General features: G+C 49.2%; 3 protein-coding genes across 11 annotated transcripts in view; 2 read left to right on the forward strand and 1 right to left on the reverse strand.

Moving 5' to 3' along the window:
* The window catches only part of UPB1 (beta-ureidopropionase 1), a 34,206-nt gene extending 23,253 nt beyond the window's left edge, over positions 1–10,953 (forward strand). The window contains exons 7-10 of the mRNA XM_032139434.2: positions 4,864–4,945; positions 6,421–6,463; positions 8,015–8,169; positions 10,083–10,953. Of these exons, the coding sequence (XP_031995325.1) occupies positions 4,864–4,945; positions 6,421–6,463; positions 8,015–8,169; positions 10,083–10,166 (364 nt within the window). The 3' untranslated portion in view covers positions 10,167–10,953. The remainder of the gene's footprint in view (positions 1–4,863; positions 4,946–6,420; positions 6,464–8,014; positions 8,170–10,082) is intronic.
* Positions 10,954–24,688: 13,735 nt separating this feature from the next.
* Positions 24,689–40,875, reverse strand: GUCD1 (guanylyl cyclase domain containing 1). Of its 8 annotated transcripts, XR_009211056.1 has the most exons (7): positions 40,570–40,871; positions 33,255–33,339; positions 32,246–32,411; positions 31,252–31,343; positions 28,519–28,760; positions 27,283–27,778; positions 24,689–24,940 (listed from the first exon to the last, which is right to left on the reverse strand). XR_009211056.1 is itself a non-coding variant. In XM_058431333.1 (6 exons), exons 1-6 carry the CDS (start codon positions 40,757–40,759, stop codon positions 27,684–27,686), a joined length of 870 nt encoding a protein of 289 aa, XP_058287316.1. In that variant the 5' UTR covers positions 40,760–40,871; the 3' UTR covers positions 25,095–27,683. The 8 variants fall into 8 exon arrangements, 7 of the variants coding, with proteins under 7 accessions (XP_058287316.1, XP_031995331.1, XP_031995328.1 ...); XM_058431333.1 differs by lacking the exon at positions 24,689–24,940 and having other exon boundaries at positions 25,095–27,778; XM_032139440.2 differs by lacking the exon at positions 24,689–24,940 and having other exon boundaries at positions 25,095–27,775; positions 28,519–28,631; positions 40,570–40,869.
* SNRPD3 (small nuclear ribonucleoprotein D3 polypeptide) lies at positions 40,807–57,731 on the forward strand. Of its 2 annotated transcripts, none has more exons than XM_032139443.2 (4): positions 40,807–41,006; positions 42,558–42,701; positions 53,966–54,158; positions 57,511–57,731. In XM_032139443.2, the coding sequence occupies exons 2-4, from the start codon at positions 42,576–42,578 to the stop codon at positions 57,570–57,572; spliced, it is 381 nt and encodes a 126-aa protein (XP_031995334.1). In that variant the 5' UTR covers positions 40,807–41,006; positions 42,558–42,575; the 3' UTR covers positions 57,573–57,731. The 2 variants fall into 2 exon arrangements, with proteins under 2 accessions (XP_031995334.1, XP_031995335.1); XM_032139444.2 differs by lacking the exon at positions 40,807–41,006 and adding an exon at positions 41,027–41,163.
* The last annotated feature ends 11,794 nt before the right edge of the window (positions 57,732–69,525 follow it).

The raw sequence follows: 69,525 nt of genomic DNA on the forward strand, positions 1-69,525 counted from the left end.
AGAGCTGAGCCCCCAGGATTGTATGTTGTACATGTGACCAGCTTTTCAGTGAAAAGAATCCTCAAGATGGCAATGAGCAATCCCCAACCCGCAGCAAGAGCTGCTCTACAGTAAAATACCAACCTCTGCTGTGATTCTGAACCCTGAGATGAAAACAATTCCCCCCTTTCTCTGTAGTCACCAGGGGGCTTCAAAAAGCCCCACATTGGGTTGGGCTCGGTGGCTCACACCTGTAATCCCAGCACTTTGGGAGGCTGAGGCAGGTGGATCACTTGAGGTCAGAAGTTTGAGACCAGCCTAGCCAACGTGGTGAAACCCTGTCTTTACTAAAAATACAAAAATTAGCCAGGCGTGGTGGCGGGCACCTGTAGTCCCAGCTACTCGGGAGGCTGAGGCAGGAGAATCGCTTGAACTTGGGAGGCGGAGGTCACAGTAAGCCAAGATGGCACCACTGCACTCCAGCCTGGTGATAGAGCGAGACTCCATCTCAAAAACAAACAAACAAAAAAAACAAAAAAGAACCCCCACATCTAAGTCCTTGGAGCATAGTAGGTGCCTAGCCAGCATTGGCTCCTGGATGGGGGACTGTGGATTCCTAGTCCTCACATCTGCAGCATCCTGCACAGGTAGGGCAGACATCTGGACAAGAGAAGCCGCAAATGAGGGAGTTGGAGATCAGTCGAGGAAACTTGTCTTTAACCAGAGAAGGGTTTTATTTTTATAGCACATAACAAGTGTTTTGGTGTTAGCCTCACCCCTAAACAGATAGAACTGCCCTTGTCAAGGCAGGGCTGGGGGATGAGGGAAGGGTGGCCCTGGAAGCCCGAGAGCTGGGCAGTACCCCACCCCTGGGGCCCCTCATTTAGGAGGGGCATCCAGCGAGCTAATCTAACTGCATGACTGTGCTGCTGCTGCCTCTCTCTTCCACAAAAGCTGAGCATTTGGGTGGTTTCCAGTTTTGCATCACTACAAGTAACAGAACTCTAGGAATTTATGTGCAAATACTTTTCTCCCCAACTCACTTCCTTCCAAGCAGGATTCCTGCAGCAGGAGGTTCTGGCTTTCACTTTCTGTGGTCTTGGCTGCCAGTGTCCCCAGCAGGACAGGGGTGTGCCCTGTCCTGCCATGGGTGGGGAGCAGGGGGAGTTCTGGTGGGTGCGCAGCTTTGAGTCTCTGTTGGCCTGCACTTGTCTTTCTTGTCCTCATTCTTGACTAAATTTCAGTTGAATTTCTTCTTTTTTTTTTCTTTGAGACGGAGTCTCGCTCTGTCACCCAGGTTGGAGTGCAGTGGCGCGATCTCGGCTCACTGCAAGCTCTGCCTCCCGGGTTCACGCCATTCTCCTGCCTCAGCCTCCCGAGTAGCTGGGACTACAGGTGCCCGCCACCACACCTGGCTAATTTTTTGTATTTTTAGTAGAGATAGGGTTTCACTGTGTTAGCCAGGCTGGTCTCGATCTCCTGACCTCGTGATGCACCCACCTTGGCCTCTCAAAGTGCTGGGATTACAGGCATGAGCCACTGCCTCCGGTCAAATTTCAGCTGAATTTCTTCTAAACGTCAGGGTGTGACATTTACCTTTTCTTTTCATACAGTACCCCTTTCTCAAGAGTAATATCCCCTCTGCATTCAACATTTATTTACACAGCAGGTTCCTTCTGGAGCCAGAATGCAACCCCTCATCTGTTACCTCAGGTCTACCACCCTGCCCATGTACCTGGAGGTCTGGTCCATGTCCAGGAGGGGAGGGGTACTGTTGGGTAGAAGGGGAAAATCAGGCCTCCATCTCCCCTCAGAGAACATACTGGAGTCTCATGGTGGCCAGATCACCAGTGACAGCATTCATTGGCGGTTGTCAGTAGGGTTATTACTGGTCATCCAGCTACCAGGCCTGGGCAGAACTTTGGGGCTACCCCCTAGAGCAGCCCCCTCTGCTGGCTCTGGGTAAGACACTTGGCAAGCTCCATCTCCCCGCTGGGGTCCCTAGAGGAACCCGAAGCACTAGGGCACCTGGCTTCTGGGCCAGGGCAGGCAAAGTTGTGGCCGTGGACTCAGATGGCTCCTCGCCTTGTGTGTGCAGAGGCCCTCCCTGACACTGCTATCTCAGGCTTTTATTAGCTCCAGTTAGGCAAACAGAAGCACCCCAGTGTAATATGCATATAATTGCTATGTCCTCAGCAGCCTATTAGGCTTATTAAAAATGATTGATTTTTCTTTCCTCAGCCAAGAATCATCCAACGCTTGCCTTTCCAGGGTATGGTGAGGCTGGCAGTAAAAACTAACAGGTCTTTTGGAAAGCAGTATGTTTCATGAGCTCCTAAAATGCTCATGCTCTTTGGCCTGACAATGATACTCCTAGAACTGTAGCCTGAAGAAACAATCTAAAAGAGGAGGGAAGGCCAGGCACAGTGGCTCACATTTGTAATCCCAGCCCTTTGGGAGGCCAAGGCTGGCGGATCACTTGAGGTCAGGAGTTTGAGACCATCCTGGCCAACATGGTGAAACCTCATCGATACTAAAAATACAAAAATTAAACGGGCATGGTGGCGGGCGCCTGTAGTCCCAGCTACTTGGGAGGCTGAGGCAGGAGAATCGCTTGAACCTAGCAGGCAGAGGTTGCAGTGAGCTGATATTGCACCACTGCTCTCCAGCCTGGACGACAAAGCAAGACGGAAAAAAAAAAACAGGGAAAGGCAATGCATGTGAAGTGCTCACAACAGCTTACTTACAATAAGGGCAAAGCTGACAGTGGGGGAAGTGTCTGAGCTAAGTACAGTGCAGCCCACCTCTTCCACAGGTTATTGTACAGCCACTAAAAAGAGTCCTGATGAAGGTAATGCAAAGTGACGAAAGCCTGTGAGCAAGAAAAAGATGTGTTCAGGCTGTGGTCAGAACTCTTGGAAAAAAAAGAAAAAAGGAAAAAAAAGTTTGCCTGTCGACAAGAGTAGTCATAGAATGTAGATAAAAGGCAACAGGTGGTTTACTAGGATGGTAGGATCCTGGGTGGTTTTCTTAAAATGATGAATGATGGAATTGATAGTGTTTTTCAGCACAATGCTGGGCAAATCCCCACCAGCATTGGATCACAGCATCAAGAACCATCTATCCCCTTTTCTGACACCTTCTGCCGCCTGTATCAGAGACAGATATACACATGTGCATGCACACACGTGGGTCAGCAGGGTGTCCTCATTCCTTTTTGAGTCCCACAGTTCTAAGTACACAGTAGTGTCTGAGTGCTTTTGATTAGGTTATCCTCATAATCCAAGGATGTGTCCCTTACAGCTTGGGTGACCAAAGATTTCTACCATCTGTGTACATTCATTGGCAAGTCACCATCCTATCCTCTTGCTGCATCTTGCCTTTCCACTGCGATTATTTTTAGGGGTGTGTGTGCACACTGCGCTGGGAATATGGCATACGTCCCCACTCCCCATCAGACTTCATGATTCCTGCACACACTGGGCCCTCACCAACCCCAGCTTCCTTTCCCCTTGTGGTTTTGAGAGCATAAATTTTATTGCCAGCTGTGGGTTTGGGTCCTACGCAGAATACCTCCCTGGAGAATTGCAACTAAGATGTTTATGGCAATCGCCCTGCAAGTGTCTATTTAATTCCTGAAAATGTCATTTACTGGTGTGTTTCTGTAAAAATCATTTCTGAAAAGTTTTGTCAGCTTGGCTTAGCAGCTGGGGGAAAAAAGCAGCAAAATGAGTCCCCTCAATCAAGCCTATGGTTTTTTATTTTTTCAGACTTGTGAATCCTCCTGAGAATTAGGCTTGTGACAAGCACCCACCCCCTCCACCTACTCCCTGGTTTAAACCAGGTGCATGCTGACACGAAGAAAGATTCCGGGGCATTTTGCTCCCAGTCACACAGTGTTTCTAAGTGGGCATTACTCCTGTCAATCCACAGTCTTAAAGATGTTCCTCAGACAAAAGATAATTAGTGACAAGAAAGCCCACTAGATTCCATATCACATCTTAGTTGGCGGGCCAGAGAAGGACAGGGTCTCTGGTTGGGGCCGTGTCTCCCATCGCATTCCCCCTTTGCACGTGCTGGAGTGAGGAAGGCCCACAGCTCAGCCAAGCCCGTGGGGTGCCTCCCTCCTGGGCCACTCCCACACTGGCCAGTAAGAGAACCAGGGAGCCTTTACTTAAGAGACTCAAGGTTCGGAAGAGGGAAATGGGAAGTCACTGGGAAATGGTCCAGCTTGGAGGAGGTGATCCTGCTGCAGAATCTGACCCCTTATCCTATTACCTAAGTTCCTTTCTTGTTTACTGGCCCTGAAATCGCCCGCTTTGGAGATTGCCTTGCAAGGCAGCATAGCAGAGTAGGAGAGTTAGGGTAGGGTAGGTAGGGCCCGCGCTCAGCCCTCACAGGCCCTGCACAAGCCCGCCAGGCCCCCAGATCCCTTCTGGCATTCACCAGGAGAGGTTCTGCCCAGCCCAGCAGGTGGGTTCCAGGAGAAGGGATGGAGGTGGGAAGTGGTGGTTATGGAACTCCTACAACTTGGATCTTCACCTGCATGGTCATTCAGTCTTCATAGTCTTCCTTTGAGGACATTTCAGAAAAGGAAACTGAGGTTCAGGATGAGGATTTGATCCAGGGCTGCCAATTCTTCTGACAGAGCACAGCCACGCGGCTAATGCCTGCAGCAGGCCCTTCCCAGAGGCTGTTCAGGCCAGGGCAAGGTGCTGAGGACAGGCTGGCCTGCTTGCAGGTTTGGGGTATGACCGGTGAGTCTCCTGGCTGTCCCTACCACTGGCCCAGGAAAGCCTGCAGCCAGGCCAGGCTCAGGGCTGAGCATCCACTGAGTCTGGCTGGAAAGTTGGCAACCTGGTTCCTCTTGGTCCTCTCTTACAGCGAGTCCCTGTGGCCCATCGAGGCCAGAAACGCAGCCATTGCCAATCACTGCTTCACCTGCGCCATCAATCGTGTGGGCACCGTAAGTCCCGAGGTCTGCCTGGGGAGAGGAGCCACCACCCGTTGACCCTGGTGGGGATATCCCCTTCCCTCTGCACACGTGCCACAAATCCTAGGGTCCAGAAAGGGGTAAAACTGGCTTGGTCTGTTACTTTTCAAGATATCTCTGTCCTCCTGTTTTTTCTGTTTTTGTATTTGGCTGAAGCCATTTTGAAAAGATCTTTGACATGGCAGTTCTCACCCTATCACATCCAAGTATCCAGTTTATTTTCCCCATTGACCCCATACACTTAACAGTACTTCCTCATCCTTATTAATCAGATAGCAAACTCTAATCAGAGGATCTTTTCAATCTGAGATAACCAAGGTTTCCACACTAAGTCTATCTGACTTCTAGCAGCATAAAGAAACCTGATGTTTTGGCTGGGTTTGGTGGCTCATGCCTGTAATCCCAACACTTTGGGAAGCCGAGGCTGGCAGATCACCTGAGGTCAGAAGTTTGAGACCAGCCTGGCCAGTGTAGCAAAACGCTATCTCTACTAAAAATATAAAAATTAGCAGGGCAGGCTGGCACGTGCCTGTAATTCCAGCTACTCAGGAGGCTGGGGCACGAGAATAGTTTGAACAAGGAGGCAGAGGTTGCAGTGAGCCAAGATTGCACCACTGCACTCCAGCCTGGGTGACAGAGTGAGACTCTGTCAAAAAAAATAAATAAAGGCCAGGGTGGCTCACGCCTGTAATCCCAGCACTTTGGGAGACCGGGGCGGGTGGATCACGTGAGGTCAGGAGTTCGAGACCAGCCTGGCCAACATGGAGAAACCCCGTCTCTACTGAAAATACAAAAAATTAGCCGGGCATGGTGGTAGGCACCTGTAATCCCAGCTACTAGGGAGGCTGAGGCAGGAGAATTGCTTGAACCTGGGAGGTGGAGGTTTCAGTGAGCCAAGGTCGCGTCATTGCACTCCAGCCTGGGCAACAAAAATGAAACTCCATTTCCAAAATAAATAATAAATAAAAAGAAAAGAAACCTAATGTTTTAGTTAGCCTGTGTAACCCCATCACAGGTTGATGTACAGTTTCCATTAGGCTCTGGGGGAAATACTGAAAGCAGTGTGTATACCCACCCACTGCCTTCACAGACCCTGGCCGGGCATTTTAATTACTTCAGGCAGGCCAGCCTCAGGTGCCCACAGCCCTGAGAACCAGTCTGTGCCCAGTGTCTTTCTCTTCTCCCAGATTATGAACTCCCCAAAGGCACCATCCAGGTTTTTACCCCACTTGTCAAATTCCCCTCTGGCCCAGGGCTGGCTGCTCAGCAGGGGTGTTTAATAAGCACTTAATTGCCCGGTGAACACAGACCATTCCAGCTCACTTTAACTGTTTCCTGGCTGACTCGCCTCTCGGCCTGATTGCCCTGCTCATTTGGCTGAGTGAGCTGGAATGAGTGTAGTGGTAGTGCCACCTATAGGTTCCTCTTACCTTGGTCTTATTTCACAGGAGCACTTCCCGAACGAGTTTACCTCTGGAGATGGAAAGAAAGGTATGTCCCATGAACCATGGTGGCTGCAGTTGAGGAGTGGGCCTTCCTCTCTTCTTCTCTGTCTGCTTCCTCTGGTCAGGATCTGCCACACAGATCATGTCTGCATGCCTGGCACCTAGGAGGAGGCACCAACTCCTCTCTGCTTGATTGCTTGCAGTGTGGGAATCGGGCTGTGGCTGGGGTGTGGATAGGCAGTCCTGAGCTTGAGGAGTGGGTTGGACTCCATCCATTCCCCGGGACTGGTGTGAAGATGAACCAAGAGGATGCAGGGGATCCTCTGTGAGCTCTCTGAAAGGGAGAGGTGCTCTCATCCAGCCCGCAGATCTCCCTCTCCACTTTCCTTTGTCCTTGTCCCCCCTCCCCTTGCCCAAACCAGCTGTACAGATGCCACAGGGCATTGGCATGGATGGCCCTGGGTTTCTAGAGTCCATGGCTTTTTTTGATCCAAGGGCACATACCACTTCACCTCTGCTAAGAACCCTAAAGACTCCTTTCCCATGTCTCTGGCCAAGAATAAGGGAGGTAGGGACTGCCCCCCTCACCAAGGAGGTATCTGAACTAGCTCAGAGTATCCTCTAGAAAGCCGGGAGGGGGCCAGGCATGGTGTCTCATGCCTGTAATCCCAGTACTTTGGGAGGCTGAGGCGGGCGGATCACCTGAGGTTGGGAGTTTGAGGCCAGCCTGACCAACATGGAGAAACCCAGTCTCTACTAAAAAAAAAAAAAAAAATACAAAAAATTAGCCGGGTATGGCGGCCCATACCTATAATCCCAGCTACTCAGGAGGCTGAGGCAGGAGAATCGCTTGAACCCAGGAGGTGGAAGTTGTGGTGAGCCGACATCGCGCCATTGCACTCCAGCCTGGGCAACAGGAGGGAAACTCCATCTAAAAAAAAAAAAAAAAGCCGGAAGGGGTTGAGTGAGTCCGTTTTCTAGGAAAACACTTCCTGAAAGGGTCCCAGATGCTGCCACTTCAGGCCCCCAACTTCTAGAGTCCCTGATCCTAGTTAACTTACTGCAAATAGAGATGCAGAAAGGGCAAGGGAATGAGCGTCCACTGGGTGCCTGCTGCATCTGGGCCATGCTAGGCCCTGCCCAGCCCCACCTGCTCCTTACACATGTGTGGGGTGGCTGCTAGTCCTCCCTGACTGGTGAAGGGACCAAGGCCTGGAGGGAGGGTAAGGGTGATGCAGCTGGCAAGGCAGATGAAGGCAGAGCCTCCAGCTCACTGTGAGGGCCCCCATAGGAAGCCCCCAGAGTGTGACTTTCTGGTTTCCTTAGCCTATGGGTGGAAGTGACACCTCTCAGAAGGGTGACATTTAGACATTTCCCCAGGGGCACAGGGAGCAGCATAAGGGGGCCATTTGCAGCAATTTGCTGGGCCTTCAGGCCTGAGATGAGAGACAGGCCTTTTGGGCCTCAGCATTTTGCAGACACTGGGGAGGATGGCATGGACTCTGTGTCCTGGGCCTGCCTCAAGGTGCCTGACCCTCTGTGGAGCCCACAGTGCATTTACACAAGCTCACAGATGTGTTTCTTTGTTCCTTTAAAGCTCACCAGGACTTTGGCTACTTTTATGGCTCAAGCTATGTGGCAGCCCCTGACAGCAGCCGGACTCCTGGGCTGTCCCGTAGCCGGGATGGACTGCTAGTTGCTAAGCTCGACCTAAACCTCTGCCAGCAGGTGAATGATGTCTGGAACTTCAAGGTAGGTCCCCAGCACCCCTGTTGTTGCCTGCTCCTCTGCTTTGGCCCTCATCCTGCTCTTAGGAACTGCTGTTGTGGGGTTGCCCATGGCAGCATGAGGTACCAGCTCCCACCCAAGGGCTCTGTGTGAGCTGAGGGCTGAATCTCTGCCTCCTTGCTGGCTCCCGGGAGGAACAGTTGGGTCAAACAATGTACAGGCAGCAGGCTGCAATAAATTCTCCTTTCATCTGATTTAGATTCTGGGTGCCTTCAGACAAATTAATCTCAATTTCATTTGTCCAGAGAATAGAATGGATTGGCTCCTCTAATCCTTTTTCCTTTCCAGGCATTTGCACTTATCACAAGATAAATGTGCATGTCTGGTTCTGCTTGTGGCCAGTCCCTGCAGTCTAGGCCTTGACGATAGCAGGAAATGGGTCATGCAGAGAAATGGAGTCTAGGCCTGGCTCTGTCACAGCCTTCCTTCCTTGGTCACCTTAATTAAGCTCCTTCTGCTCCCAAGCCTTAGTATTCCCAGTTGTAAAATAAGGGGCTTAACTCGAAGGTCCCATGCTGGCTTTGGCACCTAATGCCCTGTGATGTCTGCCCTCCTGGGATGGGACTCCACCCTAGAAGGGCTCACAGCTTCAGAGTTTGCTGTATTAGTGTCCGAAAGTATTTCCACCAACTCAGCACCCCTTTTTCTTTTTTTGGTGGAGTAGGGGGCATGGAGACAAGGTCTTGGCTTTGTCATCTAGGCTGGACCAATGACACAACCATAGATAATGGCAGCCTTGACCTCCTAGGCTCAAGCCATTCTCCCGCCTCAGTCTCCCGAGTAACTGGGACTATAGGCATGCACCACCACAACACCCAGCTAATTTTTAAATTTTTTATAGAGACCGAGTCTCACTATGTTGCCCAGGCTGGTCTTGAACTCCTGGCTTCAAACAATCCTCCCACCTCGGGCTCCCAAAATACCAGGATTATAGACATAAGCCACTGTGTCCTGCCTCAGCCACCTTTTATAAGCAAATTGTGTATGCAAATGTCCATTGTTATAACTGACTTTGCCCGGTGTGACTGAGAGACCACCAGGGCCTCTAATCCACCCAGACATGGGCTTTTGGCCTTGATCCTGTTTTCTGTGAATGGGTTCCTCAGTCTCGGATCCTTGTCAGACAAACAAGGTATTGGGCATGAGAGAGTCTCCTGATCTCTCTCTCCTCTTCCTGGGCAACTAGGATGAATGTAGGATTCCACCCAAATCAGAAGGGAGCCAAGAATGCTGGCCAACTCTTTTTAATAAGTATCCCAGGAGCAGTAAACCAAATGTTTTCTCATTAGACACTTCTTAGAAGCAGAAGCTTTCCCAACTTTGGTAATGGGCATGAGCTGCTGTCAAGGCTTTTGGGAGTAATCCACCTTGGGAAAGGAGGGAGGGAGGGAGGGCGTGCTGGGTGTGAGCACCGTAGGTGGGCTTTCCAACTCCACCAGCCTATGTATCCACGATGAGATGCCACATGGAGTTGACAGAATTCCAGGCCCAGCCAGGAGCCCCTGGTTCAAATCCCAGCCTTTTCTACAACTGGCTGGTGACCTGGAGCAGGTCACTCTTCTCTGGGCTGTAGGCTGCTCTTTTGGGGAGCAACAGGACCACGGGACTCCCCTTCTCCGTCTTGCCTCAGCAGACCACACTTTCTGGATAGACAGGTCGAAGAGGTCACAGCAGCCAAGGCTGGGCTGTATGAGTCATTGTGGCATCTGTGAACTTTGCCACAGTACTAGAATCAGTGCCAAGAGGTCACTGTCAATGAGCCTTCCTGATGTGTTCCTGTCCCATGACTGCCCTCCAGTGGCAAGAGGTGGTGGCGTGTAAGTGATGGGGATTTATAAAACCAGAACCTCTAAAGTACATCTGTGTTTTGCTTTCAGATGACGGGCAGGTATGAGATGTACGCACGGGAGCTCGCCGAAGCTGTCAAGTCCAACTACAGCCCCACCATCGTGAAAGAGTAGCTGGCTTCAGTGCCTGCCTTGGGGTGAGGAAGACACCTCTGCCCCAGTGGATTAGCAAGTGTGGTAGGCTTAACGTGTCCAAGTTCTCCCCAATAACATTGTCCAGGTTGGCTTTAAAATCCCCAGGCAGGGGGAGAGTGGTATGGGGAGTGACTTCTTAATGGGTAAGGGGCTGCTTACTTCTGTGGTATTGGAAATGTTTGGGGACTAGGTAGAGGTGAATGTACTAAATGCCACTGAATTTGTATACTTCAGAATGTTTCAGTTATGTGAATTTTACCTCAACTAAAAAAAAAAAAAATGCCCAGGTACTGCTTGTGCAGGTGGATTTGAGGTTAGGCAGATGCTGCTGTCCATCCTGTACACCAGTGGGAAGAGGGTGAGGGCTGATCCAGAGACCCTGAGCCTACAGCAAGGCTGTGGCGGGTGGGATGGTCTTTGGATGTGTCGGCTTAGCTAGGCCACGGTCACCAGTAATTCAATCAGACACTAATCTAGGTATTTTTGTGAAGGTATTTTGTAGATGTGACAGAAGTCCATTCCCAGTTGACTAAGTAAGTGAGATTATCTCAGATAATCTGGGTCAGCCTGACCTGATCAGTCAAAAGGCCTAAAGAACAGAGTAAGGGCTTCCCTGAGGAAGAAATTCTGCCTGTGGACAGCAGCCCAGTGCTTGGTGAGAGTTCCTGACAGCCTGCCCTTCCTGATAGCCTGCCTTACAGAGTTTAGACATGACTAGCCAGCTCCTACAATTACTGAAGTCAATTCCTTGCAATAAATCTCAATATATACCCTACTGGTTCTGCTTCTCTAGTTGAATCTGACACAGATTTTGGTGCCAAAAGTGGTTCTAGAAAAATAGAATCTTAAAGGTGAGTTTTCTGCATTGGTTCTGGATTTTTTAGAATTCTTCCCTAGTTTTATTGAACTTAAAGGCATCAATGACTCTATTTCCATAGAGTCAGGGTAAAGAGGGTAGTTGGTAGTCCACGGCATGGTGCAGCAATAGTAATTTATGTGCGAGGCCAGCCATTAGTCTGTGCCCAGAGTTCCAGCCTGCCCTTTCTGATGGCTTGTCCTGTGGATATCAGACTTGCCTGACCAGATTCCATCATCATGGAAGGTAATTTGTTGCACTAAATCCTTTTACATCTCTATCCATCACCTACTAATTCTGCTAGTACTGCTAATGTGGTTGAGCTCCATTTTACACATCAGATTACTCACCTCTCTACACCTTGGTTTTTACATCTGTAAAATGGGACTGGGCCAGGTGTGGTGGGGTGGCTTATGCCTGTGATCCCAGCACTTTGGGAAGCCAAAGCAGGTGGATCACTTGAGGTCAGGAGTTCAACACCAGCCTGGCCAACATGGTGAAACCCCGTCTCTACTAAAAATACAAAAATTAGCTGGGCATGGTGGCTCATGCCTATAATCCCAGCTACTCAGCAAGCTGAGGTATGAGAATTGCTTGAATCTGGGAGGCAAAGGCTGCAGTGAGCCGAGATCATGCCACTGTGCCTGGGCAACAGAGTGAGAGCCTATCTCCAAAAAAAAAAAAAAAAAAAGGGTTGCGGGGGACCATATTCCTGCTTTATGTCAAGACAGTGGTAAGAGACAGACTAGATGGGCCAGGAAGCCCCTTGGCAGTTATCAGTGCAGCGCCTAGTTAGCCCTGTCCCTGCACAACATGGCAAGAGCCCAATCTGCCAAGTCTCAAACAGCAGTTAACCAGAGTATCGGGCTGGAGGTGGGGTCGAGATTCTGTAATTCCCCGCTTATTGTTCCCAATCAGAGAAGGCAGCCAGAGAAGGCAGCTTCATCCCTTCACTGGCCCAGCAGCTGAATTATATGGAAACCTCCATGTCAGGGCTAGGGTACTCCTGGACAGCCACCAGGGATGAGAAACCCTGATGGAGCTGCCTGGCCACAGCTCTGCGGTAACTTCCTTGAACTCTCTGTGCTGCAGGTTTTCACTTTACCTAATGGCCCTCCTTGTACCTTAAAAAAAAAAAAAAATTCCAGTCCTACAGACACGGTGAGCTTTTTTGCCTGGTCCTTTAGCTTTCAAAATTTAGTGTCAGCCAAGGCGGACAGATCACAAGGTCAAGAGATGGAAACCATCCTGGCCAACATGGTGAAACCCCATCTCTACTAAAAATACAAAAATTAGCTGGGCATGGTGGCACACGCCTGTAGTCCCAGGTACTTGGGAGGCTGAGGGAGAAGAATCGCTTGAACCCGGGAGGCGGAGGTTGCAGTGAGCCAAGATCATATCACTGCACTCCAGCTTGGCAACAGAGTGAGACTCCGTCTCAAAAAAAAAAAAACAACAAAGGCCGGGCGCGGTGGCTCACGCTTGTAATCCCAGCACTTTGGGAGGCCGAGGCGGGCGGATCACGAGGTCAGGAGATCGAGACCATGGTGAAACCCCATCTCTACTAAAAATACAAAAAAAAAAAAAAATTAGCCGGGCGTGGTGGCGGGCACCTGTAGTCCCAGCTACTTGGAGAGGCTGAGGCGGGAGAATGGCGTGAACCCGGGAGGCGGAGCTTGCAGTGAGCTGAGATTGCACCACTGCACTCCAGCCTGGGCAACAGAGCAAGACTCTGTCTCAAAAAAAAAAAAAAAAAAAAAAAAAAACACCTTAGTGTCTTTGGTTTCTAAAGGGTGTAATCAACCTAATACAGAAGCCAGCTTAGGTGACAAATTGGTGCATTTGTGAAACAGGCATGAATAAATAGACCACAACTCTTTGATTATCTGCAATTCTCATTGCCTGGAAACAGAACAGTCAGGCCCATCTTAGAGCATGCAGGCCCTGCACAGCCAAGGTCATTTCAAGGTTTAAGTCATCCCTGGAACATGCAGATGCTCAGTAAACATTTGAATGAATCTATGGCGGAGGTTTTTGCTTCCTTGTGATCATTGCTGATGCTACAGGGCAGTCTCTCAGACAAGAAATTGCAGTGGTTCAGTGTACATGGCCTGCAGGCCCATGGGCCCCTGTGCAATCCTGGATGAAGCCTTCTGACCCCTCAGTTTTCTCACCAGTAAGATAACAGGTGGCTGGGCTCAAGAATTTCTCCCTAGAAATTCTCAGTTCTAGCAGGCCACCTTCCTGCCAGGCTATAGCTTTACTGCCGGAATCTGGGGTGGAGTAGCTGAACTTCAGTATGCCCAAGAGAAAAAAAGGAGGCTGTGCACAGTGGCTCACATCTGTAATCCCAGCACTTTGGGAGACTGAGGCAGGGGGATCACTTGAGCTCAGGAGTTGAAGACCAGCCTGGACAACATAGACCTTGTCTCTATAAAATTTAAAAAAAAATTAATAGAAAAAAAGGGCTAAGGCATTATTAAATATAAACCAGACCACATATTAGACCACAAAAAAGTCTCAGTAAACTTAAAGATTAAAATCATAAAAGTGTATTTTCCCATCACAATGGAACAAAACTAGAAATCAGTAGTTGAAAGTTTTAAAAATTAAACAACGGCCGGGCGTGGTGGCTCACACCTGTAATCCCAGCACTTTGGGAGGCCGAGGCGGGTGGATCCCAAGGTCAGGAGATCGAGACCATCCTGGCTCACACGGTGAAACCCTGTCTCTACTAAAAATACAAAAAATTAGCCAGGCGTGGTGGCGGGTGCCCGTAGTCCCAGCTACTCGGGAGGCTGAGGCAGGAGAATGTGAACCTGGGAGATGGAGCTTTCAGTGAGCCAAGATTGCCCCACTGCACTCCAGCCTGGGCGACAGAGCAAGACTCCGTCTCAAAAAAAAAAAAAAAAATTAACACACTTTTTGTTTTCTGAGACAGAGTCTTGCTCTGGCACAACTGTGGCTCACTGCAATCTCCGCCTCCCAGGTTCAAGTGATTCTCGTACCTCAGCCTCCCAAATAGCTGGGACTACAGGCACACGCCACCATGCCTGGCTAATTTTTGTATTTTTAGTAGAGACAGGGTTTTGCCGTGTTGGCCAGGCTGGTTTTGAACTCCTGGTCTCAAGTGATCCACCCGCCTCAACCTCCCAAGGTGCTGAGATTACAGGCGTCAGCCACCCTTCCTGACCAACAACACACTTTTAAACAACCAATGGATCAAAAAAGAAATCATAAAGGAAGTTAGGTATCTTGAGACACATGAAACAAAAACACACCAAAACCTATGGAATGCAGCAAAAGCAGTACTGAAAGAAATTTATAGCTATAAATGCTTACATTTAAAAAGAAGAGTCTGGGCATGGTGGCTCCCACCCATAATTCCAGCACTTTAGGAGGCTGAGGTGGGAGAATTGCCTGGCCGCTCTACAAAAAGTTTAAAAATTAGCCAGAGATGGTGGTGCACACCTGTAGTCCCAGCTATTCCAGAGGCTGAGGTGAGAGGATTGCTTGAGCCCAGGAGTTTGAGGCTGCAGTGAGCTAAGTGAGCTATGATGGCACCACTGCTCTCTAGCTTGAGCAACAGAGCAAGATCCTGTCTCTTAAAAAAACAAAAAAAAAAACAAAAAACAAAAAAAACAACAACAACAACAACTGAACTGTACACATTATTTACACATTAAGGCACAAAAAAAGAGCAAATGAAAGAGCTAACAGAAGGAAGCCAATAAGAACAGAGCTAGAAGGAAGATAACAGAGCTAGAGAATAGAAAAAGAAAAAAAAAGTCAACAAAATCAAAAGTTGCTTCTTCAAAAAGATCAACAAAATTGACAACCTTTAGCTAGATTGAGTAAGAAAAAGAGTCAAATTACTAAAAGGAGAAATGAAAATCAGGACACTACTACCAATTCTACAGAAGTAAAAAGGGTTATAAAGTACTACAGACAGTTGTATGGAAACAAACTGGATAGCCTAGATTAAATGAGCAAATTCCAGCTGGGCATGGTGGCTCAAATCTGTAATCCCAGCACTTTGGGAGGCCGAGGCCGGTGGATCACTTGAGGTCAGGAGTTCGAGACCAACCTGGCCAACATGGTGAAACCCTGTCTTACTAAAAATACAAAAATTAGCTGGGTGTGGTGGCGTGCGCCTGTACTCCCAGCTACTTGGGAGGCTGAGGCACGAGAATCACTTGAACCCAAGAAACAGAGGTTGCAGTGAGCCAAGATTGTGCCACTGCACTCCAGCTTGGGCGACACAGAGTGAGATTCTGTCTCGAAAATGAATGAATGAGTGAATGAATGAATAGGCAAAGTCCTAAAAACAAAACCTACCAAGATTGAGTCATAAAGAAATATTAAAAAGCACAAACATCAGATCAAAAACTGAATAGTCGGAGATTTTACTCTATTTGCAAGCTAGGTTAGCCTACTGCAGTAGTTTCACAGATGCTCATAGAAGACGTACTTTTTTTTTTCTTGAGATGGAGCCTCGCTCTGTTGCCCAGGCTGAAGTGCAGTGGTGCAATCTCAACTCTCTGCCTCCTGGGTTCAAACGATTCTCCTGCTTCAGCCTCCTGAGTAGCTGGAATTACAGGCTCCTGCCACCACACCCGGCTAATTTTTGTATTTTTAGTAGAGACGGGATTTCACCATGTTGGCCAAGCTGGTCTCAAACTCCTGTCCTCAGGTGATCCACCCACCTTGGCCTCCCAAAGTGCTGGGATTACAGGCATGAGTCACTGCACCCAACCAGACAAGACACTCTTGGATCAGACACAAAGGACAGTTTATTACAGCAATAGCAGTAGCCAGAGTACCAGCATTTTCTTACAGCCATTTCCCAAGCCTAGTTCCCTTAGGGCAACACAAAGAGGACCAAGTGAATCCTGCACATGCAGTGGGTTTTACTGAGGAAAGGAGGAGGGAAGAGCTAACAGAATTTGCGTCTTTTATATTGGATGGTTGGTATGCCTTCCCTTTACACTAACGGGAGGTATTATCTCCACCAAGGTCACAAGAACACCTGTCCTTTGCTCTATAGATGCAAAGCACCTCTATCTTCTAAGGCTATACCAGCTTCCTTGAAAAGATAGTCTAGAACAAAGGCCTTCATAGTTTTAGCTGACAAGACACATACAGAAATGTGAGAGACCTGTGGACAATTATCTCCCAATAATACCCACCCCTCATTTCTACACAGTTTTGGCTTCTGGCAATTTTCTTATGGGTATGCCATTTTATCAGTCACCGATTAATCTGACCAATAGGCATAGAGCAAATCAGTTCAGCGTGTCTCACAGAATTTAATTTAATGAACAGCATTTCAACAGAATGAGTCCAACCTGCAATTAATATTGCAACCTGCAATTAATACCCCAGTCCTGACCCCAGGGTTTTCTTTTTTTTCTTTCTTTCTTTTTTTGAGATGGAGTCTCACTCTGTCGCCCAGGCTGGAGTGCAGTGGTGCGATTTCGGCTCACTGCAAGCTCTGCCTCCCAGGTTCACGCCATTCTCCTGCCTCAGCCTCCTGAGTAGCTGGGACTACAGACACCCACCACCACGCCTAGCTAATTTTGTTTTTGTATTTTTAGTAGAGATGGGGTTTCACCATGTTAGCCAGGATGGTCTTGATCTCCTGACCTTGTGATCCACCCACCTCGGCCTCCCAAAGTGCTAGGATTACAGGCGTGAGCCACCGCACCTGGCTGACCCCAGGGTTTTCAACTCAACAGGCTGAACAAATCCTATAAACCATCAAGGTCTACCTAAGAAAGCCAGGTGACTTTCTCAAATATTGACCTTTCCACTCAGACCAAGTCATTAATCCAGGTACAGCAGGATATATTAGATATTGCATAATCTCCACTGTTGTTCACAGGGAGGAAGCCTAGGGCAAGTCTGTCATCCGTACGACCTCCACCCTGGCCAGTGAGTTGCCGCTGACCTGAATGCCTTCCAGGGGCAAGGTGGTACCACTGATCACCCAACTAAAGTTAGACATGTTGCATCACCTTTCCTAATCAGAGGACTCCTATCATAGGGATAATAAATGCACATAAGGAATGAGTCAATTATCAGTCCAAGAAATTCCCCTGAGTAACCAAGGGCAGCCTCACTTCAGAAAGATCTTCACAGTTGTCAGCCAGGTGCGACGGCTCACACTTGTAATCCTAGCACTTTGGGAGGCCAAGGCAAGCGGATCACCTGAGGTCAGGAGTTCAAGACCAGCCTGGCCAACATGGTGAAACCCTGTCTCTACCAAAAGTACAAAAAAATTAGCTGGGCATAGTGGCGGGCGCCTGTAATCCCAGCTCCTTGGGAGGCCGAGGCAGGAGAATCGCTTGAACCTGGGAAGCAGAGGTTGCAGTAAGCTGAGATCACGCCACTGCACTCCAGCCTGCATGACAGCAAGACTCCATCTAAAAAAAAAAAAAAAAAAAATCTCCACAGTTGCCTGTGGGCTACATAATCTATTGGTGGTATTTGCTTAAACACTTGTAGGTCTCTTGACCACCCTGAAGGGGCAAGACACTATTTTGGGGAGGATGATAAGTTAATGTTTAGCCTCCACACAAGTACAGTCACAAAGGCACATATCGTTACCCCTAGAAAATGTTTATAATTGTTGGAGGTCCCGCAAGTGGGACCTACATTTGTTGGGGCACAGGTCCTGGCCACCTGGTAGGGCTTCAGGTTCCCAGTTCACTTTTTTTTTTTTTTTTTTTGAGATGAAGTTTCGCTCGTCACCCAGGCTGGAATGCGGTGGTGCGATCTCGGCTCACTGCAAACTCTCCCTACTGGGTTCAAGTGATTCTCCTGCCTCAGTCTCCCAAGTAGCTTCCCAGTTTACTTTGAATAATTGAGTCTAGTCCTTGTATTTGGAAGGACAACCTGAGGGCAGTTAGTCCAATCTATCCCATTTGTCCATGCCACCAGCAAGGTGACACTTGTTCTCTCCACAGAATGGCTGAGTGGGGTCTATAGGAATAGGGATGGGAACGACAACTGGTGGTATCACAGGTGATTTTCATGGAAGGTGCAGGAGCCAGGTACATCCCCTGCTCTTTCCAGTGGACTTCTGGTAAGGTTAATGGGAATGGCGAGCAAACCAAATGGTGGCCAAAGCCATCTGTTGTTGGGGCAAGGCAGAACCTACAGTCATTAAATTTCTTTTATTTGAGACAGGTTCTCAAGTCTTGCTCAGGCTGGAGTGCAGTGGTGCCATCGCAGCTCACTGCAGCCTTGAATTCCTCGCCTCAAGCGATCCTCCCCTGCAACTTCCCAAGTAGCTGGGATTACAGGCAGGAGCCGCTATGCCGTTTTGCAGTCAGTTAAATTTAAGGTGCTTGCAAAAGCTTGGGAGAGCTGCACCAGGTCTTTTTTATGTTCATAAGGAAGTCTTCAGGGGCAATTATGGACAAAGATCATAAGTTTTATCTCCTGGAATCCAAAGTATTTTCTATCTAGGTACCAGGATTGCTGCTCCCCCTCCCAAATCGGTGTCTCATTTCAGTACCTATAGTTACCTCTTTAAGGAAACAGAGGTGACTAGACTGACCAGTACCAGCCACCTCTTTTTCCAGTTATCCCTTTTGTGCACCTAGACTTTTTGATTGGAAGAGTCAGGTCCAAGAGGAACAAGGGCATGTTTACAAAATGCACGGGGACCCATTATGTTCCCCACTTTGTCCTGTATGTGCCACTCTAAGGGGTCTCGGCGAGCAGTGTACTTGCCCAAGTGGTCATTATTCTTATGCTCTAAGACCATGTCAGTCCAACAAGAGAATCCAGGTGGCTGAAACACAATCAGGTTTGAGCCCCTAGGCCCCCTTATAGTTGGACTGCCATCTAGAAGGTGTGCCCACCAGGCTGGCCTGGGGTTGCTGCTAGGGGAAAGCAAGCAAGCAACGTGCCCAGGAACAGTCTGATCAGAATCCCAAATTTTAAAAATAGGTCTTTATAACCTTCCTACACCTCTTCATTCAGATACACCTTTCTAGGAAGTAGCCTTTTTAAAGACAGCTGCATTTGGTGACCAAAATGTTATAATAGGGCCAGGCGCATTGGCTCATACCTGAAATCCCAGCACTTTGGGAGGCTGAGATGGGAGGACTGCTCGAGGCCAGGAGTTCAAGACCAACTTGGTCAACATAGCAAGACCCCATCTCTACTTAAAAAAAGAAAAAGAAAAAGCGGGGTGCAGTAGCTCACATCTTTAATCCCAGCACTTTGGGAGGCTGAGGTGGGTGGATCTCTTGAGGTCTGGAGTTCAAGACTAGCATGGCCAACATGGGGAAACACTGTCTCTACTAAAAACACAAAAATTAGCTGGACGTGGTGGCGTGTGCCTGTAATCCAAGCTACTTGGGAGGCTGAGGCAGGAAAATGGCTTGAACTCGAGAGGCAGAGCCAAGATCGCACCACTGCACTCCAGCCTGGGTGACAGAGCGAGACTCCGTCTTGAAAAACAAAAACAAAACAAAATGCTTTTTGAAAGTGTGTGGACCAGGAGGGAGGGAGAAAAGTAGAGTCAGAGACCTTGAGTTGATTTTTTTTTTTTTTTTTTTTTTGAGACGGACTCTTGCTCTGTCGCCCAGGCTGGAGTGCAGTGGCGTGATCTCAGGTCACTGCAACCTCTGCCTCCCATGTTCAAGCGATTCTCCTGCCTCAGCCTCCAGAGTAGCTGGGATTACAGGCACCTGCCACCATGCCCGGCTAATGTTTGTATTTTTAGTAGAGATGGGGTTTCTCCACGTTGTCAGGCTGGTCTTGAACTCCCAACCTCAGGTGATCTGCCTGCCTTGGCCTCCCAAAGTGCTGAGATTACAGGCATGAGCCACCGCACCCGGCCTAGTTTTTGAGGAAGCCATTCTAATACTCAACAATGCCAGAATCTCATGATGGCAGGAGTGTGGAAGATCTTTTGAGTACCACTATTGTTGAGTGGCTTTTGTGATAAAAGGTGCACCATTGTCACACTGCAGATGGTCCAGAGAGCCAAAACATGACACAGACTGGTTTCAAGGGTTGCAGTGGTATGCCCAGAGCTGGCTGATAGGACTGGTACAATCCAATAACCTGAAAAAGTGTCAACAGTGGTAAGGCACCACCAATAGCCCCAAGAAGTCGAAGGTCTAATGAAGTTGATCTGCCATGAGCAGGCTGGGGCCATGCCCTGTGCAAGATGACCTCCTCCTATGCAAGAGAAATGGGCCAACCTTTGGTAGGAATCACAGCCTGGTATGTGGTGGTAGCCTCTGCATCAGAAATAGTCCTTTCCAGCTCGGTGCGGTGGCTCACGCCTGTAATCCCAGCACTTTGGGAAGCCAAGGCGGGTGGATCACTTGAGGTCAGGAGTTCGAGACCAGCCTGGCCAATATGGTGAAACCCTGTCTCTACTAAAAATACAAAAATTAACTGGGATGGTTGTGCGTGCCTGTAATTCCAGCTACTTGGGAGGCTGAGGCAGGAGAATCATTTGAACCTGGGAGGCGGAGGTTGTAGTGAGCCGAGATGGTGCCACTGCACTCCAGCCTGGGTGACAGAGTGAAACTCCGTCTCAAAAAAACAAGCAAACCGCCCCCTCCCCCGCCCCCCCCACACACAAATTGTCTTTTCCATCGTGCCCAGTCCATGATGGTGGATGTGTTGCCATGTCCAGCACAATGATGGATCCCAGTGGCTAGTGCAGGCTCCCTCAACGGCCTTATTTCAGTTGGTCTTATCAGAGAACAGCCTTCAACCATGGACATCTACATGTGTGACCCAGACAGAGCAATCACAGCCAAAACTTATTTCCATAGTTCATGACCCCAAAGATGGGTGTCTTTAATCTGCCAGTTGAGGTTTTCTAAGTGTCAGACCAAACACCTAGGCCAGTGGCAACACTCCAAGAGTCAGTAACAATATAACAAGGGTTACCAAAAGGAGTATTGGCTCAGGGCCTACTGAGCAGAGTTACTCATCCATTTTCTGTTCTGCGCAGCTGCTTCTGAGGGTGAACAGCCACAGCAGCCCTGTGGCCACCACGAAGCTTCCACTTCATCAGACCATCAGTGAACCAGGCCCTGGCATTTAGGAGAACCTCTGTGAACTGAGGTTCCTGTTGACCCAGTGACTTTGCTTTGGTGGAGTGGGGGATATAAGTGTCCCCCAAAGGGTTAGCTGCCAGTTTTTTCATGTAAAACTGAGATGTCAGAAGGGCTAGACTAGCTGTGTTCTTAAATATACCGTTTCCATCTTAAGTACACGTACATTCCATAAAGCCAGCCTTTCGTGGGTCAGGTATTCTGTTGTAAGAAGAACCCAGATAGTAAGCTTTTCAAAAGAGGTGTCCCTGGCCACTGTGTCAGGGAGACAGGCAGTAAGTCCAAAACAGGGGCACCTCTGGGTAGTCTGCTTCCCTTTGCCAAACGTTCCAATTAGCAAAATTAGTCACAGAGACTTATATAGCTTAAAGGGATCATTGGGTTGTGAGGACCCACAGGTAGAGAGTGGGCTTGCTGGACAACTTACAATACAGCTTTCTGGCCTGGGCCCTGCCCTAAAGGGTGCTGGTTGGCAAGTTAGCAGATGTAAAGGACCAAGTAGGATGCCCAAGTGAGGTATACGCTGTCTCCAATACCCAAAGAGTCTGAGAAGGTGCAGGGCCTTCTTTTTTTGGTGGTGGTGGAAGGACCACCTGCAGCTTTTCCTTGACTCCTGGAAGCATTAAACATTGTGAACTGGCCGAGTGTGGTGGCTCATGCATGTAATCCCAGCACTTTGGGAGGCCAAGACTGGCGGATCGCTTGAGGCCAGGAGTTCAAGACCAGCCTGGCCAACATGGTAAAACTCCGTCTCTACTCAAAATACAAAAGTTAGCTGGGTGTGGTGGCATGTGCCTGTAATCCCCACTACTTGGGAGGCTGAGGCAGAAGAATCACTTGAACCTGAGAGGCAGAGGTTGCAGTGAGCCGAGATTGCACCACTGTACTCCAGCCCAGGCGACAGAGCGAGACTGCATCTCAAAAAAAAAAAAAAAAAAAAACTTGTGAATCAGCAGTTGTATTCCAAGAAATGGAATTTTGTCAGGGATTGTCAGTCCCTGCTGCTGGTGGAGATGTGGTAACACTATGATCAGAATCTCCAACACTGGGGCTGTTGACTTGCCATCCAAGAGGACGTCATCTGTATGGTGAAAATTTTGGACATCAGAGGGCAGAAGGACTGAGTTAAACCCTGACTCACCCACGGCGGGTAAATGGCAGGGGAGCTTATCCCACTGGCATTGACTAAGAGAACCCCCTTTGGCACTTCAGGGCTGGAAGGAGAAGCACCAGTTCCTACCACAGATTCAGGTATAGATGCAACAAAACCAAGACTTCGAATTGTCCCAAAGGGCCCTACAGCACTTGGATTTTTCTCTCTGCACTGTGAAACTTGCCCAAACCCTGTCAGTTGAATTTGGAAACTCCCTTTCCCCCATGAGACCAGGTAGGATGGTGGCTTATGCACCCATATCCAAGAGACATACAAGTTTCAAGGCACTTTTGTCCCCAGTGTACCTTAGCATACTCAGGTGCTCACGGCTTTTGGTCCCCCTTGAGGACAGGGAGACCTCATCCCTATCCGTCATCATTTCTCCTTAAAGCAGCTGAGGTTGAGGTAGAGAATAAGTGAGGAACCAGGGATTGTGGGCAAGAGACTTGTGGGCATGAGACTGGTTCTGTGCCATTAAATGAGGGCACATTTACTTCTAGGTTCAAAGAGTGTGGCAGCAATTTGTGGCTCAAACAAATGAATTTCCAATATTTTCAGCCCACCCACAGCCCTGTATCAAGTGGCAAGGCCATCATTACTATTTATTTCAGCTTTGGGGATCCCTTGACTCCATAGCCACATTGCTTTCTGGTTGAGGCCCCAGGGATTTTGTTCTTCGCTGACTCAGACTAGACGTAAAGCCAGAGTGCCAGCATTTTCTTGCACTGATTCTCCATCCAGAGGGGTTGGAACCCAGGGGACACCTGCACTTACAGAAACCTGTAATAAGAGGGGAATCCTAAGTTTAAATAACATGAAGCCTTTTTTTAAAAAAAGTTGTTTTTTTTTGTTTTTTTTTTAAATGAGAAGGTCTCACTCTGTCACCTAGGCTGGAGTGCAGTGGTTTAATCATGGCTTACTGCAGCCTTGACCTCCTGGGCTCAAGCATCTTCACAACTCAGCTTCCCGAGTAGCTGGGACCACAGGTGTGCACCACCATGCCTGGCTAATTTTTTGTATTTTTGGTGGAGATGAGCTTTCACCATGTTGCCCAGACTAGTCTCAAACTCCTGAGCTCAAGTGATCTGCCTGCCTTGGCCTTCCAAGGTTGGGATTACAGGTGTTTGTTAGTCACCGTGCCTGGCCATTTTTTGTTTGTTTGAGACAGGGTCTTGCCCTGTTGCCCAGGCTGGAGTACAGTGGCACGATCACAGCTCACAGCAGCCTTGACCTCCTGGGCTCAGGAGGTCCTGTCACCTCAGCTTCCTGAAGAGCTGGGACCACAGGCACATGCCACCATGCCCGGCTAATTTTTTGTATTTTTTGTAGAGACAGGGTTTTGCCATGCTGCCCAGGCTAGTCTCAAACTCCTGGGCTCAAATGATCCACCTACCTCAGCCTCTCAAAATGCTAGGATTACAGGCATGAGCCACTGTGCCTGGCCCCACACAAGTCTTGAACTTCTAGCCTCAAGTGATCCTCCAGCCTTTGCCTCCCAAAGTGCTGGGATTATCGGCATGAACCACTACACCTGGTCACCTGAAGCTTTTCTACTGGGCAGTACATCTTGCTCCTTCCACCATTCCTTGTAGGAGAGTGTCTCCTGAATCCTGGGTGACATCAAAGGATTCAAATTCTGCCTCTCCTTTATTATTATTATTTTTTTGAGACAGAGTTTCGCTCTTGTTGCCCAGGCTGGAGTGCAATGATGTGATCTCAGCTCACCACAACCTCCGCCTCCCGGGTTCAAGCAATTCTCCTGCCTCAGCCTCCTGAGTAGCTGGGATTACAGGCATGCGCCATCACACCCAGCTAATTTTGTATTTTTAGTAGAGATAGGGTTTCTCCATGTTGGTCAGGCTGGTCGCGAACTCCCAACCTCAGGTGATCTGCCCGCCTTGGCCTCCCAAAGTGCTGGGATTACAGGCATGAGCCACCGTGCCCGGCCTTCTGCCTCCCCTTTAATGATTACTTTTAGTTCTGAAAAGTACAGGAAAGCTGCTGAAACAGGTATTGTTTCAGCCTACTATCCATTCACTCACATTTATTGAACATCTACTAGGTGTCAGATACTGGGGCTATAGCAGTGGAGACAGACAAGATGATGTGTTTGAGGGAGGATGGGAAGGAACAGAAGTGCTTCTTTAAAAGTGATGACATTGGCCAGGCACAGTGGCTCATGCCTGTAATCCCAGCACTTTGGGAGACTGAGGCAGGCAGATCACTTGAGGCTGGGAGTTTGAGAGCAGCCTGGCCAACATCATGGTAAAACCTGTGTCTACTAAGAATACAAAAACTAGCCGGGCGTGGTCGTGTGTGCCTGTAATCCCAGCTACTCAGGAGACTGAGGCAGGAGAATTGCTTCAACCCAGGAGGTGAAGGTTGGAGTGAGCTGAGATCTCGCTACTGCACTCTTGGTCTGTCTACCTCAACGCCAACTCTGCATACTCTGAGCAGCCAGTTCCACCCAGCACTCACCATCCCACCCACTTTCGTCTCTCCTGCTTCAACATCTCCTTCATTCTGTTGTGTCTCCTGTAGTTGCATTTGTTGCAGTTCACTTGAGCTGAGCCCCAAGGCCCTTGTACCTCTAGTACTGCATGTCCAGGACAGGCACAAGCATCCAGGCCTGAACAGGATGGATATGGCCCTAGAAAACAGAAAACAGGATTCCAGTCCCAGCTAAACTGGGTATGGCAAGACAAGGACCTAGGTTCCCATGTGCTCATGCTGAGAACTTGGGAAGGGACAGGAATTCTGCAGATCAACACAGCTTCACAAAGGCCAGCCAGGGGCTACCACCATTTTGCAGTGAGAATAATGTTTATTGAGAATGGCTCATTACAAACAAAATATATATATAAAATCTCTGCAATGCAAAAGATCCCTTTCATCCCCGTGGCTAGAATGAACAAAGCCCACTGTCCCACATGGCTTCAGGTGCTGTGCTGGTCCCCAGCATGTGGACAGTCTGGGCAGCTGTGGGTGTCATGTGCTGTGGGCAAAAGTCCCTGATGTCCAGGCTCTCTCTCTGGCCCCATTTTCATGACTTGTGCAAGAATGCAACACAGTGTGTCTTACATCCTGCCTCTGTGACCCTCCCTAGGCAGATGGGTCTTGAGAATGGGCAGCTTTCTCATTCATCTTTCAGGCAGGTGACCTTTAACTTGTGGCATGCCCTGAGAAGCCATCCTCTGGGACCAGAGACTGAGTGTTTCTAAACATTTTGGATGGACTGAGGTGCTGTTACCACCCTCCATGAAGGCCACTCCCTAGTGACAGCCCTAACAGCATGTGCACTGTCTGAATCACATCCCACCATCCTGAAAACTTCATTTCCTCCCACTGGTTTCCTTCATATAGCTATTCCAACCATTTTACCAGAACACCACCTGAAGATGCCCACACCCCACAGCTGCTGTGCATGGGTACTCCTGGGCCACCTGGCATTAAGGCAATGGAGATGAGACCAGTCTAGAGCCAACACCGGTCTCTGAAACCCAGAAGGGCTGCCCAGCTAACAGCACCTCCCTCTTGGCCAAAGGCTTTGTCTAGGGTTGAGAAGCAATTTGGCTGGGTGGTCTGACTGCCCTCCTAAACAGAGCCCACCTCTGCCCCCAGAGTCATCTGTGCTCCAAAGCAATGGGCAGGGGCACAGCTGCCACCATGCCATGCCTCAGGCACTGGAAGAGCAGGACCCAGGAGTGCAGGGATGGTATCACTATTGCCCCTTTGAAAATGACCCATTTCCCACTTTGGGAGGCCGAGGCAGGTGGATCACCTGAGCTCAGGAGTTCGAGACCAGCCTGGCCAACATGGCGAAACCCGGTCTCTACTAAAAATACAAAAAAATTAGCCGGGCATGGTGGCACGCACCTGTAGTCCCAGCTACTGGGGGGCTGACGCAGGAGGACCGCTTGAACCCAGGAGGCGGAGGTTGCAGTAAGCCAAGATCGTGCCACTGCACTCCAGCCTGGGCAACAGTGAGTCTCCGTTTCAAAAAAAAAAAAAAAAAGATCCATTTCCTTTAGTTTTTTAGGTGCAGACTGGGGTTCAAGACCCAGCTCCACCACTGTCCTGGACAGACTCCCCAGACTGGGCCAGCTGCCTTGTCAGCTGCCTCGTCTGAGAGGTGAAGGGGCAGGTACTTAAACTGCTGGCCAAGTCCCTTCCTCTGAAAAAGAACTTGAGCTGGCTAACTGCCCTGTGAGAGGTGTTAGTGGTTCCAAAGTACCTTCACTCTTGCTATCACTGTTTTACTTGAAGGTGATTATCCCTCAAAAATGAAAACAAATCTCAAAGAAACAACCCCTGACCCCAACCTCTGCCAAAAAAAGAGGAAGGAAAGAGCTCTATGCTACTTGCTGTGTTGTAAGATCCTGGGCAGGAACCCCTCTTCTCCGTCAAGATAGACGAGACCCAGTATCCTGTGCAACCTGGTGTGAAGACCAGGTTGAGTGGGCAGCTGCAGGCTGCCCCCGCCCGTTGCTTTGGAACACGGGCCTTAGCAGCCAACCTTAAAGGACTAGGGGCTCACCACACTCAGAGGGCAGACCCTGCTGTCAGGATTTAGGCTGGTGTCAGGAGGAGTCCTGGGTGCAGGGATCCCTCTGGGGCTAGGGCAGCTGTTTACTCCCAGAGCACACACTGCTGCCAGCCACGAGGCCTACCAGTGGGATCTAGGCCCAGGCCACACCCCTGAGAGCCCTCCATCTGACAGAGCTGGAGGACCTGGAGGGCTGTGGGGGGTTTAAGAGTCTCCAGCAGCCAGGGCTCTGCATGGCAGGGCAGCTGTGAGGTGTGTTTATGCTGGGTGGCAGGGGCCAGACACCCTGTAATGAGCCACTGAAACTTGGGCCCATGGGTAGGCAGGAGGTGGTGGTGTCAACCACTGGGCACAGGGGCATATGCAGCACTTCCAGGAGAGAGGGGCCTGGAGGGGTCCTCAGCCCTGGGGTATTAGGGTCAGCTATGCTGTCTCCAGACACTCACATACTGTCCTGACAAGTGGCATCCGTCAAGCGACTTCTCTCTCCAGGCTCAGTCCTGCGGTCTGTGGGGAGACCATTGCCATGGATCTGGCTCAAAGGCAACAAGCGCACTGTTGGGACTGGACTTCCTGTGGGCACAGCTGGAGTCAAGGCTTGGGGTCTTGGGGTATGCTTCCAAGAGCCAGCAGGTGCTTGGGGTGAGCAACATGACAACACATGGCACTGGCAGACAAAGCAGCTGTGCCACAGTCTCCCAGAGTTCCTGGGGCTCTGCCAGATGGGCTGAGGCTGCAGTTCCACATTCCAACGCCAGCAGCCCCAGGCCTGGGCCAGGGCATCCTGAGTGGGCCCGGCTGGGGTGGGGATGGGGTCCGAGGGCCTAGGCACACCAGGCTCCTGCTGTCAGCTGTCCAAGTAGACAAAGAGGATGTCCTCATCTGTGCCATAGCTGGTTCTGGCCTCCTCAAAGTTACTGATGCTAGTGCTGCACATTCCTGCTGGGGGTGGGGAAGGCAGAACGGGGTCAGTGGGTTGTAAGAGAGCACCTACCCCACAAACACAGTGCCCAGGGGAGCTGGGTGAGGTCTGTGTCCCATCCGTGTGGCCATTCCTCTCAAGTCCTCCACCCCCAGGAAGCTCTCCTTGCCCATCCTGGTCTTCATGAGCTTTCTCTGACTCCTCCCCAATACAGCAGTTGGAGAAAGGCCCAGAGAGGGAAAGAAACGTGCTCCAGGCCACACAGACGGTGTAAGTCTATGTGATCAGGGTGTCTGTCCAGGGGCTGTCTATGTGAATCCAGTCTATGAGCATCAGGACAGCCCTTCCCTGTGCCCGGAGGACAGTAGGCAGGCCAGGATGGGTCTAGAGCAGGGGCTGGGTCTGACCAGGCTTTTCTTTCTGAGGAATGTGCTGGCCATCCTGGGGGTTGGGGGAGGGGTGCAGCCTGGGCAGCATGAAAGGGTAAGGCAGGGACCTGGGCAGTGGCGTGGGGCCTGTGGTGTGGGAGGGAGAGGTGGTCAGAGTGTAGAGGAGGCTGGCACAGTTTGCAGCAGGTTTGCCTGCATGGCCTGAGGGGTGGCCCCAGTGACAAGAGCCCAGGAGGAGCAGGGGCTTTGGGGAAAAGGTAGGGAGGGAGGCCCTGGCCACACTAGATTGAATGGGTGGGAATCATGGGCACTGGGCATACAGAACAGTGAATGTAGACCACTCTGCCTCACCCACCCCACCCACCACTCACGGTCGGCATAGGCTGGGTTGTTGTAGAAGATGCAGCCAGTGGCCCGGTTGTAGCCACGCAGCACGATGAAGTGGCCCTGGTAGTCAGGAGTGCGGCAGAAGCAGCGGTGGCCACTGGGGGTGAAGCAGCAGTACTTGACAGGGCTGGAGCACAGGTCACAGTGCAGCACCCCCGAATTCACCAGCACAATGGCCACGTGGCCCTGAGCCAGGTGCGCCTGGATGTCCTTTACACTCACTGTGCTGTGGGCAGGAGGGGAGTCAGCTGGTGCTGCTGGGCCCCCATTCCCCATCCCTCAACTGGATCCCTGCTTGTGCCTGTTTCTCTGTTACAAAGCTTGGGGATCGGCTCCTTTTCCCTTTGCCCTGAACTCCCTGCTCTGTCACTGTGGCCCAGGCTCAGCCTAGAGCCAAGCAGGAGACTGGTGCGGGGTGTGTGCGTGTGTGTGTCTGAATGTGCACAAAGATGAGCTGGCCCTGTCAGGCCCTTCACGGGGAGAGCAATTCAGCTCCAGGTGGGTCCAGTCAAGGGCCACTAGAGCAGCACACAGAAACCATCCTCCTACTGCACCCCAGCCTGGTTAGTGAATTCTTTTTGCCCAGCCCTGTCTCTCCTCTACCCTAAATCATGTGTGGTTTACATTGAAAACTGCCAGCCCAATCTAATCCCCCAAATCTGAGCCAAGCGTGGCTCAGACACTTTCAAAACCAAATGCTTCCCTGAAAGAGCTATTTTACTTTTTTTCTAAGGCTCTTGGTGGCAGAAGGGGCTGCCCAGGAAGGGCTGGGCCACATTGCTTCCAGGGGAGCTCCAGTTCAGCAATGACATCTGCCTGGAGCCTCCCTCACTGGCAGAAGGCGCTGCCCCATCCTGTGCCTTCCACTAGGCAGCAAATCCAAATGAAAACCTAGAGCAGGGCTGGGCACAGTGGCTCACGCCTGTAATCCCAGTGCTTTGGGAGGCCAAAGTGGAAGCATCGTTTGAGCCTAGGAATTAGAGACCAGCCTGGGCAACATAGCAGTACCCTGTCTCTACAAAAACATTTAAAAATTTACCAGGCGTGGGGCGTGGTGGTACAAGATTGTGGTTCTAGCTACTCGGGAGACTGAGGCAAGAAGATCACTTAAGCCTGGGGCTGTAGCAGTGAGCTATATTGCAATATTGCACCACAGCACTACAGCCTGTATGACAGAGTAAGACCCTGTCTCTTAAAAAAAAAAAGAAAAGAAAACACCCAGAGGGACAGAGGGCAGATGGGGCTGTGGGCAGGGGGAGCTCTAGGCCAGGGCCTCCTGCATCTTTGCTGGAGGGGCTGCTCACCCACTTGGGGCCCTCCTTAGGAGTGGCAGCATCAGTACCACGTGGCCTGGCTCAGCCTCAGCTGAGTCACGTGGCAGTTTGGATTGCTTCCTTGGCCGAAGAAACATGCCATTTTTCCATTTGGTCTTTGAAACAAAATAGCTGGCTGAGTTCCCAGTGGCAGTGCACAGGAGTGGGATTTCAGCTATAGGGAAAAAGCAGGGGCTTGGCTGGAAGGAAAAGCTACAGGCTTCAAGGGATACCAAGCATGCGTTCAGATCATGGCATGGCCAAGATGCTGGGGGTGACCTTGGGTGTCTCTCATCCTCAGTTTCCTCCCCCGAGAAACAGAGACAGCAACAGCTTTCCCACTCAAGGAGACAGCACCTGTTGAGGGCTGCTAAATAAACATTTGCTGCCTTTCCTTCCAACATGTGCCCATGTGGTCATAGTATGAATGGAGATCCCACCCCCCCATATTCTTTCTTTCTTTTTTTTTTCTGAGACAGTGTCTTGCTCTCTTGCCCAGGCTGGAGTGCAGTGGCGCAATCTCGGCTCACTGCAAGCTCTGCCTCCCGGGTTCACGCCATTCTCCTGCCTCAGCCTCCCAAGTAGCTGGGACTACAGGTGCCTGCCACCACGCCCAGCTAATTTTTTGTATTTTTAGTAGAGATGAGGTTTCACCGTGTTAGCCAGGATGGTCTCGATCTCCTGACCTCGTGATCTGCCCACCTCAGCCTCCCAAAGTGCTGGGATTACAGGCATGAGCCACCGCACCCAGCCCCCAACCCCCCATTTTCTAAATCACCTATCATGTGATTATAGTACGTCAATAATGAAAATATAAATCTGCAAAGAGGGAAAATCTGAGAAGAGCCTGTCCAGGACCTAGAGGCAGCAGGTCTGAGCCCCACTACCATGTAGCCCAGAAAAGAATGCGACCCACATCTGGGCAAACTGCACCCAGGGTCTTCCAGAATCCAGACCCAATGCATACAGATGAGAAGGGGAGGCCCTTGTAAGGTCACAGCAGCCGTTACACACTGGGTCCTCCCTGCTCCCCATCCCTTGTCAATCACTGCACCAGCACATTCCTCTTAGGCCATCGCCCTTTCATTAGGGGTCCTGTGTTCTGTCCCATGCTGTCTTTCTGCAAGCAACCCAAGGGCTAGGTGCAATCTCTCTCACTCACCTATCCCTCCAGCACCTGCTCAGGATCCACCCCTGGTCAGAGCCTGGGTCATGTAGCCCCAGTGATCTCCATAAACCAAGGCTCAAGGGGGCAAGTCAGTGCCCACAGCCACCCGGGTAGCCAGTTCTGCCTGGCTCCAGAGTCCCAGCATTTCCTGAACACCATCCTGAGGCCTCCCAACTGCAGATCTGTGGGTGAGCAGGCGTGAGAGGAAGGGCAAGTAGGAAGGTTGGGGGGCTCACCATTTCTCCACCAGCACCTTGCAGGCCTTGGCTTGTGCAAACAGCTGATTCACCCGGGTCTCTTCTGTATCAAAGTGCTTCCTGTAGAAGGACTGAACAGAGAAGAGGGGGCTGGAGTGGCCACCACCCAGGCTGCCTTCACTCCATTTAGATGAAGGAACTAAAGAGCATGTTACAGAGGCAGAGACAGCAGGAGGGCAGAGGAGCCCCACCTGCCAGGGCAGACGGTACATGCAGCAAGCCCGATCAGAAAGCTGTCTGTCCTAAGCAGGAGCAGGGAAGCAGGAACACCCAGAGGCATGAGGATGATGCTTGAGAGAGGGGTGGGCAGCTGGGTTCAGGTCAGCTCTCTGGGGAGGGTCGATCACCCTTGGGCTTGTACACTCTGGCAGGCATAAGCAGGAGCCCATAGCGAATAAGCAAGGAAGATGAGGCTGAGCCACCTGGGATAGTTCAGCTACAGCTTGGCTTAGCTAGGTGTGGTCCACGGAACACACTTTGCTGGCATGGCTAGGTTGGCATTATTTTTCAAAAGGTAAAAAAAAGAAAAGACGGTATTTTGGTTTTCTTCTAGACTACCAATTATACAGCTTAAAAGCTGGCTCACCTGGTGAAAGGTAAAAAAATGTGCAAATGATGGCTGGATGAGGTCAGTGATGTTCTCAGAGGCCCTGGGCCTGCCTTGTGCTGAGGACAGTAGGAAAGAACATAGGAAGTGGCCTCTGCACATTCTGAGGGCTGTAGAAGGCAGGCAGACAGGAGCCAGGACTTAGTACTCAGATCCTCTGGGCAGGCCAGACTGCAAGGGCACCTGCTCTGACTGGCTCCCAAATCCTGCCTATAGCCTCTCTGCTGCTGCTCCCTGGTCTCTGCACACCTGGGTATCTACCTGGGTGTCTAGCCCTTGACTGCTCCCTCTTCCAACTACTGGAACCAGGTGGCCTTATACCTCTGTGTGGCCCCACATGGGAAGGCCCGGTGGCTGGTCGCTCACCTGGTTCTTGTAGCCCTTGTCGACGCCCAGGGTCTGGGTACAGAAGCGGTGCCTCACGCCAAAGTGGTGCATCAGGTAGGCCAGGTCGATGGTCCAGATGCTCCTGGTCAGCTGCAGCTCCTGCAGGGCTCTCTCAAACTCACTGTCGTCCAGCTGGCCCAGGTACCTGCAGGCAGATGCGCTGGGGAGCTCAGCTTGCTCTTGAGGGTCAACTGGTCCGAGTCCCCCTCCACCCACTGGCCCAAGAGCCCCGTCACAGGTCCCATTCCCCAGAAGTCTCCCTCCTTCATCATGAGACCCTAGGTCCTGCCCACACACTGCCCAGGCTGCCTGGGGCACTGTCCTGGCTCCAGAGTTGCAGGCCTGGACTCTGCTTCTCACATCTCTCGTGTCTTGGGGTCTGTGACCTTGGGCAAGTCGTTGTCTTCTCTGGCCTCTCTTTAGCTTCATCTCTAAGATGAGGTCCCTGATCACATCAGTGGTTTTCAAAGTTTTAGGCAAAGAACCCTTGTTGAATTTTATCTTGCTGGGATTTCCAGGATGTAAAACAGATGAAGATGCAGCTGCCCTGGGGTTCCAGGAAGCCAAATGAAAAACTCTTGTACAAGGTGACGGCTACAGTTCCTCTTGGATCTCACTGTCCAGGTTTCTGTGATATTCACACAGCCTCAGCTTAACGGTCAGCACCCCATTCTCCCAGAAGCCAGAGGCTGGGGGGTGGAGGGCCTCCTGTCCCAGTCACAGAACTGCCTTGTAGGACAGGCCTGGGCAGCTGGGACTTCCTGGCCACCCCAAGCCCCCAGGCATTACTATCATGGAGACCTGGAAGGCCTGGTCCACCCCTTGCTTGCTTTTGCAGATGGGACTAGGACCAGGTAGAAGCTTGGCCTCCTGCAAGCCCCAACGAAAGACAGCTACATGGACAATGGATCCCACCCAGGTCTCTCCCAAGCCAGAGCAGAAGATGTAGATGGGGAGCACCTGGGGCCCCAGCCCTGGCCCCACTCACCGCAGCACCATCCTGGAGCAGGCCAGGCCACAGTCCCAGTGGTAGAGCTGCTGGATGACGGGCACAGGCAGCTGTACAAAGTCCCCTGTGCAGAAACAGAGGGAGGTCACAGACCCTCAGCGCAGAGCCCACCACTGCCACCCTCATGGGAGCCAGTGTCACTGCCTCCTGCCTAGACCCTGCAGGGCTGCTCAGGGACCTTCCCACAATCCTTCAGGAATCCCCTCAAATCCAGGCTCCTACAATAGCAGTGATCTCCCCAAAACACCGGCCAGAGCAGGTCAGCCCAGCTGAAAATCCTCCAGTGAGCTGGGTCCCACATTCCTTGAGACAACACCTCCGGCCGGGCGCGGTGGCTCAAGCCTGTAATCCCAGCACTTTGGGAGGCCGAGGCAGGCGGATCACGAGGTCAGGAGATCAAGACCATCCTGGCTAACGCGGTGAAACCCCGTCTCTACTAAAAATACAAAAAAAAAAAAATTAGCCGGGCGTGTTGGCGGGCGCCTATAGTCCCAGCTACTCGGAGAGGCTGAGGCAGAAGAATGGCGTGAACCCGGGAGGCGGAGCTTGCAGTGAGCCGAGATCGCGCCACTGCACTCCAGCCTGGGGGACAGAGCAAGACTCCGTCTCAAAAAAAAAAAAAAAAAAAAAGACAACACCTCCATGGCTGCTGCCCTAGCACCTTCTGCACCCTTGCCTTTGCTTGTCACAATCCCTCACACCCCGGGGGTCTTTGCACACCTGGTTCCTCTGCCTGGACATACTTGGCTTCCCAGGTGCCTGAGCTAACTCCTGCCCTTGGATGTCACTTCTCCAGTGTTGCCCCTCTCAGGCCCAGTGACCCACATGTGCACTCACTGCCCACCATGCCTACTCAAAGCCCTTCTTTTGGTGGGAGCTCTGAGGAGGAGGGACAGGGTCTTTTTCTTTTTTTTTCAATGGGGTCTCGCTCTGTCGCCCAGGCTGGAGTGCAATGGCATGATCTCGGCTCACTGCAACCTCCACCTCCCGGGTGGCAAGTAATTCTCCTGCCTCAGCCACCCAAGTAGCCTGTAGTCCACAGGCGTGCGCCACCATGCCCAGCTAATTATCGTAATGTTAGTAGAGATGGGGTTTCACCATGTTGTCCATGGCTGGTCTCGAACTCCTGACCTCAGGTGATCCACCTCAGCCTCCCAAAGTGCTGGGATTACAGGCGTGAGCCATCCCACCTGGTCAGCAGGGGCTGTTTTGTTTCCTGCTGTCATTCCGGGGCTGGCACATGGGAGGCACTCAGCAGATAATTTATCTGAGTTCATGAGGCCCCTGGAGGTTTGCTTGACTCCAAAGACCCCAGGACCACCAGGGTGTGAGACCACAGCCAGGAGAAGGGAACTGTCACGTAAACTATGCGGCATATGGAATATTCTTGTGAGCTCCATCCCCCACCAACCCCGGGCGACCTCGCGGTCTGTCTTTGCCAGGCTGTGAGGTGGAGCAGAAGGGGCCTGACCTAGCGTTCCAGTCCCAACTGTGCCACTGCTGACTGGCTGTGGGCTGGGCAGCTGACTTCCTCTTGCTGGAATGAGTCTGGCCATCCCTAAACAGGGGGACTTTGGTCTGATTCAGTCATTCAGTCAACAACTAGTCCCAAAAGCCTAGTTAAGTGCCTGGCGTGTGTACTGGAGATACAGCAGTGAGTGACACAAAGTCACTCTCCTGGTGGATAGCAAAAATAAGCAAACATAGCAAAATAGAGGCCTAGGCTGGGGGAAACGGTGGGGGTGTGCCTTAGAGGGGATGGGGGAACAGCATGTGCTAAGGCCCTGAGGTGGGGCAAATGGGCATGTGGCATGCAGGACCCTCCTCCGTAGCCACCTCATGAACCTGGACAAAGTTCAGAGTCTAAAGAGGAAGAGACTTATCTCTGCTGTTACTCACTCATGACACTCATTCAGCACGTGAACACTCAGCCCACACTGTTTCCCCATCTGGCAGGTCTCTCCTGGACTGTGTGACCAGCTCTGTGTAGTGCCACCCCAGGAGCCCTCCTGCTGTGCCAGCCCCAGTTCCTCTCACTTCCCTGTGTGCGCCATCTAAGACGGCCACTCACTAGTCCTGGGATCTGTCCTGGCCTTTCCAACCTACCAGCCTTGGAATCCCAAGTTCCTCCCTTCCTATGTCTGACCTTCCCCAGCCTTCAAGGCCTGGCTCAGAGGCCACCATTTCCAGGGCCTTCCCTGATCACAGACTGGCTACACCCTTTCACTCATCTGTACTTCTCCAGGCTTGAGTTCACACTTTGCCTCCTAGGATGCGGCCCTTGCATTGAGCTTGTCTGTGCCCTCCTGTGTTGCTTATATGTTCCCAGGAGGCAGGGACCTATCACTGCTCCTGGTGTCTTTCTACTCCATGTGCAGCAGGGCCCATGGAAGGCACAATGGCATGAGCAAAGCAGGCCACCTGCTAGCTGAGTTGCCTGGCCTCTCTGTGCCTGCTTCTTCCTCTGTGAAATGGACTACCAGATGCCAGCCTGCAGGGTGATGTGAACACTAAGGACAAGAACATCTATAAAGCCCTTTGCAGGTGCTAATAATGTGAACCTGCCCCCAGCTGGGGCCCGGTATGCTAAGCCCAGGCTGGACTGAGGCCTCATTCTCTTCCTTCCTCTTAACCCAGATGCCTCCAAAAGATACCCAGGCCGTTCACTCAAGGTGCTCACATATTCCCCTGCTATCACTGCCAAGGATTCAGTGGCACTGACCCCTGCATGTCCCTGCCCCAAATTCCACGCCCAGCACCTCTCCCACCTCTACATACAGCAGCTGTAGGGATTCCCATTCAGTTTCCCACTGCTCTTGGAATAAGGTTCTCACCCCTTACCGAGGCCCTGCCTAACCTGGCCCACCAGCCTCATCTTGGCCACCCTCACCTGTGGTCTAGTTAACCTGTGAACTCATCAAGGCTTCATTCTACCCCAAGGCGTCTGCATGTGAGGATCCCTCTGTCTGAAACTCTCTCCCGGCTGTTCTCAAGGTTGTGTCCCTTCTAGTCATTCAGGTCCCAGCTCAAAATCTCTTCTTAGAGGTTTTTCTGACTAAGCCTTTGAGAAACGAGGGGACTCTCCTTCACAGCATCCTGTTCGTTTCCTTCACAGTGCTTGGCAAAAGTAACAATAGCATCAAGCCACTCTCTCTCTAGACGGCAAGCTTCCTGAAGGCAGGTGCTATGGTATCCTCTCCAAAATTTATGTTAAAACTTAATGTCCATTGTGGTGGTATGAAGAGATGGGTGCGGAAGATATCCACAACCAAAAATATAAATAAATAAATAAATAAATAAATAAGAAGTGTGGCCTTTTGGGAAGTCAGGAGGGCTCTGCCCTCATCAGTGAACTAGTGCCATATAAAAGGGCTGGAGGAAACTAGCATAGGCCATTTTTTTTGCCCTTCTGTTCTTCTGTCATGTAAAAGCATAGTGTTCATGCCCTTTCTGTTCCTTCCACCATATGAGGACACGTAGGTGGCACCATCTACAAGGAACAGACCTTTACCAGACACAGAACCTGCCAGCCAGCGCCTTGATCTTGGACCTCAGAGTCTCCAGAACTGTGAAGAATTAAATTTCTAGAGCTGGGCACGGTGGCACACACCTGTAATCCCAACTACTCACGAGGCCAAGGCAAGAGGAGCCAAGGAGTTTGAGACCAGTTTGAGCAAAATAGTGAGACCTCCATCTCTAAAAAAGAAAAAAAGAAATTTCTATTGTTTCTAAATTACCCAGTCCCAGGTATTTTGTTATAGAAGCACAAATGAACTGAGACAGCAGGAAACTTGCTGATCTTGTTCACTGTTATTCTCAGTTGCTGGTGTTGAATGTTTAGTAGTAACTCAATAAATATTTGCTGGAAGAAATAAACTTTTTTAGGCCAGGCACAGTGGCTCACACCTGTAATCCAAGCACTTTGGGAGGCCAAGGCAAGTGGATCACTTGAGGTCAGAAGTTTGAGACCAGCCTGGCCAACATGGTGAAACCCTGTCTCTACTAAAAATACAAACATTAGCCAGGCAGAGGCCAGAGCTTCTTATCCCAGCTACTCGGGAGGCTGAGGCAGGAGAATCGCTTGAACCTGGGAGGCGGAGGTTGCAGTGAACCAAGATTACGCCACTGCACTCCAGCCTGGGCGACAGAGTGAGACTCCATCTCAAAAAAAAGAGAAAAGAAAAAAATGAACTTTTTGTTTTCTTTTGAAACAGGGTCTCACTCTGTCGCCCAGGCTGGAGTGCAGTGGTATGACCAGAGCTCACTGCAGCCCTGAACTCCCAGGTTCAAGGGATCCTCTGACCTTAGCCTCCCGAGTAGCTGGAACTATGGGCACACTGGCTACCACACCCAGATAATTTTAAAAAATTTTTTGTAGAGATGGGGTCCCATTATGCTGCCCAGGTTGGTCTCAAACTCCTAGGCTCGAGCAATCCTCCTGCCTTGGCCTCCCAAAGTGCTGGGATTACAGGGGTGAGCTACTGTGCCAGGCCAGAGGAAATGAACTTACTAAGCCCTCACTGTTTGCTAGGCTCTGGGGACACAAAGGTAACTAAAGACCCACCCAAGCCCTGACCCCTAAGGACTCATAAAGAGCTGAGCAGTGGGAGAGCTCTATGCAGGATGTTGTGCTGTCACGGTGAATGCCTGCCTGTTCAAGAACCCCTCACAGCACCCACACACTGCCTTTTTGTTTTTCTCTACTCATACTGTTTCCTCCCCAGCTTTTGCTCTTGCACATCCCTTAGTCTAGGAGTTTCCAGTGGGTTTCCCTGGGCCACACTGGAAGAATTGTCTTGGGCCACACATAAACTACACTATTACTAATGATAGCTGATGAGCTAAAAAAAAAAAAAAAAATTGCAGAAAAAAAATCTCATAATGTTTTAAGACAGTGTATGAATTTGTGTTGGGCTGCATTCAAAGCCGTCCTGGGTTACAAGCAGCGGGCTGGACAAGCTTTCCTTAGTCTGAAATGAAATGTTAATGTTGTCTCCATGCTCTAATCCCTCTCACTCTCAGGGCCCCTTAATATGGAGTCCTTAAAGAGGCATCTGCTTTGCCCTATTGCACAGAATGAGAATTCTTCAGTGGTAGATGGGGATGAGGTTGCATTTGCCTCCTTCCAACCCTCAGCCCAGAGTAGGCACTTAGATATGCTTGGGGAATGAAAGGCGTTTTCCAAAAAGACTTCATACCTTGAGATGCCCAGGCCTACTTGTCACTTCACTGCTCTGCACCCCTCCTCCCCCAGGCTTCCAGACTACAGCCCTCTGTGTGAGGCTCCCTCCTTACTCTGTGGCTTGGGCTGTGACACTGACTAGCTGGGCTATCTTCTTCCAGGCTATGACTGTCCATGCCTTTCCGTGTCCAGCTGTAAAATGTGGCACAAGACAGCAGCTCTCTCTCAGAGACTCAGCTGCCCCTCCTCCTCTTGCCCTGCGCTCTAGAACTCCTTGATTCTGAGGCCTGGCAGGCCCCACAGGGCCATCTCCAGTCTCGGCAAGGGCGGATCGGACCTAGAGATGCTCATGTTGGGAGTGATAAGGTTAGGCGAGGCCTTGGCATCTGTCCCCACAACAGCTTTAGCCTTCTGAACACAAAGCCACAGCCAGATGTTGCTGCCTGGAGCCAAAGGGCTGCCTGGAAGGCCCTGGCCTGACCTCAGTTAGTGGTTGTCACTAAGGAAGGCAAGCAGTGCACTAGCCTTTAATACTTAACCCATCTCAGACTCAGTCTGCTCAGCTGCAAAAGTCCAAATCACAGTGGGCACCTACTTCACTGCGTCGTTATGAGGATTAATGAGGCACTGCATGTAAACAACTGCGCGCAGCGCGCGCCTGCCTCATAGAACACACTCCCTGTGAATGTAAGCCATTCCTCCTGAGGCTCAGGAAAGGCAAGTATCTTGTCTCAGACCACAGGGCTAGACAACTGGAGGAGGAGGGATGTAAATCCCCCACCAACTCCACACAGCAAACACAAAAGAGAACACTCCCTGGGAGTGACACCTGAAGGTCAGGGTCCCACATGCTGTTGACCTCTTCCACAGTTGGCACTTCACTTCAGAGTTTACTAGCTAGCACTCCGTTTGTCATCAACCCCGCGCCTTCAGCAGGACAGGAATCACGTCTTCCCCTTTCCCTACGTCTTGGGCAAACAAACTAACGGCCAAGACATTGAATACCAGTCCGGGTCTCCGCCCCAAAGGGGCTCAGGCTACCGCGTGGCAGAGAGAACCAGAGGGTGAAGAACAAGAGCAAGACAAAACGCCGAGTCTGGGAGGCCAGGGCACCAGCCCTTCCATTGCTCGGTGCTCTCGGCCAGTTTCCTGCCCTTCCCAGCCTCAGTCCTCCACGGTTTCCCACGGCACGGGAGCTCCGAAGGTGGCTCCAGCAGGACTTTTCGCTTCTGGGGAAGGTGGCGCCCCTGCTACCCGGACCCTCCCACCATGCTGACAAGGGTGGCAATCCTGCGAGTGTCAGGAAACCCCCACTGACTGGAACCAGGCGGGTGTGGGGGCGAGGCGGGAGTCGGCCCAAGGTCGCGCGGCTGGACCCTGCCCCGCTCTAGGGCGGGGTCCCCTTCGTTCCTAGGGTGAAGACTGGGCCCACAGACAGGCACTGACCGGGCTCGAGCGGCGGCCCCGCTGCCTCCGCCTCCGTCCTCATGACCCGGGCGGCGCGGGGCGCCCATGGCCCCGGCCCAGAGCGGGCTACAGCTTCCGCTTCGGCTGGGGCGGGAGGGCGGTAGGTGCGCGTCGAGTTCCTTCTCCGCCACCGCCGCCGCTGCGGAGGGGAGAACGGGAGGCGGCGGCTGGGCCGCCCCAAACCCCGCCCCAGCCCTTCCAGGTCTCGAATCTGCAGGCCCCGCCCCCTCCCTAAACCCCGCCCCAAACTTTAATCCTAGAGGTCCCCAGCCTCCTGATTTAAGTCTGCTCCGGCCATTCGCCGCCTCAGCGTCGAGTGGCCCCGCCCTCCCGCCCAATCCTCGCGCAGACGCACAGCCCACCGGGACGCGGGCCCCGGAAGCCACGCCCCTTTCCTTGAGCCACGCCCCAAAGCCCTTGCATTTCCCGAACAGAGGCTCGTCCCTTCAGCAAGCCCCGCCTCTGCTGGGTCCCGCTCCTTTGCCAGTCTTAGGTGTAAGCCCTGGTCTCGCCCAGTGCATCCCCGAGGCTCCAAGCAACTCTCCTCCAACTGTCTTTAGGGATGACCCTGAGCCGGCAGCCGCTCTACTCTATACCTAACTTTATCCGTACCAGATACCTAGCCTCACTCAGGGCGCCCCTTACCTGGCGGTGCCGGGATCAACAAATTAAATTGTGAGGGGAAGTCCCGGCCCTTGGCCCAACCTCCTGCTGTCCCCGGTCTGAGGGCCCAAGCCCCGGGTCTCCGCCTTGCCGTCCAGCCTGTCATTGGTGTGGGGTGCCTGGAAGTGTGACCACCCTCTCTGGCTCTTTGCCGGCCCCCGGGCCCAGTCATCAGCCCTCTTTTCCGGTACCGGAACTATCGTACTGGTGCCCTAGTTTCCCAGCCGGCAGGCGGAGTGAGGAGGAAGCGGAGGCGAGACCGCGCTCAACACTGGGGAAAGAAAGGAGGCGGGCCCTGTGCGCAGCATTTTGGGAACGAGTGGAATTCTGGGAGCTGGGCCCGCCATTCGCTTGACGCACGCCTTCCCCGTAGCATCTTTCGCAGCGCACCGAAGAGAAGGAAAAGTAGGCCAGAGCCGGTGAGGCTGGGGACGGGCGAGGGGAGGTCGAGGCGCCTGTGAGGGGCCAGGGGCTGGAGAAAGACTCGCTGCATGGAAATCTGCGGGGCTCGGGGAGGGAAGAAAGCGGGAAGCTTGGGCCACCCAAACATCAGCGTCGCCTCACTAGCTCCTGGAAGTAAGTTCATTAGCTTCCCCCTCGACGTGCATGCTTCTCACATTCTGTATCTCGAAGTCATTTCTGGTTGACTATCTTCTTCCCCCAAATCCTATGAGGTTTTTTTTTTTTTTTTTTTTTTTAATTAGAGACGGTGTTTCACCATGTTGCCCTGGCTGGTCTCGAACTCCTGGGCTCAAGGGATCCACCGGCCTCGGCCTTGCAACGTGCTGAGATTACAGGCGTGAGCCACCGCGCCCAGCCGGTCATTTTTAAAAAAGTTCTTTGCATCTCTGCCCCAGTCCCCTTTCAGGCAGCAGTCCCCTCATGCTTTCCACACTGTTGCAGCAGTTTTAACTGTTGCAGAAGTTTTAACAAGTTTCTCTGCTTTTAAACCTTACGTTCTATCCATTTTGTAAATAAATGCTGCTATCTTTTCATTGCATCATTCTTTACCTGTAATTCTGCAGTGGTTCCCCACTACCTTCAGCATAAAATTTAGACTCCTAAGGCTGAAAGCCAGGGATCCTCACCAAAGGAGCCTGTCCTTTCAACCTCATGTTCTCCTGTCTTAGGTGCACTTACGTTCCAACTTTGAGTCGTTGCTCATCTCAATAAAAAGTTAACTGCTTGATGCTTTTGATTAGGTCAAGTCAGGTGCTTTCCCTGATTTTCCTCCATGACAAGCATTTCCTGCATATAGCACGTTGTCACTTTGATATTTTCTCAATATCCTTGATAATAAAATAAGTGAAGGGTTAAAGGGCTGAATTAAAAGTACAGCCTGCTCTCCTAGATGTGCATGGTCCTTTGGTCTGTATCTGCACCTTCCATAGGGTAGCCGTTAGCTACATGTGGCCGTTGAGCACTTGGAATATGGCCACTGGGATTGAGGGACTGGGTTTTTTTATTTTAATTCTATTGCGTTTTAGTTAAGTTTAATTTAAATAGCTACGTGTGGACATGAGCTACTGTATTGGACAGCTCAGGCCTGTATTATTCTCAAAATGTAATCATCTACAATTAAGGGTTGACAAATAACAGTGCAACAAATTAACATTCCAATCCCCCTCCGCTGACACGCACAGTATTGGCTAATGGTCCTTTAGCTGAAGATTACGGGACATAGGGTAGCAGGGACACATGGTCGATGGGAGTTGCTCTCTTTTCATTCCTAGTTTTCCTTCTGTCCACCCCACCATTCCTCCTCACCCCACATCTTGCACATATTTGCCAGATAGTTTCCTCCAAGCCAGGAGCTGAGCTTTTTTTTTTTTTTTTCCTTTGGTAGAAAATGCAGCTTTGGCGTTTTTGCTAAGTTTTATGGAGTGCCAGGCCTTGAAGGAAGCATGATGTGTGCTGCATGCCTTCTCAGACTCTGAAAGATGAACTGACTGTTGTCTCTCTCACTGTAGAACTCTCTTCCTGCCAAGATGTCTATTGGTGTGCCAATTAAAGTACTGCATGAGGCCGAGGGCCACATTGTGACATGTGAGACGAACACCGGTGAAGTATATCGGGGGAAGCTCATTGAAGCAGAGGACAACATGAACTGCCAGGTATTCTGCTTTGCATGTGAGGCTGTGTGGGAGGAATGGCCCTGTGTCTTGAAGGACAGAAAAGTGTGGGTTGAGGGTCTCTGGAAATTGTTCTCATTCAGCAATGATTTCCTAAGCGCCTAATGCATACCAGTCAGGTGCTGTTATAGGCTCTGGGGATGTGGGCATGAACGAGACACATAGTCTTGAGGCAGAAAAGCCACTTGGAGGTTTGGAATATTTTACTTTGTCCTTTTTGTTTTTTCCATCCCCAAATTTGGGGGTCTATTTGGGAGAAGTGCTACTTCCTTCAGTAGAATCCTTCAGATTCAGGGCCGTTATCCATTTGCCTCCACTTGCTTTGCGATTAGCAGAATCTTCTCACATACTGTGTGTGTTTCCCTTTTCTTTTGGAGGAGGAGTCTCATTTGATTATTGCAACTACCTCGTGAGGTAAGCAGGTTTGGTGATAGTCTTGTCATCCATAAAATAGGGAGAATGAGATTAAAGGACTCATCACTCTGATGATAAATAATGGAGTAGTTTCCTGATATGGTGTCCTTCTCATGGCCCAACTTTGCCTTTTGCATAGTCATCTGAATTTTTATAGCATTGTTTTTCAGTTGTATCTTCACACTTTCTTTGTTCTTTAAACCACTGGTTAAGAACTTGGACTTGGGAGTCAGAGAGAGATGTGGGTTTGAATCCTAATTATATGACCTCAGATGTATTAACCACTCAGTTTTCTCATCTGTAAAATGGGGGTGGTATTATTTTGGGTTCTTTGATGTAGATGCCAAGACAGAATTATGCAAGGTATTTATTGGGGGAAATGACAATAAAGGATAAAAGAGCAAGGAAACAGTAGTAGGCAGGGAAACTTTCAGTCTGTGATGCTGGTCTGACTGGTGAAATGAGAGGGGAAAGGAAGGAGGATTGAGCAGGAAGAGACTTAGACTACAGCGTAGTTTTGAGGAAATCTCAGCAAGGCAGCGATTGCTCGTTAGAAGAGTCTAGCATGGGGCAGAAATGGGTGGACTAGCACCCCCGGTGTGTTCAGGCCATTGGCTGGCAACGTGGGGAGAGAGTAGCCTCAAGTTGAATGCCATGGTAGACTACAAAGATGGAGATTGTCGGCTGCCTGCATTCCTCATAGCCTGTTCTCTTTTGAAGGGAGATCTGAGCAGCACACCCTTAAGACTGCCACAGGGGTAATATCCACACCCCCAGGACTTTTACAAAGATCAGATGAGCTGTATGTGTGCAACAGCTACTCAGTGCCTCACATACTGTAAGTGTTCAACATATGATACCTATTGCTTTTTTCCAGATGAGAAGGTCAGAGAGGTAAAGCACCTTACACCACGGTCAGGCATCCTGACCATCCATTGGTTTGCAGGGTTCATTTATTTGTGATTTTTCTGTAGCTTTGAGCGTCTGTCATCTTCCTGCGAGGTTGACAAGCTTGGTCAGTTCCCTGAATGCAGAGAAGTAGACCTCTGGTGACTCAGGTTTATTGGATTACTGTCAATAGATCAGTTTATCTATTGAGGGTAGATAAGTTTATCATCTCTCATATATCCAGTCCTCTGGCTTAAGGCATGCTCATCCACTTTAAGGTACTTTAATTTGGTAAGGAGAATGCAAGACTTGGGTTAGTGAATCTTAATGGGTTTGTTCAACTAGCTGTATGTATTTGGACAACTTGCTGGGTTTCCAGGGCCTTCGTCATCCCATCCGTAACGTGACGGTGTCTAACCAGATAACCTTGGTAGCCATTCAGAGATGCAGTCAACGTGACACAAAGTGCACAGACTTTGGTGTCCAACAGACCTGGAATCAGCTTGCAGCCTGCCACCTAGGGTGACTTGGGGTGAGCTTAGCTTTGGATCTCCTTCATCCTCTGGTCCCTCCTCTAAATCAGGGATAAAAATAGCACCTTGGCCTCAGAAGGAACCATAGTGCAGAGGAAATGAGTAGATGGATGTCACATGCCTGACCAATGGTCGGGGGCAGCCACCTGCCTCCCTGCTTGTATTTGTATGCTAGTGCTACCATAACAAAGTTTCACAGACTGGGCAGCTTAGACAACACAAATTTATTTTCTCATAGTTCTTTTTTTTTTTTTTGAGACGGAGTCTCGCTCTGTCGCCCAGGCTAGAGTGCAGTGGTGCAATCTCGGCTCACTGCAAGCTCCGCCTCCCAGGTTCACACCATTCTCCTGCCTCAGCCTCTCCGAGTAGCTGGGACTACAGGCGCCCGCCACCACGCCCGGCTAATTTTTTGTATTTTTAGTAGAGACAGGGTTTCACCGTGGTCTCTATCTCCTGACCTCGTGATCCGCCTGCCTTGGCCTCCCAAAGTGCTGGGATTACAAGCGTGAGCCACCGCGCCCGGCCTATTTTCTCATAGTTCTGAAGGCTGGAAGTCTGAGATCAAGGTGTTGGCAAGGCTGGTTTCTTCTGAGGGATGCGAAGGAAGGATCTGTTTCAGGCCTCTCTCCTTGTTTATAGATGGCTCTCTTCCTGTGTCTTCACTTGGTCTTCCCTCTGTAGTGTTTCTGTCCAGATCTCTTCTTATAAGGATACCATGCATGTAGGATTAGGGCCCACTCTAATGACTTCATCTTAACATAATTATGTTTATAAAGTTTTTTTTTTTTTTTTTGAGATGGAGCCTTGCCCTGTCACCCAGGCTGGAGTCTTGCCTGTCACCCAGGCTGGACTGCAGTGGCGCAATCTTGGCTCACTGCAACCTCTGTCTTCCAAGTTAAAGCGATTCTCCTGCCTCAGCCTCCCAAGTAGCTGGGACTACAGGCACCTGCCGCCGTGCCCAGCTAATTTTTGTATTTTTATATTTTTAGTAGAGACAGACCACCTTATTGGCCAGGCTGGTCTCGAACTCCTGACCTTATGATCTGCTCGCCTCGGCCTCCCAAAGTGCTGGGATTACAGATGTGAGCCACCATGCCCAGCTTGCTTGCTTTTTTTTTTTTTTTTTTTTTTTTGAGACAGTCTCACTCTGTCGCCCAGGCTGGAGTGCAGTGGCATGATCTCAGCTCACTGCAACCTCTGCCTCCTCGATTCAAGCAGTTCTCATGCCTCAGCCTCCTGAGTAGCTGGGACTATGCCCGGCTAGTTTTTTGTATTTTGAGTAGAGATAGGGTTTCCCTGTGTTACCCAGGCTGGTCTCAAACTCCTGAGTTTGCCTCAGCCTCCCGAGTGCTAGGATTATAGGCGTGAGCCACTGTGCCTGGCCCTTTTTTTGAGACAGAATCTTGCTCTGTCGTCCAGGCTGGAGTGCAGTGGCACGATCTCAGCTCACTGCAACCTCCGTCTTCCCGGGTTTAAGCAACTCTCTTGCCTCAGACTCCTGAGTAGCTGGGGTTACAGGCGTGGGCCGCCATACCCCACTAATTTTAATATTTTTTTGTATTTTTAATAGAGATGGAGGCTCATCACATTGCCCAGGCTGGTCTCTAACTCCTGAGCTCAGGCAGTCTGCCCACCTTGGCCTCGCAAAGTGCTAGGATTACAGGCGTGAGCCACTGCACCCAGTCTTTTTTTTTTTTTTTTTTTTTTTTGAGATTAAGCCTTGCTCTGTTGACCAGGCTGGGGTGCAGTGGTTTGATCATAGCTCATGGCAGCCTTGGACTTCTGGGCTCAAGAGATCTTTTCACCTTAGTCTTCTAAGTATCCAGGACTACCAGTGTGCCCCGCCATACCTGGCTAATTTTTAAATTTTTTTGTAGAGACAGAGTCTTGATATGTTTTTCAGGCCAGTTTCAAACTCCTGGCCACAAGTGATCCTGCTGCCTCGGTCTCTCAAACTCCTGGAATTACAGGCATGAGCCACCACATCTGGCCTGTAAAGATTTTTTGTCTCTAAATATGATCACATTCTGAGGTACTAGGTATTAGGACTTCAACAATGAATTTTTTTGAGTGATACAATTTAGCCCGTAACAGGATGTAGAGGCCTCACTGGGTCTACCAAAACCTAGGCACATAAGAGCCAGCAGACTGTGGCGTAGCTAAAGCTGGTGGTGGGTGAACTCGGAGCACTAAAAGTTTAGTTTGTTCAGCACATCTCAGGCTGTGAGGCTTGTCTGTCCTTCCCAGATCCAATCATTCTGCCTTTTGGGAATGAGAACATCCTCTTAGCACTTTTCCTTGCTTGTTCAATAACATTTTCTGTTATAAAAGTGGGGTGGGACAAAATGTGGTGGCTACTCCTATAATCCCAATACTTTGAGAGGCTGAGGCAGGAGGATCACTTGAGCCCAGGAGTTCAAGACCAACCTGGGCAACATGACAAGACTTTGTCTCTAAAAAAAATAAAATAGACGGATGTGGTGGCACATGCCTGTAGTCCCAGCCATTCAGGTGGAGGCTGAGGTGGGAGGATTACTTGAGCCCAGGAAATCAAGGCTGCAGTGAGCTATGATGGTGCCACTGCACTCCAGCCTGGGCGATGGAGTGAAACCTAGTCTCACACACACACAAGCACACTACGATTTGGAAAAGATAAATAGAGTATCTCACTCTGTTGCCCAGGCTATCTTGCACTCCTGGACTTAAGCGATCCTCCCACCTTGGCCTCCCAAATTATTGGAATTACCGGCCTGAGCCACACCTGCCCTGTTTTGGGCTTTTAGTATTTACTTTTTATTCTATCCTCTTTCAGAAATAGTTAGACCCTGTCTCTTCCAAAAAGCAAAAAAGGTTTAAAAATTATCTGGATGTGGGGCCGGGCACTGTGGCTCATGCCTGTAATCCCAGCACTTTGGAGGCCGAGGCAGGCAGATCACGAGGTCAGGAGATTGAGACCAGCCTGGCTAACATGGTGAAACCCCGTCTCTACTAAAAAAAAAATACAAAAAAATTAGCCGGGCGTGGTGGCAGGTGCCTGTAGTCCCAGCTACTCGGGAGGCTGAGGCAGGAGAATGGCGTGAACCCAGGAGGCAGAGCTTGCAGTGAGCCAAAATCGTGCCACTGCACTCCAGCCTGGGCGACAGAGCGAGACTCCATCTCCAAAAATAAAAAATAAAAAATATATATATATTATCTGGATGTGATGGCTTATGCCTGTAGTCCCAGCTACTCTATAGGCTGAGGCAGAAAGGATCACTTGAGCCCACCCAGCAGTTCAGGCTGCATTAAGCTCTGGTTGCACCACTGCACTCCAGCCTGGGTGACAGAGCAAGACCCTCTCTCTAAAATTAAAAAAATTCTATGGCAGAGTAAAAGTAGATACATAGATCATGGTGTAGGTAAGCTGGGGTAGAATGTAAAATGAAGCCAAGCAGTCAGTATCCAGAAATGTAAACCTGAATCTCTATACATTGAATAAACGTATATTCCAGTGTAAGGTTAAGCAGGGAAGATCATCAGTTCCAAAATGCATACTGTTCTTAAGTTAAAATAGCAATTGTGTGGATTTCCCTGGCACTCAGATATAGGAGACACTATTAGATGATATCCTCGACAACATCTCCATACAAAATACCCTGTCTTTTATGGTCCCTCAAGTAGTTTTAAAGTATCTTGTTATCTTAGCACTGTTTTTGACATTTGAAAATGCAAAATATGGCCAGGCACATTGGCTCATGCCTGTAATCCCAGCACTTTGGGAGGCTGGGCCAGGAGGATCACTTGAGCCCAAGAGTTCGGGACCAGCCTAGGCAACATAGTGAGACCCTGTCTCATATGTGTGTGTGTGTGTGTGTGTGTGTGTGTGTGTGTGTGTGTGTGTGTGTTGTGTGTGTGTGTGTGTGTGTGTGTGTGTGTGTGTGTGTGTGTGTGTATATGTATATATATGTAGATATATATGTGTGTATGTATGTGTGTGTGTGTATATATATGTGTGTATATATGTATATATGTGTATATATATATGTATATATGTGTGTATATATATGTTTATAGGCTTTTTTTTTTTTTTTTCTTGAGACGGAGTCTCGCTCTGTCGCCCAGGCTGGAGTGCAGTGGCGCAATCTCGGCTCACTGCAAGCTCCGCCTCCCGGGTTCACGCCATTCTCCTGCCTCAGCCTCTCCGAGTAGCTGGGACTACAGGCGCCCGCCACCACGCCCGGCTAATTTTTTGTATTTTTAGTAGAGACGGGGTTTCACCGTGGTCTCGATCTCCTGACCTCGTGATCCGCCCGCCTCGGCCTCCCAGAGTGCTGGGATTACAAGCGTGAGCCACTGCGCCCGGCCTGTGTGTATGTATATGTATATATGTGTATATATACACATATATATGTGTGTGTATATATATATATATATTTTTTTTTTTTTTAAAGGAAGAAGAGGAAATACGTATATGTGAAACTCAGGATGAGGTCCCTGAAATGGTGCTTATTGGGTCAGAGGGTGTGCATCTGAGGTTAAGCTGAGAAGGCAGGGAGCTGTTGTTCTCCTCATTCCCACAGCTGCAAGCCAAGCACTGGTGGCCAGTGCTGCAGGATAGGGCATCAGCTGCAGGATATGGCATGTCTGTCAAAATGCTGTTGGCATAAGTGAGAAAAATAACAAAACTCCAAAATATGTCCCCAGTTTTATAAAAATGGACCCAAATTATAAATAATACAAGCAAATACAGAGAGTAATGGTCAAACCGATTTCACTACATTCAAAGTGACTTAATTCTTAGAAGTTCTGGTGGGAGAATGTGGTGTAGAGCTCTGCACAAGCAGACATTGTGCTTTTGGGGCTTCGACATGACCACCCAATCACTGATGGGACTGTTTGAAATCTGTTTTGTTGGCTGTGGCATATAATAGCCATCTTTGGAAAAATGGTCTCTGTATGGAATATGGTATTGTGTCACTGTATAAAAATGAGAACCCAAAAGCAGCTCTCACGCCGGGCGCGGTGGCTCACGCTTATAATCCCAGCACTTTGGGAGGCCAAGGCGGGTGGATCCCGAGGTCAGGAGATCGAGACCACGGTGAAACCCCGCCTCTACTAAGAATACAAAAAATTAGCCGGGCGTGGTGGCAGGCGCCTGTAGTCCCAGCTACTCGAAGAGGTTGAGGCAGGAGAATGGCGTGAACCCGGGAGGCGGAGCTTGCAGTGAGCCAAGATTGCGCCACTGCACTCCAGCCTGGGTGACAGAGCGAGACTCCGTCTCAAAAAAAAAAAAAAAGAAGCTCTCACATGATTGGGTCAGAAAATTGCCCATAACTATTGCTAGGAAAGTTTTTGAAATCTCCGAATTCAATGTAATTGAATTTCTTTAGACATCTAGCCCTCTAGGTGGAAGGAATACAAGTTTTTTAAACTTACCGTATACTTTTTTTTCCTGTACTGTTTGTGAGTGGATTGCATTCATCATGCTCCTCTACCCCATAATACTTTTGTATTTCCTAAGAACAAAGATAGGTAGATGGCCTCAGTTGATATTCCTATTATAGCAGTGGCAACCAAGTGCCTCTGCCTTTGTGTATGTGTGAAATTGTCCTAAAGAACGTCCTAAAGAATGCATTTCTGGTGTATTGACAGGCCTGAGACACCCCAACACACCTTCACAGTCCTGGAGCTAGCTTTCTCCATCTTGGCCCCAGCTATCTAAGAAAGTCCCACCACTTTGTGCTACAGAGATTCTCTCTCTCCCCCTCAGGATGTCATTTCAGTTGGGTACCTGGCTTATACCATATGTGTTTCATTGTGGCTGCTGAGGAAAGTTGATTAAACTGGGTGTTCCTGCCTGGAGTTGATTAAGATCTGATTCACTCAAAAGTTGCTGCCTTGGGCTTGTGATACAAACACAGGTCAGGCTTATTAGCAAGCTCTAGCAGGTGTGTGTGCAGTGAGACTGTGGGGTTTTGTCCACAGCAAGCTGTTCTCAGCCAGTGCTGCAGGGAAAGCGAGAGCAGTAGTGAGCCTGGTTGTTAGGGTTAAAATAGGAGTCAGATGACACTGGACTCTCCTGCTTCAGCCAGGACACAGTTCATTTATGGAAATGCCTAGATTAAGTCTTGTTGGACTTATGCAACAGCTTCTGTCAGGAAAGGAGTGAGATGTGCCCCTGTGTGCTGGAGGGAGTGTGGCTTAGCAGTGGCACAGCTCCCAAAACACATTTTAGCTGTCAATCAGATTTAGCATGTACTGAGTCTCTATTATGTACTAGGCAATAGAGACAGCATTTAGACATACTTTGCCTTGTTCACTTTTTTTTTTTTTTTTTTTTTGACAGGGTCTTACTCTGTTGCCCAGGCTGGAATGCAGTGTTGTAATCATAGCTCACTGCAGCCTTGAACTCCTGGGCTCCAGCCATCCTCCCACCTTTGCCTCCCAAGTAGCTGGGACCACAGGCATGCACCACCACACCTGGCTAATTGTTAAAAATTTTTGTAGAGATAGGATCTTGTTACATTTCCCAGGCTGATCTCAAACTCCTGACCTCAAGCAGTCCTCCCACCTTGGCCTCCCAAAGTGCTGGGATTACAGACATGAACCACTGTGCCTGGCCTGATTTGCTTTTTAACAATTTCAGGAAATGTGATCAGATGCAGTGGTTAAGAGTGTGAGTTAGACAGAACTGGGTTCAAACTCCAGCCAGGCCATGTAAGCATGGTGTGACCTCAAGCAGGAGAATAGAGGGAAAGGGCATGGGTTTCTGGGGACAGATCTGCCTCTGAATGGCTATGTCACTTCATCTCTTTATCATGTAGGATTTTGTGGGGTAACATGAGCTGCCGTGGGGAAATCACCTGGGCCAGCACTTGATGTCTAATAAGTGCTCAGTAACTGTTGGCTTTGTTGTCTTGTATTTTCGAAACTCAACTTTGTAGTTGAGGGAACGGAGGCTCAGAGAAGCCTGGAGATATATGTGGGGTTACACTTCTGACAAATGGCAGAGCTGGATCTCACCTATAGGTCTTTAGGCCTATTTTGTGTCTTCTACAGAGTCATGAGTGTGGCACAGTCCCCAAAACACATTTTTTGTTTGTTTGGTTTGTTTTTTGTTTTTTGAGACGCTGTCTTGCTCTGTTGCCCAGGCTGGAATACAGTGGCGTGATTTCGGCTCACTGCAACCTCTGCCTCCCGGGTTCAAATGATTCTCCTGCCTCAGCCTCCCGAGTAGGTGGGACTATAGGCACCTGCCACCACACCCAGCTAATTTTTGTATTTTTAGTAGAGACGGGGTTTCACCGTGTTTGCCAGACTGGTCTCAGGTAATCCACCCACCTTGGCCTCCCAAAGTGCTGGGATTACAGGCATGAGCCACTGCACCCGGCCCCAAAACACATTTTAATTGTCAGTCAGATTCAGCTGAACCTGAATTGTATCCAGTTTCTGTCTTGGGTAATCTGACCATAAACCTGGCATTCATTTGTGGCACTAGAGGTTATGGTATTCTTCAGGGGAAGAAAAGGATTGGTAAGGACTTGGGAACTCGATGAAAATTTAATAACAGGCTAGGAGTGAGGAGCCTGGAGCAGAAGGTTTATGGGGAATTGGAGCCCTGTTGCCCCTGAAGGTAGAACAGGGATAGTGGGTGGAAGCTCTAGAAACCATTCCTCTAGAAACTGCTCGTATACAACAGGGGCGGCCCCAGAGCACAGTTTTGTTTGTTTTCTTTTTGACAGGATCTTGCTCTGTGGCCCAGGCTGGGGTGCAGTGGCTCCATCACAGCTCCTTGCAGCCTCGACCTCCCAGAACCAAGTGATCCTTTCACCTCAGCTTCTGAGTAGCTGGACTACAGGCACGTGCCACCACACCCAGCTAATTTTTATAGAGACGAGGTCTCACTGTGTTGCCCAGGCTGGTCTCAAACTCCTGGGCTCAAGTGATCCTCCCACCTTGAGCTCCCAAAGTGTTGATATTACAGACATGAGCCACCACACCCAGCCCATAGTTGTTCTTTTCTCGCTGAGTGTTCAAGCAGAGGCTGGGTGGCCAGTTAGCACTTGAGGAAAAGAATGACTGAGTATAAGATGGCAACTAGCCAGACAGAAATCTGCAGAGACAGCACATCTTTCTACAATAAGGGCTGACCCATCTAAATAAATTATAGTTCTCTCTCTTCAGAAGGTTCATACAATAAGCTGCTTTTTCTGTAAATGTGGTGCTTGTTGAGGTTGATGCTGGCAGATTGGTATCACCCTCCCATGCCAAGCTGGTCTCACCTTCAGGCTCCCCATTTGTCCATCCTGCAGTCTATCCTTGTTGACACATTTATCTTTCCTAAGTGCTGCCTTAACCCTATTGATCTTTCTTCTATCGACAAACTTGAGTAACTCCCTTATCTGAAGTAACGACCCTGTCCAGGGTCATTATTCGACTGCTCTGGTCCTCGCATCCTGTAGGCTCCTGCCCAAGTGCCTCCTCTTTTCCTTGTGCAAGCTCTTGCCTCATAACCCTCCAGTAATTTCAGGCCCTTTTTACAGGCCCTGTGGTACCACCTCCATTTCTCAGTCCCTAGTCACCCAAGCTAGAGGGTTCTGTCTCACCTTCTAGAGTATGCACCCTGGAGGGTCAGAACCACATCTGGTATATACTCGTGACCTTCACGGTGCCTTTGAAATCTGAGTGCCAGGCAGTGCAGGGGAAGACAGTTTGGACCAGCAGTTTGAAGTTGTTTTAGTTAGGGTTTAGCACCTTCAAGAGCTCTTCACGTCTTTGCTCAGCAGGCAGTGCAGCACAGCCAGGGCTCTGAAGCTAGGCCAGCTGGTTCGAATCTGGAGTTCCCTGCATTCCAGCTGTTTGACCTTGGATAACTGCTTTGGTTTTTTTAACCTGTAAAAATGGGAGCACTCGGCTGGGCGCGGTGGCTCATACCTGTAATCCCAACACTTTGGGAGGCTGAGGCGGGCAGATCACCTGAGGTCGGGAGTTCGAGACCAGCCTGTCCAACCTGGTGAAACCCCGCCTCTACTAAAAATACAAAATTAGCTGGGCATGGTGGCGCATGCCTGTAATCCCAGCTACTCAGGAGGCTGAGGCAGAAGAATCGCTTGAACCCGGGAGGCAGAGGTCGCGGTGAGCCGAGATTGCGCCATTGCAGTCCAGCCTGGGCAACAAGAGCGAAACTCCATCTCAAAAATAAAAGGGGGGGGAGCACTCATACCCACGCTGAAGGTGTTGTGAGGACTGTTTAGGTAAAGTGCTCAGTGCAGTCCCTGGTGTACACAGTTAGTACTGACGATTGCTGTGTAATTCACCAGCTTTGTCACAGTGTCAGTCTGCTTTTCTGGACTTCCCCCTCCCACCAGTCAAGGCCCTCCCCACCGCTGGTGCTGTTGACCGTTAACTGATTAGCTGGTGATTTCCTTCCAGATGTCCAACATCACAGTCACATACAGAGATGGCCGAGTGGCACAGCTGGAGCAGGTATACATCCGTGGCAGCAAAATCCGCTTTCTGATTTTGCCTGACATGCTGAAGAACGCACCCATGTTAAAGAGCATGAAAAATAAAAACCAAGGCTCAGGGGCTGGCCGAGGAAAAGCTGCTATTCTCAAGGCCCAAGGTAGGTGCTTTTCATGCACAGGTTTTAAAATATAGGTTTGTCTTGTGTCTTGTAGAAAGGGGCCCTATTACTGCCTGGGGACGGAGAGGGTTTAACCTCTGCTCTCTCCACACCCACTGCCATCCCTTCCCCTTGCAGCGTGGAGAGATCCTGTGAGGCCATTATTTTATTTTTTTTTTGAGACAGAATCTCGCTTTGTCACCCAGGCTGGAGTGCAGTGGTGTGATCTCAGCTCACTGCAACCTCTGCCTCCCAGGTTCAAGCAATTCTCCTGCCTCAGCCTTTCAAGTAGCTGAGATTACAGTGTGCACTGCCATGCCTAGCCAATTTTTTTATTTTTAATTTATTTTTATTTTATTTATTTATTTTTGTATTTTTAGTAGAGATGGGATTTCACCATGTTGGTCAGGCTGGTCTTGAAGTCCTGACCTCACATGAGCCACCGCACCTGGAGAGGCCCTTCTTTTCTAGAAGTTCTGTGCAAGAGGTGTGGGATCGCTTGCCCTTGTCTAGTTTGCCGAGCAGACACAGCCCGGAGCAGATGAGCTGACTCGAGTGTGAGAGCAGCATTTCCTAGCGAGACTGGGTCTTATGGATGGACACCAGCGTGTACTTAGGGAGATCTGATAGTGGAGCTCCATTTTCAGAAATAAAGCCACCTTTTAGTACATTCCAAAAGTGAGACTGTCCTTTTCGCAGTCCCCTAGTCTGGCCTTGCTTCTTGGTTAGCCTAATTTGGTTTTATATTTAGGTTCATGAAAGTTCTGTCATGTTGATTAGATAACAGTAATTGCGGCCCTTGGAAACTGTCTTAGTGTTGGTAAAAAAAGTTTGCAGCCAGGGAAGGCACTGGATTCTCCATTGGTATCTTCAGCTGCTATACATGTTTTATATATATGTGAGGAAAAAAGTCAAACTGTGTTTTTCCTCTGCTCTCACAACACAACAATCAACAAAGAAGACTTCTGTGACCAAGCAAGCAGTCAGTTCTGCAGTAGACACCAGCTGGGTGTCCTTCAGTTCTGACATTATCTACCTGGAGATAGCCTGAAAAACCATAGGTTGAGGGCTCGGTCCCACAAGACTGCCCCTGCACCCCCCACTATTATGCATAAGCACAGGCCTCCAGAACATCTCAATGGCTTCAAGTCAGGGTTCTCACGTCTGCCTCCTTGGGTTCGATTAATTTGCTGGAGTAGCTCACACAACTCAGGAATCACATACTTAAGTTTACTGGTTTATAACAGTATACTTTATAGGCTACAAATAAACAGCCACATGAAGAGATGCATAGGGTGAGATCTGGAAGGGTCACAAGCACGAGAGCTTCTAGCCCCATGGAGTTTCCTCCTGGCACATTTGTTCACCTTCCTGTCAGGCTCCGCATGGTCAGCTGTCCCGAAGCTCCCCTAACCCTGCCCTCTTGGGCCTTTTATGGAGACTTCATTGGATAGTCATGATTAAAGGATGGACAACCATGTGGAAATGCCATTAGACAAAATGGGTGTGATCTAACACTAATAGACGGGGTGGGGAAACCCCGCAAGGCCTGTCCAGATTCTTTTTGACCTCTCTCTGCGGCATTTGTTCCTCCAGGGTGTAGGGCAGGACCTTTCTGTGGAGTGAGGTCTTAGGACCCGCCATCAGATTAGAGTCCTGCCTTGGGCAGGTGAAAGGAGGGCAAGAGAAGTTTCAAGAGAGAGAGATTCTGTCTCCTGAGTCCTGCTTCTGAGGCCTAAAGTGCCCCAATGTTATAACAAAAGACTGTAACAAGGACTATAGGAGTTATGAGCTGGGAACCATGGATGAAAGCTCAAGTTTAAAGATGTAATAGTGTGAGGGGCCAGGCGCAGTGGCTCATGCCTATAATCCCAGCACTTTGGGAGGCCGAGGTGGGCAGATCACGAGGTCAGGAGTTCAAGACCAGCCTGGCTAACACAGTGAAACTACGTCTCTACTAAAAATACAAAAATTAGCCGGGCGTGGTGGCACGTCCCTGTAGTCCCAGCTACTCGGGAGGCTGAGGCAGGAGAATCGCTTGAACCCAGGAGGTGGAGGTTGCAGTGAGGCGAGATTATGCCAGTGCACTCCAGCCTAGGCAACAGAACTAGACTCCATCTCAAAAAAAAGAATATTTTATTTGTTATTCAAAGCCTGTCTTCTCCTAGAACCCCTGGGTTACAGAGGAGAATGGCAGTCTTATCATGCTATTTATATGGAGAGTGTTTTCTTTTTGCTACTATGAAATAATTCTTTTTTTTTTTTTTTTTTTTGGAGACTGAGTCTCCATCGCCCAGGCTGCAGTGCGGTAGCTTGATCTCAGCTCACTGCAACCTCCTCCGACTCCCAGGTTCAAGTGATTCTCTTGCCTCAGCCTCCCGAGTAACTGGGATTGCAGGCGTATACCAACACATGCAGCTAATTTTTGTGTGTTCAGTAGAGAAGGGGTTTTGCCATGTTGGCCAGTCTGGTCTCAAACTTACGACCTCAAGTGATCTGCCTGCCTTGGACTCGCAAAGTCCTGGGGTTACAGACATAAGCCACTGCACCCAGCCCGAAATAATTATTTTCTCAGAAAAAAATACAAAAGATAATATAACCCTTCTCCCAGATCTAACACATGTTAACACTTAACTATATTTGTTTCAGAATTGAAAAAATGAATTCAGTGCATCTATAATGTTTTTCAGCTCACCCAAGGCCAGCCCCAGGGATTTGTCTTTTCTGTAGCTCTCAGACCACCTTCTTTGCCCTCAGCATGCTACCTCCCAGCCTCCTGTAGAGAGCAGTGTGGGACTGGAAGGCAAGAGTGTGCTGCTAGCCCCTGCTCTGATGCCAGTCCCCAGCCCCTGCCCCTCCATCTCCATCTCCTCTGTGAAATGCAATGGCTGTCAGCCAGACGTGTTGGCTCATGCCTGTAATCCTGACACTTTGGGAGGCCGAGGTGGGTGGATCACCTGAGGTCAGGAGTTCGAGACCAGCCTGGCCAACATGGTGAAACCCTGTCTCTACTAAAAATATAGGAAATTAGCCGGGCGTTATGGTTCACGCCTGTAGTCCCAGCTACTCAAGTGGGAGGCTGAGACATGAGAATCACCTGATCCGAGGAGGTGGAGATTGCAGTGAGCCGAGATCATGCCACTGCACTTCAGCCTGGGCGACAGAGTGGGACTCCGTCTCCAAAAAAAAAAAAAAAGGCAGGGGGGTGGAAATGCAATGGCCAGGGTGGTGTTGGACCAGGTAACCCTTCAGAACCCTTCTAACTGGTGTCCTAGGACCCTGGCTACTCTGTGCTGTGAGCATTCACTGACCACACTGACCTGGCCTCATGTTTTCTCTTCTTCCCTTTCAGTGGCCGCAAGAGGAAGAGGACGTGGAATGGGACGTGGAAACATCTTTCAAAAGCGAAGATAATTTTCTAAGTTGAACAACTTTGTCCTTTTTTCTTTCAGGTTATCTGAGTTCATTGGGGTGGGTGCTTGTGTATATGTCCTAGGTATCTTTTGACATCTTTCTCTTCAGATCAGGGGAAATGTTTAAGCTAAATAAATCTGGGGTGTTTTTTGTTCTGTTTTGGTTTTTTTTTTTCTTCCTTTGAGAAAGTAAGGACTTTGTGTTCATTTGAAGTTTGCTTTGGCTAAATTTTGACACCCTAGGGGGTGTCCTGGGAGAATGCCAGTACTTTGAAATAGCACAGCTATTGATGAGAGTCTAAGCTGCTGTTCCTGGCCAGTTGCAGGTTAAGCCCCAGAAAAGTTCACCTTGGAGAAGCTCCGAGAACACACAGATTGTGTCTCATTCATCTTCAGACACAGGCACATAGTGTGGCACTTTGTTCAGTTAACATTTGTGGAACTGTCATCAGCTCAGCTTTAACAACACAGGTGACCCTGTCCCTTGATAAAGTCATAGGTAATTCAGGGGCCGGGCGCGGCAGTTCATGCATGTAATCCCAGCACTTTGGGAGGCCAAGGCAGGCGTATCACGAGGTCAGGAGTTCGAGACCAGCCTGGCCAATATGGAAACCCCATGTGTATTAAAAATTAAAAAATTAGCCAGGTGTTGTGGCACGTACCTGTAGTCCCAGCTACTCAGGAGGCTGAGGCAGAAGAATCGCTTGAACCCAGGAGGTGGACATTGCAGTGAGCAGAGATCGTGCCACTGTACTCCAGCTTGGGCGACAGAGTGAGACCGCACCTCAAGAAAAAGAAAAGTAATTCAGGGGATCCTAGTGGCCAGCTTCCTTGGCTCGTATACTGGCTACAACAAGCAGTTTTGTGGTGATTTGGGGAAACAGATTCTTAAGAGTTTATCAGAGCATCTCAGCATTGATTGGCACATCCATAGTTGTTAGTGTAGAAAGGGTGACCAGCAGCTCAGCACAGTGGCTTGCTTCCAGCACTCTGGGAGGCTGAGGTAGAGGATCGTTTGAGAGGAGTTCAAAACCAGCCCATGAGACATAGTGAGACCCTGTCTCTACGAAAAATTTTAAAAATTAACTCGGCATGGTGGTGCACACCTGTAGTCCTCGCTCCTAGGGAGGCTGAGGTGGGAGGATCACTTTAGCCTGGGAGTATGAGGCTGCAGTGAGCTATGACCTTGCCACTGTACTCCAGCCTGGGAAAAAGAGCAAGACTTTGTCTTTAAAGAAAAATAAGTAGTAATAAAGAGTATAAGTTACACAGGGTGAATAATTGTGACAAAAACACAGAAATTGGAAAAGCAGCCTGAAAAAATCAAATAACCAAAAAGAGGTCTTGCCAGGGATTCGGTGTGGTATGAGCTACAGCATAAGCCATCAAGAGGAAAACTGATCAATTATCAGTTCTTAGAATATTGCTCATTGAACAGATTGTTCAAGTAATGAAAGAGGAGGGAAAAAAAATCCAGCACGTTAGTTAACCTGGCATCAATTAATGAGTTTCTAATAAGCTTTGTCTTATGATACTACCTGGAGGTTACAGAACTGGTATTCTTCGAGGAATAAGCATCAGTGAGTTGGTCAGATACAACAGATGTTTAAAATAGGGCTTCAGGCCAAACATGGTGCCCCACGCCTATAATGCCAGCACTTTGGGAGGTCGAGGCGGGAGGATCACTTGAACCTAGGAGTTTGAGACTAGCCTGGGCTGTTAAGCTTTGTTAAGCAAGACCGCATCTCTACAAAAAATTGAAAAGTAGCCAGGCACAGCTGATGCCTGCAGTCCCAGCTACCCTGGAGGTTGAGGCAGGAAGACCACCTGAGCCCAGGAGATTAAGGCTGCAGTGAGCTGAAAGCAGTGGTTTTCAACATCAACTAAGGATCTTATTAGAAATGAAGACTGCAAGCCCCACGCCTGGAGTGGGGCCCAGGAATCTGCATTTTAAACAATTCCCTTGTCCCCAGATAAGTAATTCTTAAGTATTCTATCTTAAGTAGACCTGAAGCTGTATTTTGACCCTGTACTAGTATGTTATTTTAGTATAACCATTACTGAATTCATCATACTTTCACAGTAAATAGTACTTTGAATAATAACACATTACACTTAATAGTAGTGAACTGCATCCTCAATATCAGAAGCAACTTTTGATGTAGTTCACCCTGGACCCGTACAGGAACACCAGCCTTGCAGATTCTCCACACAATGGAAACTGGCTATAACCCTACCTAGATCTGAAAAGTGAAGGGGGATCAGGATCAACCTAAAATATGTAGCTTTGTAAACAGTTTTATATCCTGCATCTTAGGGGGGAAAAATCAGTTGACGCAGATTGAAAACAAGTTGTTCCGTAAGGCTTATTATGAAAAACAGTAGCCCTCCTACCCTGCCTTTACCCCACTTTCCTTGCCTCACAATAGTCCTTCCAACTCTTGGTTGATTTGTTTATATTTACCTCCATGTCTCAATATGAACATGTTTTCTTTTTTTTTTTTTTTTTTTTGAGACGGAGTCTTGCTCTGTGCCCCAGGCTGGAGTGCAGTGGCGCGATCTCGGCTCACTGCAAGCTCCGCCTCCTGGGTTCACGCCATTCTCCTGCCTCAGCCTCCCGAGTAGCTGGGACTACAGGCGCCCGCCAACACACCCGGCTAATTTTTTGTATTTTTAGTAGAGACGGGGTTTCACCGTGTTAGCCAGGATGGTCTCGATCTCCTGACCTCGTGATCCGCCCACCTCAGCCTCCCAAAATGCTGGGATTACAGGCTTGAGCCACCGCGCCCGGCATGAACATGTTTTCATAACTATTCCTTGATGGTTTTTTGTTTGCTTGTTTTAAGAAGGTCTCACTCTCCCCCAGGCACGAGTACAATGGCACAGTCATGGCTCACTGCAGCCTCAACCTTCTCGGGCTCAGGTGATTCTCCCACCTCAGCCTCCTGAGTAGCTAGAAATACTGGTGCACACCACCATGCCTAGCTAATTTTTGTATTTTTTGTAGAGACAGGGTTTTGCCATGTTGCCCAAGCTGGTCTTGAACTCCTGGGCTCAAGTGATCTGCCTGCCTCGGCCTGCTGGGATTATAGGTGTGAGCCACTGCACCTGGCCAGCATTATCTTTTGAATCCTCTCTTCCTCCTGCCCACCATGAATATACTTCCTCTCACCCATCTCCCGGATATTGTAATTCTGGTTAGATCATATTCAGTGTCAAATTATTAAGATGTGATTAAACTTTTTAAAAATATGACAGTGTCATAGTGATCACAGCTGAGTCATATAATGGACTAGATTACCGTGGAACTTTTCCCTGAAAGTAATCCTCTTGCATTTTTATTTGCTTAGTTTTCTATTTGTCACTAATTCAACCCCAATCATATCTAAAGATCATGACACATCATTTATCAGTTATTATTCTTGACCCACCCCAATCTGGACTGGTTTCTCCCTGTGCTTGGTGTGTCGCTGTCACCCTGGGCACTCCCCACACTGCTCCTCTGTTGGATCTCTGTTTTCTGTGTAACCTCTTCTTTTATCACCTTATTTTGGGGGAGTACCTCCGTGTCTAAAAATGTGCTCACAGTTGATTTGATTGGGTATGAAATTCTATGTTGGAATTAGTGCTGGGTGCAGTGGCTCACACCTGTAATCCCAGCACTTTGGGAGGCTGAGGCGGGCGGATCACGAGGTCAGGAGATCGAGACCACGGTGAAACCCCGTCTCTACTAAAAATACAAAAAAACTAGCTGGGCGTGGTGGCGGGCACCTGTGGTCCCAGCTACTCAGGAGGCTGAGGCAGGAGAATGGCATGAACCCAGGAGGCAGAGCTTGCAGTGAGCAAGATTGCACCACTGCACTCCAGCCTTCCAGCCTGGGTGACAGAGCGAGACTACATCTCAAAAAAAAAAAAAAAAAGGAATTAGTATCCTTCAGAATTTTGAAGTATGGCTACTTTGTCATCTAGCATTGCTGTAGAGAAGTCTGTAGTGATTTTGAGTCCAGGTCCTTTTTTTTTTTTTCCTGAGACGAGTCTCGCTCTGTCGCCCAGGCTGGAGTGCAGTGGCGTGATCTCGGCTCACTGCAAGCTCCGCCTCCCAGGTTCAGGCCATTTTCCTGCCTCAGCCTCCCGAGTAGCTGGGACTACAGGCGAACACCACCACGCCCAGCTAATTGTTTTGCATTTTTTAGTAGAGACGGGGTTTCACTGTGTTAACCAGGATGGTCTCAATCTCCTGACCTCATGATCCGCCTGCCTCGGCCTCCCAAAGTGCTGGGATTACAGGCGTGAGCCACCGCGCCCAGCCGGAGTCCAGATCCTTTTTATATGACTTGGTTTTTTTTCCCTTCTGTCACCAATGTTCCAAAATTTCACCAATGACGTATAAATACCTGCCTTGGTGAAGGTCTGTTTCCATGCCAGGCCCCTTTCCGAGTGGACTTTTGTCCTTAATTTCTGGGAAACTTTCTTGAATTCATTCTCAGTGATTTTCTTCCTTAGGTTGTCTGTGGTTTTTCTTTTTCCTTTTTTTTTTTTTTTTTTTTAAAAGACTGAGTTTCACTCTTGTTGCCCAGGCTGGAGTGCAATGGTGCCATCTCAGCTCACTGCAACCTTTGCCTCCGGTGTTCAAGCAATTCTCCTGCCTCAGCAATTCTCCTGCCTCAGCCTCCCAAGTAACTGGGATTACAGGCACCTGCCCCAACACCCGGCTAATTTTTTGTATTTTTAGTAGAGGCGGGTTTTCACCATGTTGGTCAGGCTGGTCTCAAACTCGTGACCTCAGGTGATCCACCTGTCTTCGCTTCCCAAAGTGCTGGGATTACAGGCGTGAGCCACCATGCCTGGCTGTTGTGGTTTTTCTTTCTGGAATTTCTGTTACTCAGATGGTGGACCCAGAATTACCTCTCCTCCCTGTGTGCCCCAACCCCAATTTTCTTTTCTTTTGATCATAATTTATGGAGGATTACTCCAAGTTGATTCTCTGATTGTTCTTTTATATATGTAGATATATAGAGACAGTACCTTGTTCCTTGTTGCAACATCTTTGAGGATATTAATATGCTCTGTAGAAGCTTTCATCTCCCTGCATATGTCTTTCCGCTTTCTGTTCTTTAATCTTTCATGTTACAGACTTTCTTCAGCTGCCTGGCAATCGTTGGTAATCTTGCTTATATTTAAGAGTGGAGTATTAAAAAGAATATGTGTTTGTAAGGTGATCTCATTGAGCTTCTTTGGGGAAATCCCCAGTGTCCATACTTCTAGAACTTTGCTCTGGGCTGGACAGGTTCTCTTGGAGAAACTTTTGGTCTCACATCAGGAGGGTTTACTCTGAGCTGCTGAATTGAGAGCTCTGTTGGGGAAGAGGGTGAGAGTTTCAGCATTCTAGTATGTCCACTTTCAGTTCCTTCATCCAGGTCTCTGGGAGGGCTCCTAGTCCAGAAACCTAACCCCCTCTGGAGAATAAGCTTCCAACTTTTTTGCCAAGATTGGGGAAGTCAGGTCATGTGGAAATATGAATGTTTAAGCATGTTTTTGCTTTTTTTCTTTGAAAATATATTACTTTAAAATGAAGAATAAGGCTGGGGGTGGTGGCTCATGCCTGTAATCCCAGCACTTTGGGAGGCTGAGGTGGGCAGATCACCTGAAGTCAGGCAATCAAGACCAGCCTGGCCAACATGACAAAACCCTGTCTCTACTAAAAATACAAAAATTAGCTGGGTGTGGTGGCACATGCCTGTAATCTCAGTTACTGGGGAGGCTGAGGCAGGAGAATCGCTTGAACCCAGGAGGTGGAGGTTGCATTGAGCTGAGATTGCACCACTGCACTCCAGCCTGGGCAACAGAGCGGGACTCTGTCTCAAAAAGAAAAAAAAAAAGAATAACTCAGATTTAAAGAAGATATAGACTAAAGGATGATGTCATAAAGGTAATTAGACCAGTATTTAACGTGAATTCTGAGCAGGACACGGTGGCTCACGCCTGTAATCCCAGCACTTTGGGAGGCCGAGGCGGGTGGATCAGGAGGTCAGGAGTTCAAGACCAGCCTGGCCAAGATGGTGAAACCCCATCTCTACTAAAAATACAAAAATTAGCCAGGTGTTGGGGTGGGTGCCTGTAATCCCAGCTACTCAGGAGGCTGAGGCAGAGAATTGCTTTAACCCAGGAGGCAGAGCTTGCAGTGAGCCGAGATTGTGCCACTGCACTCCAGCGTGGGTGACAGAGCAAGACTCCATCTCAAAAAGAAAAAGAAAAACCAAAAACATGAATTCTCGTTCTGAGTGCCACCGTGACTACCTCTCCCAGCCTCTGGTTGGTTATCTGTACAAGGGTGGATGTGGACTCACTTGATTCACTGATACTATCCCAGCTTCTACACTGGTAGAACCATAACCTTAAAAAACAATCAAAATAAAGCATACAGGAGCTTTTCTGCCACTAGCCAAGATGAAAGTAATTGACTTATCATTGTGTCTGAAAAAACACACACAAAATAATATGAAACAATGGTTTTCAAGACATCAGACATTGAAGGAGAATAATCCCTGAGAAACGAGAAATAAATAAGGGGAGTTGTACAATTGCCCCAGCTCACTGCCTGACAAGAGTCTCCAAGCTGTGGCACAGGGAAGGGGACTGAAGCTGACCTACCAGCCTGCCTGCATTGAGAAATGAGAGCTGAGAGTTCAGAGAAGCCACCAAGGCAGCTAGAACTATAGGACAATGCCAGAGAAGAAAGCCACACGGAGAACCCAAGAGATCTGCAGCAGGTCGCTTTTGAATATTCAGAATACTGATGAGCACACCGATGTGAGGAAGTTAACAGGCTGGGGAAGACCCATAAAGAATTGGAACAGTGCTTGGCATCTTGCTAGGCTGAGACTAAACATTTTCCTACCAGTCAGACAAAAAATTCACAGGATATGGAGTACAGTGTTGTTTTAAGATGTACCATATCTGATTTTGTTTTAATCAGGTATGGTAAGACCCAGAGACAGCTGCCTTGGAAGAATGTATTACTTACAGTTCTCAAAGAATGGGGCAAACCACGTTACGTGGGCCCTATGGGGAAACACCAGCCTGAGTCAGGAGGCAGAAGGAGCAGTGGCAGAGCAAGACCCAGAGCCTTCATTGTAGTTTTCTCATGAAGGAATGAGTGAGGCAGAGTAGGCAAGTTTGAGCAAGTTTAGGAATGGATAGTCTGAATAATTTTCAGCTGGGTTATAAGTGGTCTCTGTAAAGTACCTTGCCCTGAGGTGATTGAGGGTAAATGAAATACTGGCTTAGTGTATGAGAATTAGATAAAGGAGGCAGTTGTGGGTATGGACTTTGGGTTGTTTGGTTTGTACATGAAAGACACGTTGCTAGCAAGTTGTTTACTATCTCTAGGAATTAGCTAACCCTGGGAGGAGCATCCTCCAGGATTAGCAAGGCCCAAGATACCAAAGTATCATAAAACAGAAAACAAAAGGCATGATTATTACAAATATCCAGGAAGGTCTTGCCTGGTAAATGAGGAATAATTAGCCCAAGACTGAGCGCTAGACCTGAATAACAAGTCATAAAAACAACACATTAAAACATGAAACTTTTTCCGGACCAATTAAATATATCCAAGAATAAGACTCAAAAAGATTTATAGGAATATAAAAATGTCCAGTACCCCACACGGTAAAATTCACTATGTCTGGCTCCAGTCAGAGATTGCTAGGCATGCAAAGATGCAGGAAAGCACAGCACATAATGAGATTAAGAGATCCAAAACTACACAGATGTTAGAATTAGCAAAGAAGGGCCGGGCACAGTGGCTCAAGCCTGTAATCCCAGCACTTTGGGAGGCTGAGACGGGCGGATCACGAGGTCAGGAGATTGAGACCATCCTGGCTAACACGGTGAAACCCCCGTCTCTACTAAAAATACAAAAAATTAGCGAGGCGTGTTGGCGGGCGCCTGTAGTCCCAGCTACTCGGGAGGCTGAGGCAGGAGAATGGCGTGAACCTGGGAGGCGGAGCTTGCAGTGAGCCGAGATCGCGCCACTGCACTCCAGCCTGGGGGACAGAGCAAGACTCCGTCTCAAAAAAAAAAAAAGAATTAGCAAAGAAGGACATTAAAAGTTGTAACTATATATTTAAAAGCTGAGCAGATTTTAAAAGAAGAATCCCTGATTTCAAGAATTATTATAGAGCTATACTCATCAAAACAGCATGGTATTTCATCAAGTTAAGCAAATAGATCAAAGGAACAGAGAGTCTGAACACAAATCCACACATGTATACAAAATGAGTTTTTTCAAAGCCACAAAGGTAATGCACTGGAGAAAGGATAGCATTTTCAACAAATGGTGCCAGAACAATTGGATATCCGTATGGAAGAATCCCCCCAAACTTGGGTCTATACCTCATGCCATACAAAAAAATTAATTCCAAATGGATCATAAACTTAAAACTATAAAACTTCTAGAAGAAATGTAACCCTAAACCTTGAGTTAAGCACAAATTTAGATATAATACCAAAAGTACTATCCATGAAAGACCAAACTAATATACCACCAGAATAAAAAACTGCTTTCCAATGACACTGTTAAAAGACTAACCACAGGCCGGGCGTGGTGGCTTATGCTTGTAATCCCAGCACTTTGGGAGGGCGAGGCGGGCGGATCACGAGGTCAGGAGATCGAGACCACGGTGAAACCCCGTCTCTACTAAAAATACAAAAAATTAGCCGGGCATGGTGGCGGGCGCCTGTAGTCCCAGCTACTCGGAGAGGCTGAGGCAGGAGAATGGCGTGAACCCGGGAGGCGGAGCTTGCAGTGAGCCGAGATCACGCCACTGCACTCCAGCCTGGGTGACAGAGCGAGACTCCGTCTCAAAATTAAATAAATAAATAAATAAATAAATAAAAGACTAACCACGAAATTTTGGCAAAGCTAAGTGTAATAAAAAAACGTGTATCCAGAATATATAAAGAATTTGCGGCCAGGCACCGTGGCTCACGCCTGTAATCCCAGCACTTTGGGAGGCCTAGGCAGCCAGATCACCTGAGGTCAGGAGCTCGAGACCAGCAACATGGAGAAACCCCGTTTCTAGTAAAAATACAAAATTAGCCCAGCATGGTGGCACATGCCTGTAACTCCAGCTACTCAGGAAGGCTGAGGCAGGAGAATCGCTTGAACCCAGGAGGCGGAGGGTGCGGTGAGCCAAGATCGTGCCATTGCACTCCAGCCTGGGCAACAAGAGTGAAACTCTGTCTCAAAAAATAAAGAATTTGCAAAGCTCAATAATAAGACATGGGGAAAAATTTTGAACAGACTTGAGAAGATACAGATGGCAAACATGCACATTAAAAGATGTTCAGCATCATTAGTCATTAGGGAAATGCCCAAGTTAAAGCCAGAGAGATACTGCTACACACCTAGAAGAATGGCTAATGTTTAAAAAACTCACCATGCTATGTGCTGCTGAGTATGTAAAGCAACAAGAACTGCCAAACACTGCTGATGGGGATGTAAAACTGCACCACCACTTTGGAAAACAGTTTGATAGTTTCTTAAGACGTTAAAAATACATCTACCTTATGATCCCTGCATTCCACTCCTAGGTATTTACCCAAGAGAAAAGGAAATATATGTCCATGCAAAAACTTATACATGAATTTTCATAGCAGCTTTATTTGTAATAGCCAAAAACTGGAGACAACTCAAACATCCATCAACAGATGAATGGATAAATTGTGGCACACCATCCAGTGCAATACTCGGCAATAAAAAGGAACAACTGGTACACGTGAGTGAGCCTCTAAATAATTGTGCTAAGTGAAAAGCCATATAGAAGAGAGTACATGCGGCTGGGTGTGGTGGCTCACACCTGTAATCCCAGCACTTTGGGAGGCTGAGGCAGGCAGATCACTTGAGGTCAGGAGTTCAAGACCAACCTGGCCAACATGGTGAAACCCCATCTCTACTAAAAATACAAAAGTTAGCTGGGCATGGTGGCCTGCTCCTGTAGTCCCAGATACCCAGGAGGCTGAGGCAGAACTGCTTGAATCTGGGAGGGGGAGGTTGCAGTGAGCTGAGACTGCACTCCAGTATGGGTGACAAAGTGAGACTTCACCTCAAAAAAAAAAAGGATATATGATTCCATATATCCCAAAATCTAGCAAATGCAAACTGTAAAAAACAGCAAATCAATGGTTGCTTTTGGATGGCAGTGGGCATGGAGAGGCAGGAGGGAGGGATTACCAAGAGGCATGACAAAACTTTTGGGGTGACAGGTACATTTACTATCTTGATTGTGATAGTGGCTTCATAATCTTGTGTAATGCTCGGAATGTCTACTTTTTGTGTTTCAATTATACCTCAATGAAGGGTTATTTTAAAAAAATATTTTAAAAAACAAGCCGAGCGCAATGGCTCATGCCTGTAATCCCAGCACTTTGGGAAGGCAAGGCGGCAGATCACAAGGTCAGGAGTTCAAGACCAGCCTGGCTAATATGGTGAAACCCTGTCTCTACTAAAAATACAAAAATTAGCCAGGCATGGTGGCAGGCTCCTGTAGTCCCAGCTACTTGGGAGCCTGAGGCAGGAGAATCCCTTGAACCTGGTGGGGCAGAGGTTGCAGTGAGCCAAGATCATGCCACTGCACTCCAGCCTGGGTGACAGAGTGAGACTCTGTCTCAAAAAAAAAAAAACAAAAACAAACAAACAAACAAAAAACATTGTGCATAGTTGGAAAAGAAAATACTAGTTTTCATGGGTGATTGGCAACTAGCTCTAAGTGGAACAAGTGCATTTTCCTTTCCTTCCAGGTCCCGGAGAAAAACCTCCATGCTGGGTTGATAGCAGCAGCTAGGATCAGTTGCCCAAACTCTGGATTCTCGAGATGAAGACCATCCGCAGAGGCTGACCTCTCCTGCGGGCTCATGTCCTAAAGCACCTTATTTGGGCTCAAATATCCTCCCTTTTAGGACAGAAAAGAAGTTCCCGAGTCTTGGTCACACTGGGCCTGTGGAGCACATCATCTTTTCTACATATATCCTTTTGATGTTCTCAGCATCCCTGCAAGGCAGGTTAAGGCATGAGGAGCCTCAGGCCTAGGGAGCTGAAGGAAGATTCCAAGAGCTGGGTGTGGATGCCGCACCCCTGAGCCTGGGCCGCCTGGGTTTTGCTCAGTCTGGGAAGTACTTCCAAACCCACTCTTCGCTAGTCTCTTACAATCCTGCGGGAGGGCAAAGCCCAGATCATCATGGCTGCTTCCACCATGTAGCTGCAGATCAAGAAACTGAGGTCCAGGGAGGTCCTGACTGGCTTTGCCCCAGGGACAACGAAGCTTGAAGTCTGTTCCCCACAGGAGGACCATGATGGTTCTCTTGCTTCGAATGGCCTCTTTGGAAGGGGCTTGCTCATTTAGGTGAATCCTGGGGCCAAGCAGCCCCAGTGACAGTCCCTGGGATGGCGGTAGGAGAGGGAGCAGCATGCAGGCGTTAACGTCACAGACTGGCACCAGGCCACCCGGGCTTACACTCTGGCTCCTCCAGTTCCTGGCTCTTTGAACTTGGACAAGTAATCCCCTTTCTTTATTTTTTCTTTTTTTGAGACAGTCTCACTCCGTCACCCAGGCTGGAGTGTAATGGCGCAATCTCGGCTCACTGAAACCTCCACCCACCAGGTTCAAGCAATTCTGCCTCAGCCTCCCAAGCAGCTAGGATTACAGGCACCCACCAACACGCCTGACTAATTTTTTTTTTTTTTTTTTTAGTAGAGATTGGGTTTTGCCATGTTGGCTAGCCTAGTCTTGAACTCCTGACCTCCACCCGCCTCGGCCTCCCAAAGTGTTGGGATTACAGGCATGAGCCACGCCGCCTGGCCAACAAGTCCCCTTTCTTAACCTCTTTCTGCCTCAGTTGACTCACCTGGAAAACAGAGCACCTACCTCCTTCAAATGAGAAGAGAAAGGAGT

The sequence above is a fragment of the Hylobates moloch genome, unplaced genomic scaffold (assembly GCF_009828535.3).
Source record: "Hylobates moloch isolate HMO894 unplaced genomic scaffold, HMol_V3 SCAFFOLD_19, whole genome shotgun sequence".
NCBI lineage: Eukaryota > Metazoa > Chordata > Mammalia > Primates > Hylobatidae > Hylobates > Hylobates moloch.

Bases quoted from the DNA above. Each gene is read 5' to 3' on its own strand.
- GUCD1 (XM_058431333.1), bottom strand. From the start codon at position 40,759: ATGACTGGGCCCGGGGGCCGGCAAAGAGCCAGAGAGGGTGGTCACACT. The intron at 28,761-31,251 runs GTGAGCCCCCCA...TCCTGCCCACAG, and splicing joins AAGGTGCTGGTGGAGAAATG to CACAGTGAGTGTAAAGGACA. The intron at 27,779-28,518 runs GTGAGTGGTGGG...CCCCACCCCCAG, and splicing joins CAACCCAGCCTATGCCGACC to CAGGAATGTGCAGCACTAGC.
- SNRPD3 (XM_032139443.2), top strand. From the start codon at position 42,576: ATGTCTATTGGTGTGCCAATTAAAGTACTGCATGAGGCCGAGGGCCAC. The intron at 42,702-53,965 runs GTATTCTGCTTT...ATTTCCTTCCAG, and splicing joins AGGACAACATGAACTGCCAG to ATGTCCAACATCACAGTCAC. The intron at 54,159-57,510 runs GTAGGTGCTTTT...CTTCCCTTTCAG, and splicing joins TGCTATTCTCAAGGCCCAAG to TGGCCGCAAGAGGAAGAGGA.